This window comes from Helianthus annuus, chromosome 17 (assembly GCF_002127325.2).
Source record: "Helianthus annuus cultivar XRQ/B chromosome 17, HanXRQr2.0-SUNRISE, whole genome shotgun sequence".
In the NCBI taxonomy this organism is placed as follows: domain Eukaryota; kingdom Viridiplantae; phylum Streptophyta; class Magnoliopsida; order Asterales; family Asteraceae; genus Helianthus; species Helianthus annuus.
Genome location: NC_035449.2, coordinates 51,359,772 through 51,431,860, shown reverse-complemented (window position 1 = coordinate 51,431,860; position 72,089 = coordinate 51,359,772). Strand labels below are relative to the sequence as shown.

Genomic DNA, 72,089 nt, shown 5'->3' with positions numbered 1-72,089 from the left:
TTACCGGCCAAGCTTAATACCGGCGACACTTTTAGCGGCGACAGTTGTCGTCGCTAAAAGTGGAAGATCAATACCGGCGACAGGAGTCTTTAGCGGCGACAACTGGTCAATAGCGTCCGAGCAATACCGGCGACGCTTTACCGGCGACATGTCGCCGCTAAAAGTTAATAGCGGCGACAAAAGTGGTCAATACCGGCGACAGCTTGACGTGATGTCGTGGTCACAATCAAATTTAATCCCAATAACAACTATATAGATAGTGGCAAGTGGGTATCGAACACAGGGAGTTTGTGGAAAATGTGCTATTTGAATTTTACTATGTTAACGAAAATTAAACTAAATGCAAATAAAAGTAAATTCAAGAGTTGGTTTGATGGGATTGGTTTTTAAAACTAAGAATACTAATTAATTTGCGAAATGTAAGTTGAGTTTGTAAACAATTTGAAGACAAATGACCATCCTAAGTTTCCAGTTTGCTTCAACAATTGTGCTATCATTTACTAGAAAGAACTACATAGACATAGTTCATGTGAAATTATTTGTTGTGATAAAAGGGAACTAAGTACTCAGATTCCTAGAACGTGAGGTTGTTACCCGATGACCAATTGACCTTTACCCGACCCTAATTTTACCCATGATATCTCGATTGCCAACGGCACCAAGAACGTATGGTTTCAAAGTAGAATAATTGTAAAAATCAACAACTTACAACCAAACAAGAACACACCATGATAAACAAAACATAAGTTAATTTATCATTCTAGAAATATAAAATAAGCACAATAGTTTCACAAACCTTCCACCTAGGATGACCATAAAGTTTTTAGCCACACATGGCTTTAACAAACATCATCATGAAAAATGTAGAAACAAATATTGTTTACCAAGTTCACCAAGTTCACCAACAAAAACTAGATAGAGATTAGATGAAAAGATGACGTTTTCCAAGCTCAATACGTCTAATTATACTCTCCTAACTCGTTCCCCCTCCTTTGTAACTGAATACCCATGATAAGGGTCATAAAACTCCATCAAAATGGCAATAAATGCCATAAGTTACACATGCACTCCAGTCGGTGCCGTAAGCTACGCCATCGGGTCGTAGCTTACGACGGTCAGTTTATGTGCGCATCACCTTGAGGCGCCGTAGCCTACGGCTGGCGCCGTAGGTTACGGCACTTAATGTTCTTTACGGTGCTCACTTCCTGTCTTACGGCGGCTCCTTTTGGCATGAGATGGGGGCCGTAAGCTACGGCCTGGTGGCGTAGCTTACGACGCTGAGCTTTGCTTTCTTTTCCAATACTTCACCAACTCTTCATTCTTTCACTCTTTGACTCCAGCAACTTCTAGCATTCCTTCATACCCCCTAAAATCTACATCTTGGTAACTTTAACACCTGCATAATCAATCATAAAGTGGTTACCAAATTCAAGCAATTAACCGAATAAAGCATAGAATGTGCGTTGTATTAATCCTTTTAAGGGTTGTCCTACGGACCACCCGTCACATCCCCACACTTACTCGTTGCTTGTCCCAAGCAACCCATTCAAAACTATTTTCAACCACGAACGATCAATATGCAAACCAAACAAAAACATGTTGTCCTTTTAATAACCCGTTTTTAACACCCAAACAATAGACCCTTTCTAAATCTCTCCTCTCGGCTACAAATAAGTACTAGCATTTGTAAGCTAGACACACAAAGGCAAACGGGCGGTTGCACAACTATATGCTTGTACCTAAATCGGTCCTCCTCCTACGAGTGTCAAATATGAATGCAAATCAAAGGGGCTTTTAAGGTTGTAACGAGGCTAGGCGAATGGGTAGGAAATGGAATATATATAAAGTAGCGAAAACTTAACCCGGTCTTTTATTACCCAACGAAACAAATGAACTACTATAAAACTTAACTACTATATACAAGACAACTAACCATCATTTTTTTTTCATATTTCATTGCTTTTTTTAAAACATTCAACATAACATCGAACGTATCTACACACTACTAAAATAACTACTAACACTATAAGACCGGGTCAAGTCGGGTAAATTTTTAGGAAACTAGCTAAGGGGTAACAAATGATAGGCTTTCGGCACAAAATGGGCAACTAAATGTCCAAACCCCCACCCCTCTCGCAACCATGCTCATATATATAATTAATGAGGTCCAACCCCCCAAATCCCTCACTCGCACTCACCATGAAGAAGCTACCTAATTGCGCTTAGCCTTTTTACATTCATGTTCAACTAGGGACTCAAACCGTATCGAGGCACAAGTTCTAATGCACCCCCACCCGTTGCCACTTTCACTAAAGACAAGTCTTATTTATTTACATGTGTGGCTTCAACTCTCACCAAGAACAAAAAGGGTATCAAGGGTTGCTGGTGCATCATTTGGGGTTACTCCGAGGTGTTCAAATTCTCACAATGTTTTGCTTGATTTAAAAATATTTTTTAAAAACCTCAAAAATTTCCCCCATCCCCACACTTGGGATACATTGTCCCAATGTATGGTTTTGAGGGAAAGATCGGTTTAACCAAGAACATCCCACTTGCTTGTATTCTCAAACCCCAAATTTTTTTTTTTTTTAGATATTTATAAAAGACACCACCAACTCTCACAGCCCCACAACATATCAACTTCAAACACCACCCTACCTCCCAACCATAACATAAACAAACCACATAAACATATATACAAAAATGTACAAAGGAGCAAAATATAACCTGGCTAGTAGTACTTCGGCTGTGGAGGCCCGAAAATGGATGTCATCATATCCGTCCACTCACCAAAGCCAAATGCTCCACCACTACTACTGCTTCCTTGATCACTACTTGGGTTCGCCTGTTGGTAACTCATAGCATGCGGATCCACCCACTGAGAATGGTGCAATGGTGGGGTGGGGTATGACACACTACCATCATGTGGTGGCAATGTGGTGTAGTCCACAACGGGCGGATCTCCTACAACTGGCTGCCCCGCATGCCATTGGTCATGCATGCGTCTCTGGCGATCATCCAAATAACGGTTATTTATTTCCTCTTCATGGGCATATCTATGAGCACGGTTCCATTGCTCATTTCTATCATAACTTCTTTTGATAGCCCTTTCCACACTAGCACCCATGAACGTTTGTTGATCAAATAGCACTTGGTTCGGTTCACTCCAATCACCAAAAGTGGGTGGCCGCCTTTGTTCAATGATTTGACCCATATCCCCCGAATGGGCCCAGTATGGATCATAAGCCTGTTGTGCATAATCAAATGCACTCCGCACATAACCAGATTGTACGCCAGCTCCCTGAACTCTCGCCTGACCGGCACCCCCTATCTGAGCATCTACCATGAATGTATCTTCACGGTAATCATCATCTCCACTTACTTCATCATTCGTTGATTCAGGTTCCTCTTCCTCTCCCGGTCGTAACGGTCTCGCATCCACTTTCAATGCTCTCCACCTTCTACTGTCTGTTTTCAACTTATGAAACCTCTCCGATTCTGTGTAAGTCCAATCCGACCCAAGATTCTTAAGGTCGAATGGTCTAAACCTCTTGTAAGAACCTTTTTCATCTCCTTTAATTGCCCCATACTTTTTAAGAAATGCCGTAATCAACCGGCAATGAGGTATAATCTTTCTTTCCCCACTATTCTTGCTCAACCAAATGTTGTTTAGCACTAAAAACCGGAAAGGAACCTTGGGTGACCCATGCATCATCATATATAAGATTGGCACTTCTTGGAACCGCACCTCCATCTTGTCACCCCGCCTTGGAACAACATTATACATGCACAATGTCAATAATAACTTTGCTTCCATCCTCAAATTTCGTCTATATAGCTTTCCATGTGTTGTACCCGGAAGGAAGAGGTAATCAAGCATATTTTGCAATTGCGGATGCTTATTGGGCTCGTGATAGAGATCTTTGAGACTCGGGTAGATGTATTCACTGGCCGGCCCATCATCAAACTTTGCTATCCGGCGCAAAGAGTCGTATGACATTTCTACTTTCACCCATTACACCACCCAACTAGCCGCATCTTGCTTGGGGCCTTGAACGGGGGACATTCAAGTGATGCCACCCACTCTTGAATCTGCTTCTCATACATTTTTTTCACCTCACCATCATAACATTTTGTAGCCGCCCCCCAACCCAATGCGTTAAACTTGGCTATGACCCCGAATGGCCCGAAATCAACCTCCCGGATCTCCTTTTCACAAATAAATGCTTCACCCCTTTGTTTTAGCTTGTTCATTTGTTCATGAAATAGATCCTCTCTCCATTCCGCGGGTTGATCTAACAATGAACCGGATGTCCAATTCGGTTTCGGTCCCCTTGGAGGTGCATCCTCCTCCGAGTCCGGGTCACCAACCCGAACCAATCTTCTTTTCTTTTGTTGAGCATTATCTCCTTGAGGCGCATTTGAAGAGCTTGCAACCCCTTTTCCTTTCTTTGTCACCATGCCTACACACATTCAAAAACCACATAAACAAATCAAGTTAGTATTTCTACCCAATCTTCCCCACACTTGCTTCATGTTATGGGTATAGATGTGCAAAAACCAAAAAATTTATTCTTTCAAACAAAATTTTTGGCATGATGTCCAAAAATTTTCATTAGACATCGAACACATTTATACCCATAACACTCAATGGTTCACAAAATTCTACCGTCTATCTCATACAAGCAAGTGTGTAAGCAAAAACATAATGAAAACTTACAAACCTCAATGTACTTCAAAGAATGACAAGAAATTTCATACCTTGGTGTTGTAGAAGATGAGAATCACAAAAACTTGAAGTTCACACAAAAACCCACAAAAAGCCCCAAATTTTCGGCACCCCTAGGCTCAAATCCGACCCCAAAACGAAAGAATCTTCAAGATACAAGAGTAAATCTAGATTCCTCGTGAAATTTCACCCAAAATGGACCCAAAAATCACTAAAATCGGGTTAGATTTAAGAGAGTTATGAAGCTTTGAAGCTATGGAGTTTAGGGTTTCTTGAAAGGTAGAAGAAGAAGAAGATGATGTGTGGATGGGGGAAAAGAACAATTGTGTGGACAGGGAGGAGAGTAATGAGTTTTATTAATTGTTTTATTATTATTATTAATAAATTTTCGGGTTTTTTTTATATAAAAACTGCCGACAACTGGTATTCAAACGCCCCCACCTTTTTGCTCGGCGCCGTAAGCTACGGTCCCCAGCCGTAGCGTACGGTGGTCACTGGGGACTTTTTCTTCGCCGTAAGACAGGAGCAACATGGCGTATGGTTCAAAATTGTTTATGGCCGCCGTAAGCTACGCCTCCCCCCCCCCCACCGTAGCTTACGGCGGGTACTGGGCATAGGGGGGCCGACAGAAGCTAATTTTTTTTTTATAATAATTTTAAAAAAAAAATTTTTGATTTTTTTTATTTTTGAAAAACATGAAAATTATATTCCTACCCCCCGTTAAAAACCCGTGTTGATATTTGTAACATCCGCCAAAATCGGATATCCAAAATCCGACCCGTTTTAAATTTTGGATCCTAACCTTTGAAACAACGGACATTTTTCGTGAATTGAATAATCGTTGCAAGATTTTTATCCTAATTTATTTCGGCTATAAATATGGTTAATTATTTATTTGTTTAAATAATTAAACTAAATAATTTTACCATTAAAAAGTTATTTATTTCTTTAATTAATTTAAAGATTTATATATATACTAACCAAGTTATTTTATTTGATATTAGAAATGATTTTTTTAACAAGGTTAACCCTTCTAAGTTAAATAAATCTTTATAGTTAAGGGTGTAAATTGTAAAACCTCAAAATAAAAATAAAAAGGAACAAAAACAGGCCTTGCCCAGAATCGAACTCGGGTCCCTACACTCACAAATGCACGCTTTAACCACTCTGCTACATCTTGAAATCAAATTAATTAAGGAAAGTTTGATATATGTAAATTCGATACGTTTGAACTTCTTTTACCTTTGCCGCCACTGTTGACAGCGAAGAACCAGCTAACAAACTTTCCTTTTCTGCTTGATCGCTGATTTCACGGGATTATGATCGAAACCGCGTTTCCAAAGTTATAGCTCAATCATTCCATGTTTCCATTTTGATTAGCAATCAAGAACATGGTGGCGATTCCGACTCGATACGTTCTCACGAATACTATATAAGCGACACCCTCATAGCCATCTCGACACCTCCCTCATCTCAATCTGTTTCGACAACACCGCAACACCCTCTTAAACTCTATTATTTTTGTATCACGCACACACTCGTTGGAGGCCGGAGTCCTCGCCGGAGAAGAACCTGTAACACCAGAGGTCGCCGGAAGAACCCGAAAATCGTCGGAGTTTAAGTCATCACTGTTGAGAGACGAAGACGTGTGCCGAACTCGTACATTCGCCCGAGATCGGAGCCAACCGAAGTCACGATGAGGACCACCTCTGTCGCGACGGTATCACGTCATCCTCCGTTCGGTATAATTTCTTGTCTTTTCTTTGTTTTCGTTAACCCCGGTTGATACGTTTTCATTTCTGGCTCTATGCAATGTTCACTCAGTTAAATCTATGTGTATAGACATAAACAGTCTACTTTTCTATGAAAATGAATGAAGATGACAATGCTGTTTGTATTCTAATAAAAAAAATCAACTAAAGCTACACAAAAATCATCACAGGTTCGTAACCAACCGGACGCCACGGGTTCGTAACCCGCTCCGACAAACTCGCTGCATATTAATTTTTGGGTAACTCTTTATGTAAATTCATATTTTTTATTAAAGCCTTTAATTCACTTATTTATTAACAGTTTTAATTTTTAATTCTTTCCCTTTTATAACTTAAAACACGATGATACTATAAACAATTAATAATTTGTTATTTTTCTTTTATAACACAAATATGTAAAAGATAGGAAATTATAATAACTAAATAATTAAATTATAAACTTTAAATATTAGGTGTGTTATTTAACATGATCGTATGTGGTATTTCAATATCTAGGATAATCGCTTTGCTCGTTCTCTTGGATATTCTCCATCTTTACTCGTGCGTTTTTACAACAAATCGCAACGCAACCAATGTGAGTATACTCGATCCCATTTTCGTTTTAAACACATTTGGGTGCAACATGTATTCCATATTCAAATTACACAACACTTGAGTCTTGTTTTTAATCACACTCTATCCACATTCAAACATGAAACAATTTGATGCTTGTTAATCTCTTATGCTATGCAAGTTGAACGTGTTAATCTCAATGCCCTTGAGTCTTGGGGTATTGCGATGTTGAACGATATTTGAACGATATTTGAACGATATTTGAACGATGTTGAACGATGTTGAACGATATTTGAACGATATTTGAACGATGTTGAACGATGTTGAACGATGTTGAACGATGTTGAACGATGTTGAACGATGTTGAACGATGTTGAACGATATTGAATGGCAAAGTAGTAACATGTATCATTTTATTCATGTTGGATATGAGCACATTTAAACTTTTATTCTACTTTATGCTATGTATTAAACTTGTATACTCGCCAACTTTTTTGTTGATGTTATTTTAATACATGTTGCAGGTTGATGGATGAAGTGATCAAGAAAACAAGCTAGGATGAACCTAGAAACCCATCTAGAATAACAATGTTTCAACTATTTTTGAAACGATGTTTGAATCTTGTATGACATTTTAGCATTTATGAAATTTGATTAAATCTATATTGTCACATTTAGTGTTATGTTGTTTTGAGCAATTTATTCATCTCATCCCGATGTTTCCGCCATCGGTTGGGGTGTGACAGATTGGTATCAGAGCCATAACTATAGGGAATTAGGAATGCCTTGCCTAGTCTATAGTTTAGGAGCTTTCTCACTATGTGTTGCTTAAAACAACTTCCTTCCTACCTCACTTGCTTCTCTCTATTCTTTTGGACTTCTAATATACATGCCTTTCCTAAGGCTAACACAATACACACTTGGAGACTATGAAGACACTCTTACAACACAATCGAAATGACTTATCAAGATAGGGGTGATTCCCACACTTGGTGATGATTTTCACTCAGCTATACTTTGATTTTTGCACGAAATCTACCCTCAAGTTAGGAGTGATATCCAAACCTTGAAGGGAGTTTTCCATTTCATACTCTAGTGGACCCTTATCTTTTGATAAATACCAACCACGTTAGGGTACGATGTTATCAAGTTAGAGGTGAAACTCGCATCTTGTTTAACTAGTCCCACTCTTCGATTTTCGCTCTCGCCAAATTTCGATTTTCCCAATTGATTAAGGACGTGTAGTAACTGGAAGGACAAATATCGTTAGTCGCTTCTCGATGAGAGTATTTGTCTATTAGGCCAAAGCACGCTTCCTTAATTCGAAAAGGACTTTGATTTACTTTGGAATAGTCACATGTTACGTTCCGTGACAATCCATGTTTTACGTTAAATCTATTTTATGCTATCTCAATTTTTATGTGTTTTACATTTGTACGTTATATCATTTCAATGTAATACATGCATACTAATATGTTATACTGGATTCGTGATTACTGGGTTATTCTTATGTGATGAACTTGTCTTTTAACCCACACCTTAGCATGTATAGCACTATGCGTAGTGCTATAGGAGTAGTGCCCGCCCGTATTCTAGTGGTCATGTTAAATTAACAACATTACACCCTCTTCGTTGCGACGATGTTGGGTAGTCAACATTGCGGTACACGATGGGTTGACATGTTTGTTCACATGCCAGTGATACGTTAATCTTGTTAACTAAGTATGTCATGTAGATTGTTCTACATTTTATGCTAATACTCATATTTCCAAAAATGGAAGCTTATCATCAAGATAGGAGTGATTTCCTTACCTTGACGATTAGCTTCGCTCAATTTTCAACTTCACCAATGAGCTAGGGGTGATTTCCCTACCTCAGAGGTAGTTGCCAACTCTTTTTTGTGCAAAATGAAATTTTATATTTGAACGTTACTTTTATTTCAAGATTGGAAACACAACTCGCACTATCTTCTCAATCTAAAACAATAATAATATCTCTCATGAACGAACTAAATTTACGATGCTTTCATATTCTATGTTACGCTACGTGAAATTCATTATTATGCTACGTGAAACTAGTTGAATCTTTTATATGCTATGTGAAACTAATTGAACATTTTGTATGCTATGTGAAACGATATGCTATGTGACGCATTCATGAAAACAATTTCCATAAACTATATTTTCTCTTTTGAGTTTTTAGTCTCATAAAACCAACTTTTACTCCTCGTTCAGTCCTTTTTCTTAGATTTCGAGGACGAAATCTCCTAAAGTAGGGGAGACTGTAACATCCGCCAAAATCGGATATCCAAAATCCGACCCGTTTTAAATTTTGGATCCTAACCTTTGAACCAACGGACATTTTTCGCCTATTGAATAATCGTTGCAAGATTTTTATCCTAATTTATTTCGGCTATAAATATGGTTAATTATTTATTTGTTTAAATAATTAAACTAAATAATTTTACCATTAAAAAGTTATTTATTTCTTTAATTAATTTAAAGATTTATATATATACTAACCAAGTTATTTTATTTGATATTAGAAATGATTTTTTTAACAAGGTTAACCCTTCTAAGTTAAATAAGTCTTTATAGTTAAGGGTGTAAATTGTAAAACCTCAAAATAAAAATAAAAAGGAACAAAAACGGGCCTTGCCCAGAATCGAACTCGGGTCCCTACACTCACAAATGCACGCTTTAACCACTCTGCTACATCTTGAAATCAAATTAATTAAGGAAAGTTTGATATATGTAAATTCGATACGTTTGAACTTCTTTTACCTTTGCCGCCACTGTTGACAGCGAAGAACCAGCTAACAAACTTTCCTTTTCTGCTTGATCGCTGATTTCACGGGATTATGATCGAAACCGCGTTTCCAAAGTTATAGCTCAATCATTCCATGTTTCCATTTTGATTAGCAATCAAGAACTTGGTGGCGATTCCGACTCGATACGCTCTCACGAATACTATATAAGCGACACCCTCATAGCCATCTCGACACCTCCCTCATCTCAATCTGTTTCGACAACACCGCAACACCCTCTTAAACTCTATTATTTTTGTATCACTCACACACTCGTTGGAGGCCGGAGTCCTCGCCAGAGAAGAACCTGTAACACCAGAGGTCGCCGGAAGAACCCGAAAAACGCCGGAGTTTAAGTCATCACTGTTGAGAGACGAAGACGTGTGCCGAACTCGTACATTCGCCCGAGATCGGAGCCAACCGAAGTCACGATGAGGACCACCTCTGTCGCGACGGTATCACGTCATCCTCCGTTCGGTATAATTTCTTGTCTTTTCTTTGTTTTCGTTAACCCCGGTTGATACGTTTTCATTTCTGGCTCTATGCAATGTTCACTCAATTAAATCTATGTGTATAGACATAAACAGTCTACTTTTCTATGAAAATGAATGAAGATGACAATGCTGTTTGTATTCTAATAAAATAAAATCAACTAAAGCTACACAAAAATCATCACAGGTTCGTAACCTACCGGACGCCACGGGTTCGTAACCCGCTCCGACAAACTCGCTGCATATTAATTTTTGGGTAACTCTTTATGTAAATTCATATTTTTTATTAAAGCCTTCAATTCACTTATTTATTAACAGTTTTAATTTTTAATTCTTTCCCTTTTATAACTTAAAACTCGATGATACTATAAATAATTAATAATTTGTTATTTTTCTTTTATAACACAAATATGTAAAAGATAGGAAATTATAATAACTAAATAATTAAATTATAAACTTTAAATATTAGGTGTGTTATTTAACATGATCGTATGTGGTATTTCAATATCTAGGATAATCGCTTTGCTCGTTCTCTTGGATATTCTCCATCTTTACTCGTGCGTTTTTACAACAAATCGCAATGCAACCAATGTGAGTATACTCGATCCCATTTTCGTTTTTAAACACATTTGGGTGCAACATGTATTCCATATTCAAATTACACAACACTTGAGTCTTGTTTTTAATCACACTCTATCCACATTCAAACATGAAACAATTTGATGCTTGTTAATCTCTTATGCTATGCAAGTTGAACGTGTTAATCTCAATGCCCTTGAGTCTTGGGGTATTGCGATGTTGAACGATATTTGAACGATATTTGAACGATGTTGAACGATGTTGAACGATATTTGAACGATATTTGAACGATATTTGAACGATGTTGAACGATGTTGAACGATGTTGAACGATATTGAACGATGTTGAACGATATTGAATGGCAAAGTAGTAACATGTATCATTTTATTCATGTTGGATATGAGCACATTTAAACTTTTATTCTACTTTATGCTATGTATTAAACTTGTATACTCGCCAACTTTTTTGTTGATGTTATTTTAATACATGTTACAGGTTGATGGATGAAGTGATCAAGAAAACAAGCTAGGATGAACCTAGAAACCCATCTAGAATAACAATGTTTCAACTATTTTTGAAACGATGTTTGAATCTTGTATGACATTTTAGCATTTATGAAATTTGATTAAATCTATATTGTCACATTTAGTGTTATGTTGTTTTGAGCAATTTGTTCGTCTCATCCCGATGTTTCCGCCATCGGTTGGGGTGTGACAGATTGGTATCAGAGCCATAACTATAGGGAATTACGAATGCCTTGCCTAATCTATAGTTTAGGAGCTTTCTCACTATGTGTTGCTTAAAACAACTTCCTTCCTACCTCACTTGCTTCTCTCTATTCTTTTGGACTTCTAATATACATGCCTTTCCTAAGGCTAACACAATACACACTTGGAGACTATGAAGACACTCTTACAACACAATCGAAATGACTTATCAAGATAGGGGTGATTCCCACACTTGGTGATGATTTTCACTCAGCTATACTTTGATTTTTGCACGAAATCTACCCTCAAGTTAGGAGTGATATCCAAACCTTGAAGGGAGTTTTCCATTTCATACTCTAGTGGACCCTTATCTTTTGATAAGTACCAACCACGTTAGGGTACGATGTTATCAAGTTAGAGGTGAAACTCGCATCTTGTTTAACTAGTCCCACTCTTCGATTTTCGCTCTCGCCAAATTTCGATTTTCCCAATTGATTAAGGACGTGTAGTAACTGGAAGGACAAATATCGTTAGTCGCTTCTCGATGAGAGTATTTGTCTATTAGGCCAAAGCACGCTTCCTTAATTCGAAAAGGACTTTGATTTACTTTGGAATAGTCACATGTTACGTTCCGTGACAATCCATGTTTTACGTTAAATCTATTTTATGCTATCTCAATTTTCATGTGTTTTACATTTGTACGTTATATCATTTCAATGTAATACATGCATACTAATATGTTATACTGGATTCGTGATTACTGGGTTATTCTTATGTGATGAACTTGTCTTTTAACCCACACCTTAACATGTATAGCACTATGCGTAGTGCTATAGGAGTAGCGCCCGCCCGTATTCTAGTGGTCATGTTAAATTAACAACATTACACCCTCTTCGTTGCGACGATGTTGGGTAGTCAACATTGCGGTACACGATGGGTTGACGTGTTTATTCACATGCCAGTGATACGTTAATCTTGTTAACTAAGTATGTCATGTAGATTGGTCTACATTTTATGCTAATACTCATATTTCCAAAAATGGAAGCTTATCATCAAGATAGGAGTGATTTCCTTACCTTGACAATATTTGAACGATATTTGAACGATATTTGAACGATGTTGAACGATGTTGAACGATATTTGAACGATATTTGAACGATATTTGAACGATGTTGAACGACGTTGAACGATGTTGAACGATGTTGAACGATATTGAACGATGTTGAACGATGTTGAACGATATTGAATGGCAAAGTAGTAACATGTATCATTTTATTCATGTTGGATATGAGCACATTTAAACTTTTATTCTACTTTATGCTATGTATTAAACTTGTATACTCGCCAACTTTTTTGTTGATGTTATTTTAATACATGTTGCAGGTTGATGGATGAAGTGATCAAGAAAACAAGCTAGGATGAACCTAGAAACCCATCTAGAATAACAATGTTTCAACTATTTTTGATACGATGTTTGAATCTTGTATGACATTTTAGCATTTATGAAATTTGATTAAATCTATATTGTCACATTTAGTGTTATGTTGTTTTGAGCAATTTATTCGTCTCATCCCGATGTTTCCGCCATCGGTTGGGGTGTGACAATATTGCCTTTGGTATCCTTGGTTATTTCCACCTCGATATCCGCTTTGATTATTGTAAGGTTGGCGCGAACCATAGTTTCCTTGGCTACCTTGAAAGTTCGGGTTTGATTGATTCAAAGGGTTCTCATAACGAAAATTCGATTGGTTTCTCAACCCGGGGTGGTAAGTGTTTGAATTCATATTGAAGTTTCTACCACCCCCCCCCCCCCCTTGACCTTGAACGGCATGAACTTCTTTATATTGCCCTTCCACCATTCCTTGGCAATTTTCAGCCGCATGACCTATTTCATTACACAATGCACAAACATCATAAATTTGGTTAGAAGTTTGAACATTACCATCATCAACCGCATGCACTTGTGTTCGGGTAACGGCCGGTCGTGCTCTCCTTGATGCTTGAGCCTTTCTCTTTGAAGTGATTGCCATTTGTTCCAAAAATTCCCAATCCTCATGCTCATAATTTGTGCCAAAAGTCCCATTTGTGATGGACATCAAATCTCTTGCATCTTCGGCACACAACCCTTCATGAAAAGCGTTCATCAACTCCCAAAGCTCAATTCCATGGTGCGGAAAATTTTTAATCATCATGTTTAAGCGGTCGAAGGCTTCATGGAACATTTCGCCTTGTTGTTGTTGAAAACTTCTCAACCTTTCCTCGCATCATTGGTCTTTTGGGCGGTATAAAATTCGTCTAAGAATGTTTGTTGCATCTCCGCCCATGTATAGATAGATGCCGAAGGCAAAGTGTAAAACCACTTCTTTGCCTTATCTTCCAAGGAGAATTGAAATAAGACCAACTTCACATCATCGGCCGAAAAACCTTGACTCCCAAGAGTGTTGCAAATTGAGTCATAGGCCTCTAAATGAAAATAAGGCTCTTCTGTTGCTTGGCCTTTATATTTCGTCAAACTTTGTAAGGAGTTAGTCCTTACTTCAAAGGTTCTTCCTTGGTTATTATGAGGAATAACCACCGGTGAAGGATTGTGAGTAATCACCGGCCTAAAATGCGCTTCAATACCCCTCGCATGCTCTCTAAGATGCCTCTTTGGAACACCAAGCCTACCCCTTGGACGAACTCCCATTGGTCTTGGTACATGCCCTTGTGGTACATTTGGTTGTTGAAATTGTTGTTGTGGCATCGGTGGGTTTTGAATTGGTCTTTGGAGATGTGGTTGCATATTTTGTGGGTGAACTTGTTGTAAAGGTATAGGGCGTTGCACTTGTGGCCCTTGTGGTCTTGGCCGAATGTTTTGTGGTATGAGTTGGTGTTGTTGTTGTTGTATCCCACTAACATTTGGCATTACATGCATTTGACCTTGCATATACCCAACTTCTCCTTGATCTCCTTCACCACCATAACCGTACCCGTCTTCATCAAAACCCTCGAACTCCTCATATCCTTCATCATACCCATCTCCTTGAATCCCCGAAGATTGCCCAAATGGAAAAGTCGAGTATTGGAAACCCGACTGGTTCGATGGTCGAAATGATGAAGCATGAACAATCGTTGAATTTGGTCCTATAGTATGGCCTGAATATGATGGACCCGCACCCGGGAAGAAATGGGATAATGGTGGTATAGTAGTGGAAGGGTTAAACGTGATGGTTGGTTCTTCTTGGGTAGTAATGGGTTGTGTGGTGTTGGTTGATGTAACATGTTGGATTATAATGGGTTCGGTAGTGTTTGGTGGAAGGGTGGTATTTGGTGACGGTTGAGTAGATGATGGTGTAAAAGATTGAGCCGGTTCACCCGTAGTGGGTGGTGGTGGTGGATCTCTATCCATGTATCGAAGTGGTGTAATGGGTGTAATTGGCGTTGTTGGTGAACCACTGATGGTATTTTCTCTAAGTAAAATTCTGTTTGCTCGCAAAGTTCTCTCAATTTCTGGATCAAACACTAATGGTGACAGCTTGTGAGAGCTTCTAGTACGCATGCACCTGTAAATACCTGCACACTAAACACACCTCGCGTAAACCAGAAAAATAACAAACTTTAAAAAGATCAAAAATAACACACGTTGCGCACTACTCCCCGGCAACGGCGCCAAAATTTGACGTGATGTCGTGGTCACAATCAAATTTAATCCCAATAACAACTATATAGATAGTGGCAAGTGGGTATCGAACACAGGGAGTTTGTGGAAAATGTGCTATTTGAATTTTACTATGTTAACTAAAATTAAACTAAATGCAAATAAAAGTAAATTCAAGAGCTGGTTTGATGGGATTGGTTTTTAAAACTACGAATACTAATTAATTTGCGAAATGTAAGTTGAGTTTGTAAACAATTTGGAGACAAATGACCATCCTAAGTTTCCGGTTTGCTTCAACAATTGTGCTATCATTTACTAGAAAGAACTACATAGACATAGTTCATGTGAAATTATTTGTTGTGATAAAAGGGAACTAACTACTCAGATTCCTAGAACGTGAGGTTGTTACCCGATGACCAATTGACCCTTACCCGACCCTAATTTTACCCATGATATCTCGATTGCCAACGGCACCAAGAACGTATGGTTTCAAAGTAGAATAATTGTAAAAATCAACAACTTACAACCAAACAAGAACACACCATGATAAACAAAACACAAATTAATTTATCATTCTAGAAATATAAAATAAGCACAATAGTTTCACAAACCTTCCACCTAGGATGACCATAAAGTTTTTAGCCACACATGGCTTTAACAAACATCATCATGAAAAATGTAGAAACAAATATTGTTTACCAAGTTCACCAAGTTCACCAACAAAAACTAGATAGAGATAAGATAAAAAGATGATGTTTTCCAAGCTCAATATGTCTACGGCGGCTCCTTTTGGCATGAGATGGGGGCCGTAAGCTACGGCCTGGTGGCGTAGCTTACGGCGCTGTGCTTTGCTTTCTTTTCCAATACTTCACTAACTCTTCATTCTTTCACTCTTTGACTCCAGCAACTTCTAGCATTCCTTCATACCCGAATAATCAATCATAAAGTGGTTACCAAATTCAAGCAATTATAAAGTGGTTACCAAATTCAAGCAATTATAAAGTGGTTACCAAATCAATCTACATCTTGGTAACTTTAACACATGCATAATCAATCATAAAGTGGTTACCAAATTCAAGCAATTAACCGAATAAAGGATAGAATGTGCGTCGTATTAATCCTTTTAAGGGTTGTCCTACGGACCACCCGTCACAGCTGTCGCCGCTAAAGGCGCCCTGTTCTTGTAGTGGAGGCTTTTATTTTCCACGGATGGGATTTAATGGTTTATTTATGTTCTTTGTGTTTTGGTTTTAATAAAGATGAACTATTGTTCATCCGTAAATAAAGGTTAATTACTAGTTCAGAATATTTTTCATTTGGTTATCAATGACGATGAACTAGTGTTGTTTGTCCGAGAGACCGAGATTTATGACTCTGTATTGTGGGTTGTCGTGGCTTCTTTTTACCCCGCCAGAACCTTTGTGTACTGCTGGTTTGGATGAATGTGAAGTAAGATTTTATTGTTTCACCTGATTGATCATGTTATTGGTAGTTCGTTTTGGTTGAAGATAGATTATTTTATTTTATCATTTTTATCGTTAGCGAAAAAAGATTTCATGTTGTGTTAACAATAACTTTTGGGTCTTTCATGAGATTAGTTGTTGCTCATCCGAAAAAATGGCAATGATTACGAATCTAGAATCTATATACGAGCCTCTTTGTAACACCATTAAATTAGTTTTTGGTTGAATTTTTTTCCTAAATTATTGATAAAAGTTGTTTACATTTTCTTTCTTAACTTATTGGTTGCCAATGTCTACTTCCGACGAACTGATGGATGTTTTCGAACGGCTAAACCTTGTTTTGGATGAGGTTTTTGAGTTGGATCATAGGATCATCACCCAGACTCTTGACGAGCTTATCGAGCGTGTCTCCAAGATACGCGAGAAACAAACAGAGCTTCATACGGAAATAAACGTGTTGTATGCACGATACGTGTAAGCTAACGACGTAGTTAAAATTAATAATAGGCTATGTTAGATATTTTAGTGTAATCGGGATTGACTTGGTGATCAAAGCGAATAATACTACACATCAAGCAAGTTAGGAGGTGTGGGAGTGCACGCTTGTATGAGTTATTATTATTCGAAGTGTACGGGCGGAGCCCGTACTCTAACGGGGTTCCAAGGGGGCAGCGCCCCTGGGAGCAGGGTCCAAGGGGCGGCAGCCCCTGGCGGGGTCCAAGGGGCAGAGCCCCTGGCTGGGGTCGAGCTAAATTTTATTGCTTTATAAAAAAACCCTTAGAAAATAAAATTTGTGAAAATTTATGAGACAAAATTTCAAGGCAGTTTTAATGCAATTTACTAAAACTCGAAAATAACTGCCAGAGGCAGTTATCTGCAAGAAACCCCCAAAATTCGTTTTTTCAGTTTTTGGTCAAAATTTTTCTCTGGTTCGTGAATTCACGCAAAAACACATACTCAGGTTCAATTTCTCGAAATCAGAGTTGTATCCGATTAAATTATTCGGGTGAACCACCGAAATAATTTGATCTGAGAGTGATAACACGCCTCTCTGATCGTCCGGTTTCTGAAATTTCCCCAACAAAGATCAAATTATTTTCTGTGAAGATGGCAAGCGGATCGATGAAGGATAAGATAATCAAGGAGAACAAACTGGAGAAGTTCGAAGGGGTGGACTTCCGTAGATGGCAGAAGAAGATGCATTTTCTTCTGACTTCGTTGAAGGTTGTGTATGTGTTGACTACTCCAATCCCGGAGATACAGGAGGAGGGAAATCTGGAGCAAATCAGGAAGATGTCAAAGTGGGAGAACGACAATTATATCTGTCTTGGCCACATCCTGAACGGTATGTCTGATCCCTTATTTGATATTTATCAAAATGTTGAAACTGCAAAGTTACTGTGGGACACGTTGGAAGCCAAATACATGTCAGAAGATTCTTCTAGTAAGAAGTTTCTTGTCAGTAATTTCAATAATTACAAAATGGTTGATGAACGGCCTGTGATAGAACAATGTCATGAATTGCTACGAATTCTGGGGCAGTTTGCCTAACATGATATGAAGATGGATGAATCCATCTCTGTTTCGAGTATCATTGACAAGTTACCTACTTCCTGGAGAGATGTTAAACATAATCTGAAACATCAGAAAGGAGAGTTAACTTTGGTTGAACTTGGAAGCCACTTCAGAATTGAAGAAGGCTTGAGAGCACAGGAAAATGTGTTGGTCAATGATGATAAGAAACGGGCTGGATCAAGTTCTGTGAACATGGTTGAAACGGGTGAATCGTCCAAAGGAAACAGTAAGTTCAAAGGGAAACGCAAGATTCAAGGAAACAACAATTCGGGTTCAAACAAAAAGCCAAATTACCCTTGCTGGAAATGTGGTAAGGTTGGTCACTTTAAGAAGGACTGTAAGTTGATGAAGAAAAACAAGAAGTCTGGTTCAAAGGACAAGCAAGAGGCTGGTTCTAGCGGGTCCAAGGACCCGGGCAAGCAATGTCAGAAATTAGTACAATTTAATAATTCGGTTCAGAATTATGTGTCACTAATTTCTGAGGCATTTTATGTGCAGGGTGATGACATTGCTTGGTGGGTTGATTCGGGTGCAACAAGTCATGTATGCAAGGATCTTCGTTGGTTTAAAGACTTTCAACCTATCGAAGACGGCATAAAGATGGGGAACGTTGCAACTGAACTAGGGATGGCAATGGGTCGGGTTTGGGACGGGTTTAGGTAATCCCAAACCCAAACCCGGTTAGATGTGCTTGTCCCAAACCCGTCCCAAAACCCGTCGGGTTCTAGCGGGTAAATACCCATCGGGTATCGGGTATACCCGCGGGTTTCGGGTAAACCCGTTAATTTAAAAAGATTAATCGTTGGGTATACTCATCTCAAAACCCATTGGGTATCTATCGGATAACTATTAACCGGTTACATTTTGTATTGGTATTATAAAAATATATATCAAATAACTGCAATGTATACGGAATTGAATACCTATATGTGTAAAAAATGGATGTATCATATATATACATATTTAATAATATAAAAGAAATTATATCGGGTATACAATCGGGTAAACGGGTACACTTTATCGGGTAATTGGGTCGGGTAAACGGGTATATAACTAAATCCCAAACCCGTCCCAAACCCACGAAAAAAATCAAAGCTATTCCCAAACCCGTCCCAAACCCGATTAACCGACCCCAAACCCGTCCCAAATGTGTCGGGTTTCGGGTTTACCCAGCGGGTTCGGGTTTGATTACCATCCCTAAACTGAACCAATCAAGGGAATAGGAACTGTGAATCTTGTGTTTACTTCTGGAAAAACTTTACTTTTGAACAATGTTTTGTATGCGCCCGGGATTCGAAAGAATCTGTTAACTGGCATTGTGTTGAATAATTGTGGGTACAAACAAGTATTGGAAAGTGACAAGTATATCTTGTCAAGATATGGTACCTTTGTTGGTTTTGGTTATCTATGTAATGGTATGTTTATGTTGAATGTTGATGTCTCGTTTATGAATGAATCTGTTTGTGTTGCTTCAACTAGTAATGTCAATGATGTACCTTCAACTAGTAATGCAAACTGCATAGCTTCAACTAGTAGTAGAAACAACTTGACTGAATCGGAATTGTGGCATGCTAGACTAGGACATGTACATTATAAAAGAGTTAAAGAAATGTCTAAAATGAGCTTAATTCCGCCTATTAACATAAACAATGATAAATGCCATATTTGCAAGTTGAATAAGATAACCAAAAAGCCTTTCATGCAACATGTTCATAGGGAAACTAAAGTGTTAGATTTGATACATAGTGATCTATGTGATTTTCATGCTACACCATCTCTAGGTAATAAAAAATATGTAGTAACATTTATAGATGATGCTACTAGATTTTGTTACGTTTGTTTGTTGCATGCTAAGGATGAAGCTCTTGAAAAGTTTAAGATTTATAAACAAGAAGTGGAGCTTCATCGGAGTGGGTTGATCAAAACCCTACATACGGACAGAGGTGGTGAGTATTTTGATCCGGTGTATTTCCAATCTACTGGAATAATACACCATACCACAACTCCCTACACACCGGAACAAAATGGTGTGGCGGAAAGGGAAAATAGGACATTAAAGGAAATGGTTAATACCATGTTGTCCTATTCGGGCCTAAGTGAGGGCTTTTGGGGTGAGGCGATGTTGACAGCCTGCTATTTGCTAAATAGGGTTCCAAGTAAAAGGAACAAGAACACCCCTTTTGAGCTTTGGTATAAAAAACCACCTGAGCTGTATAAGCTGAGAGTTTGGGGTTGTAGAGCCGTGGTGAGGCTCACTGATCCTAAAATAAGGAACATAGGGGAAAGAGGTATTGACTGCATTTTCATTGGGTATGCGGAGCATTCATTTGCTCACAAGTTCTATGTTATAGAACCAAATGACTACGTGTCAGTGCATACGGTTATTGAGGCAAGAACTGCAGAGTATGATGAGAATAGATTCTCTTCAATGCCTAGGCCTAGAGACATTGTTCCAAGCTCTAGTAACTCTCACGTGGCTGATCAAGTGATTGATACTCCTCCGGAACTTAGGAGGAGTGGTAGAGCAAGAAAAGCTAAATCATTTGGTGATGATTTTTAGCTATATTTGGTTGAAGGATCTAGAGATGAAATTAAAATTCAATATCAATATTGCTTCAATATTGAGGAAGATCCTAAAACCTATAGTGAAGCCATGGCATCTCGAGATGTAGCTTTCTGGAAAGAAGCTATAAATGATGAGATGGACTCTATTATACAGAATAACACTTGGAAACTGTCTGATCTACCCCCTGGGTGTAAATCACTTGGTTGTAAATGGATCTTCAAGAAGAAGATGAAAGTAGATGGTTCAATTGAAAAGTTTAAAGCCCGATTGGTTATCCAAGGCTTTAGACAAAAGGAAGGAATTGACTACTTTGATACATATGCTCCTGTAGCAAGAATATCCACTATTAGATTGTTGGTTGCCTTGGCTGCAATACACAATCTTGTAATTCATCAAATGGATGTGAAAACTGCTTTCCTGAATGGTGATTTGGATGAGGAGATATATATGAAACAACCAGAGGGTTTTGTTATGCCTGGCAATGAGCATAAGGTGTGTAAGCTAGTTAAGTCATTATATGGCTTAAAGCAAGCACCAAAAAAGTGGCATCAAAAGTTTGATGAAGTGGTTTTGTATAATGGTTTTGTATTAAACCAAGCAGACAAGTGTGTATATAGCAAATTTGATGATTCTAGGAGAGGAGTCATAATTTGTCTATATGTAGATGACATGTTGATCTTCGGTACTGACCAGGATCAAGTTGATGAAACAAAGAAATTTTTGTCGTCTTGTTTTGATATGAAAGACTTGGGGAGGCGGAAGTGATCCTTGGTATAAGGATCAAACGGGAGAACAATGGCATATCTATCTCTCAATCTCATTATATTGAGAAGATATTGAAAAAGTTCAATTTTCATGATAGTTCTCCTGTTAGCACTCCAATGGATCCTGCTTTTAAGCTGTCACCTAATGAAGGTGTAGCTGTAAGCCAACTTGAATATTCAAGGGCCATTGGATCCCTCAGGTATGCCATGATTAGCACTAGACCGGATATAGCTTATGCTGTTGGAAAGCTTAGTAGGTATACTAGCAATCCAGGTGCAAGTCATTGGCAAGCAATGAATCGAGTATTTAGGTACTTGAAAGGAACCATAAAATATGGTTTGATGTATACCGGGTTTCCTTCGGTTTTAGAAGGTTATTCGGATGCAAGCTGGATTAAAAACAAGGAAATCATTCTTCCACGAGTGGATGGACTTTTCTGCTCGGAGGAGGTGCCATATCTTGGGCATCTAAGAAACATACTTGCATAACTGATTCGACAATGGAGTCTGAGTTTGTAGCATTAGCCGCAGCTGGCAAAGAAGCTGGGTAGCTAAGAAACTTGATTTATGAGATTCCATTGTGGCCTAAACCTATATCACCAATATCTATTAGATGTGATAGTGCTGCTACCTTGGCTAAGGCCTATAGCCAAGTGTATAATGGGAAGTCTAGACACTTAGGTGTTAGACACAGCATGATTCGTGAGCTCATTACGCAAGGGGTGATATCGTTGGAGTTTGTGAGAACTCAACAGAATTTAGCCGACCACTTAACCAAAGAGTTATGTAGAGATCTTGTGCACAAGGCGGCTGTAGGGATGGGATTAAAGTCCACCTGAGATTTCTCGTGTTAAGATACCCAATTCCCACCTAATATGACGTTAGGTGCTGAATTCAATGTGGAAAGCTTAACATCTAGAAATTGGAACACATTAGTAGCATCATCCCAAGGTATGTGTTCAGACCTGCAAGTTAAAGGAGGTTGAAGGTTTTCTTCTTAATAGTTCTTTGAAAAATTGCATATGCAGGTGCAAGAATAAAGAGCTACCTATATGAGCATGAAGTTTAGCCGCTTCAAGAAGCTAGGACTTGGCTTTGATATGTTCATTGAAGGATGGGACACAGGCTAGTAAAAATAGTGTCAAGAAAGAACATTAGGGTATGTAAACTTGTGTGTATATTATCTTCATGTATTCACTGAATAGAAAGGGTTCAATCCTTAGCGACACCCCTATATTCGAATATTTGGAATGTGTAATATACTAATGTGAAATTCAATCATCGCGATATTTCATTTATGCATAAGTTTGATTGTTGTGAACTTGTTTAAGTTAATCAAGGATTACGCTAAAATGGGGGAGGGATGTTAGATATTTTAGTGTAATCGGGATTGACTTGGTGATCAAAGCGAATAATAATACACATCAAGCAAGTTAGGAGGTGAGGGAGTGCACGCTTGTTTGAGTTATTATTATTCGAAGTGTACGAGCGGAGCCCGTACTCTACGGGGGTTCCAAGGGGGCAGCGCCCCCTTGGCGGGGGTCCGGGGGCAGCGCCCCTGGGAACAGTGTCCAAGGGGCGGCAGCCCCTAGCGGGGTCCAAGGGGCAGAGCCCCTGGCTGGGGTCGAGCTAAATTTTATTGCTTTGTAAAAAATGCCTTAGAAAATAAAATTTGTGAAAATTTATGATAAATTTTCAGACAAAATTTCAAGGCAGTTTTAATGCAATTTACTAAAATTCGAAAATAACTGCTAGAGGCAGTTATCTGCAAGAAACCCTCAAAATTCGTTTTTTCAGTTTTTGGTCACAATTTTTCTCTGGTTCGTGAATTCACGCAAAAACACATACTCAGGTTCAATTTCTCGAAATCAGAGTTGTATCCGATTAAATTATTCGGGTGAACCACCGAAATAATTTGATATGAGAGTGATTACACGCCTCTCTGATCGTCCGGTTTCTGAAATTTCCCCAACAGGCTATATGTTTAAGTATGTTTAGTCATTGATTATAAATTTTGCATCTTTAATACTAGCAATCACTATAACAAATATACATTTTGTTGTCTTTAACTCAATCGAAACTAACCGCATTACAGCTAGGCTAAATTCTATTATTATCTAAATTCTAATAAAGGATTCCATTAAATGTCTCATGACATTTTCTCCTTCAATTTATTAATAATATTATTATCAATATCTAATTGTTACTATAATATAAATATATTAATCTGATATCGAATATATTTATTAATATATAGTAACACTAGGTTATAACCCCGTGTATTACACGGGGTTGAATAAATCAATTTTATATACTAAATAATAAAACAATATATCTTTAAAACCTCATTTATTGTACGGGTTGAATAAATATAATCTTATATATTAAATAATAAAAAGTTATGTCTAATATCTATAAGAACAATATTGTACGGTTGAATAAATGTAATTTTATATACCAAATAAAAAAGTTATATCTTTAAAACCACGTGTATTACACGGGTTGAATAAATGTAATACTGTTTACCAAATAATAAAATAATACTTCTTTAAAAAACCTTATTTATTACACGGGTTGAATAAATGTAATTTTATATACCAAACAATAAAAAAAATTACATCTTTAAAGATATACGCATTACACGGTATGAATAAATGTAATTTTCTGTACTAAATAATAAAAAATATATATCCTTAAAAAACCTCTTGTATTGTACGAATTGAATAAATCTAATTTTATATATCAAATAATAAAAAGTTATATTTTAAAAAACCTCATGTGTTACATGGGTCGAGTAAATTTAATTTTGTATAGTGAAAATAAAAATATTTAATATATTAATACAAAGTTTGGTTTTCCTGATAAAAATAGATTGTTCTGTTGTTGTAAAATTTGTTAACGAAGTCTCAATAAATTTAACCCTTTATTTAAAACTCCGTAAATGTATAAATGATAAATAATATTAGTTAATTTTATTTTAAGTTCCGTAAAATTTACTTGATACCAAACTAAACAAAGCATTCAAATATAATTAATTCAAATAAATAATATTATGAATGAGAAGGACATTAAACTAAATAATAATTATCCATAACATATTAAACTAATAATATTTAGTATGAGGGTTATCTATAATATAAGATATTAAATTAAATAATATTTAGTAGGAGGGTTATCTATAATTAATTAGAATAGATTAAATTAAAATAATAATTATCTATAAGAAATGGCCTAATATGATGACAAGTGTCTCTAAAGTGGTTTCTTTTATTATATAGAATAGATATATCATATTAATTTTGTAAAATATCAAGCGATATAATATTATCAATGTCTAAGTTATTATTGATATAATCTATATCTATCTACTTATATTCAATGTTTACGATGTACCCGCGTCCATCGGATGGGTGTCCACCTAGTACTATATAATAAAGTAAATCAATATGTGACACGTGTCATTTATTGTAGGCATCAACTTTTAGGTTTTCCCGTCTCTCTTTCCTAAATATCATTCTCAAATTTAAATTGTTAACTTAACAATTAAAAAGATAAAAGGATATCACATACCTTTATTTTATTTAAAATGTAGAGTTTTATGTTTATAAATTAGATACAGTATTTTATAGTAAAGATAAGTTTATAATTTCAAATTAGGAAAATCACTTTAAAGACGTAACCAAGTTTCACTACTAGAAAACAGCCACTTTTGTGACAACTAAATTTATAGTAAATCTGTAGAAAACTGGCGTTACCCACAATTTCCGAGAAAAAAGTTGGTGTGAAATAAACTTGTCAAAAAGTGAGCTAGCAACAAAAATATGACAAAATTTGCTACAAAATTCCAACAAAAATATTTTGACGCAAAATTTGCTACAAAATTCCGACAAACCCTTTTTAAACTTTTACGCACAACGTTTTGACAACTTTGTGACAAAATCTAACATTTTAATTTATTATTTATTTTTATAATTTTATGTTTTATCTATTTTTAACAACAATAAAAATAAAAGCACTAATACTTCGACAAATTTGCCACAATTGGTTTCGGCAAATTTGCTACAACTTGTTCTGACGAATTTGCCACGGCTCGTTTTTACGAATTTGCTACAAAATGTTTTGACAAATTTGCTACAAATGTTTTCGAAAATTTTGCCACAACTCATTTCGACGAATTTGCTACAAATTGTTTCGACAAATTTGCTACAAATTGTTTCGACAAATTTGCTACAAATTGTTTCGACAAAATTTGCTACAATTTGGTTCGACAAATTTGCAACATTTTAAGAAATATAAGTGATTTTAATATTGCTACAAAATTACAAAAATTTATAAAAAATGATAAAATAGCAAAATAATTAGAATAACCAAAACTTTTCTACATAAAAATTTGAGTTAAATGCCATTTCAGTCTCTGTGGTGTGGGTCATTTTGCCAGTTTAGTCCAAAGGTTTCATTTTTCGTCTATGGGTCCAAAAATGTTTCATTGTTGCCATTTAATCCACTTGGTTAACTTCATCCATTTTTCTGTTAACGAGAAGGGAAATACGGTCATTTTATATGGCCGAATTTCCCTTCTAGTAAACATAATTACAAATAAAATGACCGTATTGCCCTTCTCGTTAATAATAAAAAATGGATGAAATTAACCCAGTGGTCTAAAATGGCAATGGTGAAACTTTTTTGGATCCATAGGCGAAAAATGAAACATTTGGACTAAACTGGCAAAATGGCCCAAATCACAGGGACTAAAGTGGCATTTAACTCTAAAAATTTCCATATGATTCATAAAAAGCTGTTTAAATCATAAAATATAAATACCAAGAAATCCTAATCATAATTAAAAACTAATACGATCGTTAACATTTCAATGTATACAAAACAATAGCTTTTTACTCTTATCCTAATGTTTTCATCATTTTTCCACCTTCGATTTCCATGTTGCATCTCATTCACGTTCTTTTTCAAACCCCACTTGAAATTTTTGGAGCTAGAAAAGAATAAATTGTACATATTAACATAAAAACTGTAACCTATTAATGGACACATGTTAACTTAATGGGTCGATCTAAAAAATCTTAGCGATATCTAAATAGCGACCCATATCTTTATTCCATTAGTTGGGTTTGGGTTATTCAGGATTCGGTTAAAAAAACCCACCACAAATAAAAGGACGAAACAAAAAATGTAATGATACTCGATCTAACTCAACCCATTCGATCTAGCACTAAATATTTCAGGTTCAACCCAAACCTATAACCCATTGTGTCCTACAAGATGTTGACAGATTTCTATCCCACCGGAAACACTTCTTCAACAACAAGCTTTATTCCTTTAGGTGTATGGTGAAAGCGTAATTGTAAATAAAAGAACATATTTAAACCCACCTACACAATGATCCTAGCACTGTAACACCAAATTAAAGCACCATACCAACAAATGTCTTGGTTAATTGCAGGGAAGTCAAATAAAGGCTAACAAGGTGACCCAAAAAAATGTTTGCGAGAAAAAAATCCTAAAAACATTTACAAATACAAACACACATAGATATACATACACACACGTATATATACACATATACATACACATACATAAAGAATCCTATATAAATCCTAAAGCGTCAATCTTAAAGATATCTAAAATAACAATTATAAAACGATACCTCATGCGACTGTCGGGTATAACCCATAGTTGTGGAAGATGGTGTTCGAGTAACCTCTGTTTATCTTGTGGCAATGCTACTATTTAGATTCACGCCTCTCTTTGTTCAAAAAATGACTGTACAGTGACTTGTTTACCTACATAGGTGGTGACAAAAACAATAACTAAAGGTCATTACTTTTATTTAGTTAAAACTACTTAAGTTTTAGTTAACTAATGATATAATCGAAAAAAAATCAACTATGCGCACCGAGTTGAAAAATTAAGGGAAAACTTACCATAAGCAAAGTTTCACTACCATCTTCTATGATATCTCCTCTCTTATCTCTATAATACAATCATAATCCATAAAAATAAGTGGCACGTTCAGTTATCATACCTTGCAAAAGAAAGACGCGTTAGGGTCATAGAAGTGTAGGGTCCATGCTTTTGAAAGCTTCCTCTTTTACTTCCTTTCACACCCGTTGTATGTCATTACCCAAAAATGAAGGATTTTTTAAAGTAAAACCCACATCTTCATGCATGTCGAAACAACTATAAAAAAACTGATACGGGTCACAACATATATATTTCAAGATAAGAAACAGTTCGCACTGGCCACAAATACCTGAAACTGAAACAACGAAAGTTTAGTGTTTTTTTCAATAATGATTAAAATTGTAGGATCCAAAATAACTGAAATTTCTAACTGGGTTTGGCTTAAAGGACAAAACGTGTAAGATTTTGAAACATTAAGTACAAAACCAGTCAATTTTGAAGACAAAGGACATTGTCTGCAATTTGCTACAAACATAAAGGACAAAACTTGTAATTTACTCTTATTTTTATGTGTTTCAATATGCACATACACATAGGGGCATATGCATATATATATATGGTGTAAACGACCTCAGCTTACTCCTGAATGGCTTGAAAAAGACATCTAAGAAGTTGAGCTTGAATGAGCTTGAGCACGAGTATAAACGTGTTTAATAAATGAGCCTAAGCTTCACTATTGAGTTCGAGCTAGCTCATGAGCCTAAACAAGCCAATTATTTATATAGTTATTTAATATATTAACTATATATTTATATGGTAATAATTATCTATATATAAATTAACTAAAGTATATATAGATATATTATGTTATAAACAGATTATAAAAAAATACACTTATAGTTAAGTTCATGTAAATTATAAAAAATAATAGATGAGCCAAGCCCAATTCGAGATTGAGCTTGAAAAACAAATAATTATGTTACTACGCGTATATCAAAACACACACACGTACATACATACATATACACATCCGCACACACATACATACGTGTACATAAAAACACACCAACCTACAAAACAGAAAACGCCATTAGCCTTGTATTATTATTGTTACCATATCGTATCGAATCGCATAGAATCGTGTTGTATAAATAGTCTAAATATAATATAGTCTAATATGGTATAACGTAGGGATGAGCATTAGTAGTATGAACCGGTACCCAATTTCCCATATTGAATTATTGGCAGTACTAGTACTTTCGGTTCGATCCGCTACCGGTAGTTTGCCGAATTTTACATTCAAATACTAGTATAGTTCCGGATCCGGTATCGTACTATACTCTACTGAGCAATTTCGGTACCGATACCCATATTTGGCGATTTTCGGTACCGGTATCGGGCTCATCCCTAATATAATGTGGTGTGTCATCTTTAATCATCAGGTGCATTTGACAAGATGTTAGTGGGGCCTCATGTAGAAACGGGTTGCAAGGAGTTAAGGTCAGGTTCGGGTGGGGTAGGTATAGAGCTAGGCTCGGGATTGGTTTGGGTAGAAGGCCCATCAGTAGGCCAGGGGAATGCCCTGGGTGGACGACCCAGTAGAAAGCTCAGGGTGTTGTTGTGTTGAAGGCCCATTAGTAGGCTCGGGGTTGGTTTGAGTCGCGTGATACATATCATCGAGGTATCGGTAGCACAAGCCCATATATTATGGCATGGTATGGTATGGATGGGTAGTATGGTATGGTGTGGTATAGATGGGTAATATGTTATGATATGGATGGGTAGTGTGGTATGATATGGTATAGGCATGGCATCGCATGGCATGGTATAGTATATTGTATCGTATCGTTTCATATCGTAAAAGATATGTACTATAGTGTAGTATTGTATCGTATCATATAGAATATGTAGTATAGGATCGTATCGTAAAGTGTAGTATAGGATCGTATTGTACTAGTATAGTCTAGTGTAGTATACTATATCATATGGTATGGTATGGATGTGTAGAATGGTATGGTATATTATAAGATAGTAAACAAACAAACACACATCTACAACTTTAACATTTAAGTTATTTGATATATTTGTTAAACTAAACTAACAAATAACAAAAAGATAATGAAACAATAATTTTATTTTGTGGGAAATTTGTAGCAACTTGCTACAAATTTGCTACAAATTAAGTTTTATTTTTTTGTAAATTATTTACTTTACTAAAATTAAGAAATGACAAATAAAGCAACCTTTTTTTTAGAAATTTCTAGCAAACATTTTTTAAATTATTTACTTTACTAAAATTAAGACACAACAAATAAAACAACTTTTTTTGCCGGAAAATTGTAGCAAACAGGGTGAATTTGCTACATATTTTCGACAAACGAAACATTTTACTTTTTTGAAATTATTTACTTTACTAAAATTAAGACACAACAAATAAAATAATTTTTTTGTCGGAAAATTGTAGCAAAAAGGTCAATTTGCTACAAATTTTCGACAAGAAAACATTTTACTTTTTTTAAGTTATTTACTTTACGAAAATTAAGACACAACAAATAAAATTACTTTTTCTGTGGGAAACTATAGCAAAAAGGTCAATTAGCTGCAAATTTTCTACAAATGAAATATTTTACTTTTTTTAAACTATTTACTTTACTAAACTTAAGACACAACAAATAAAGTAACTTTTTTTTTTCAGAAAGCAAACAAGGTCAATTTGCTATAAATTTTCAACAAATGAAACATTTTGTTTTTTTTTTTTAATTATTTACTTTACTAAAGTTAAGAAATAAGAAATAAAATAACTTTTTTTTTTGTAGGAAATGTGTAGCAAACGGGTCAATTTGCTACAAGTTTCTGGTAAAATTAACATTTTATATTTTAAATTGTTTATTTTATTAAGATTCATTAATTAAAAATAAAATATCTAATAATTGTCGTAAGTTTGTAGCTAGTTGCTTTCCTGGCAAATTTAGAAGTTTTAATTTTTAAATTATTTATTTTGTTGTATTAACAAATAATATGAAAATTTAATTTATTTTGTAGGAATTTTGTCGCAAAGGTAATAAATTTTTTGACGAAATTACTACAAATACTTATTGTGTGGCAATTTTGTTAGAAATTTATGGAAGAGTTTTGGGGTTTTTTTTGTTTTTCTTTTTTTGTCGGAAAACTATAGGAAAGTTGTAGCAAAAAATGAGTTGTGGGAAATTTGTAGGAAAAAATGTAGTTTTCTAGTAGTGATCAATATAAACCAGAAATGTCATCAGTCAGGGCCAGCACGAAGGGTGTGCGGGATGGGCGACGGCCCAGGGCCCAAACCCACCGGGGGCCCAAATTTTTTTATTTTTTTATTAGTTTTACACTATAAAGTTAGAATATATACATAATGAATCGAAAAATACCATCCTGAAGCACTTGGTTTAGTGGTTTGAAAGTCTCTTTAATAACATGGAGACACAGGTTCTAGTTCCGGCGTCCTCAGTTTTGTTTTTCTTTTTCTTTCTTATCTATTTATTAAATGAAAATGACCTTAATTGCCTATTTTTTTCAAGTTACATTAAATGATTAAATGATGATTGATGTTGGTTCAAATGACATTAATTCATATTTCTATATATATATATATTGTATATGTTCTTTTTAAAAATTTATATTTAAGGGGCCCGTATTTTCTGTTCGCATAGGGCCTAAAGATTTTCGAACGTTTTCGAAGACGGCCCTGTCATCAATTCCAAGAAGTTTTTCGTGACAAATACAGACTTTAGATTCTATGTTTTTTTTTCTTGCTTTTTCGTTTTTTTTTTATTTTTATTTTTAGCTATGTAATTTTTTTATTTAATAAAATATTATTAGTTTTAATTTGAAAAAAAATAATAATAATTGGATAATCATTGGTTGGGGGCATTGTGGGCATTATACCACTACGCCGGTTTTAAGATAATGCCCCATAACGCCCACATGCTGACTGTACTGCCAAATGGCGCAAAACGTCCAAGGGTGGGGGCATTATCTTCCCCTCCCACTCCACATGTTATCCCAAATTGTTTGTAGCCAATAGGACAGAAAAACCAACCCTAATCCCTACACCGCGTACCGAACCACGCGTGTACGCGCGTTTGTTATATCATTGGTTCTGGTTTTTAATGTAACATGTTCTGTCTCGGTCATACACCATCATGGACCGATAGAAACTAATAAAAAAATGAAGTACGTACTATTTTTTAACGGCGACTTTACATAAGAAGTAAAGATGATTTTGCAAACTGACTCTGAAGTACATATAAGATGCATGTATAATGCATGCACATGGTGAAACAGAAAAGGATGTTGCTCATTTACACTTGAAAGGTACATGAATTTGGATTTCCACCTAGTACTGAGGCTCAAATCATTTTCCTACTGGACCAATTGAAGGAGACTGAAACTTCAACGTTGATTTTGATCTCTTTTATGTAAAAGTCTACACTAAAAGTAATCGACAACCGAATGCAGTCCTTGGTTTGGTCCCTAGTTCCCCTTTGGTACCTAAATTTGGTTTGGGGTTGGGTAGCTCTAGTCTGGCTCGGTCTGGTTATTTCTATATGCTCACCCTTATTAAAAAAAAATAACTGTAGCAAAAAAGGTCAATTTGCTACAAATTTTCGACAAGAAAACTTTTACATTTTTTTTAATTATTTACTTTACGAAAATTAAGACACAACAAATAAAATTATTTTTTTTTTTTTTTGAGAAAACTGTAGCAAAAAGGTCAATTAGGTGCAAATGTTCTACAAATGAAACATATTACTTTTTTTTAATTATTTACTTTACTAAAATTAAAACACAACAAATAAAATAACTTTTTCTTGGCAGAAAGCAAACAAGGTCAATTTGCTATAAATTTTCGACCAATGAAACATTTTAATTTTTTTAAATTATTTACTTTACTAAAATTAAGAAATAACAAATAAATAACTTTTTTGTTGGAACTTTGTAGCAAACGGATCAATTTGCTACAAATTTCTGGCAAATTTAGCATTTTATATTTTAAATTGTTTATTTTATTAAAATTCATTAGTTAAAAATAAAATAACTAATAATGGCCCAAATATGTAGCTAGTTGCTACAAATTTCTGGCAAATTTAGAAGTTTTATTTTTTAAGTTACTTATTTTGTTGTCTTAACAAATAATATGCAATTTTAATTTATTTTGTAGGAATCTTGTCGCAAAGGTAATAAAATTTTCGACGAAATTACTATAAATACTTATTGTTTGGCAATTTTATCAGAAATTTGTGGAAGAGTTTTGGGTTTTTTTTTTTTTTTTTTGTTTTCTTTTTTGTCGGAAAACTGTAAGAAAGTTGTAGCAAAAAATAAGTTGTGGAAAATTTGTAGGAAATTTTTGTAGGAAAAATGTAGTTTTCTAGTAGTTCGAACGATTAATACATATGTTGTTTTACAATCTTATAATAATCATAATAAATAAATAGATAATCTACTATTAATATAGTTAGATTATTATAAGAAAAATATTAAAAATTTCTATTAGATGATATATGAATAATAGCAATCTTTTTACTTTTATGATTAAAAAAATATTATATCAATTTTATTACATAATTTATAAATCAAATTGTATATAACTTTCAATATAATTTGATGTATAAAATTAGACTCATTCAACTCATGTAATACACGTGTTCTTTTAAAGATATAACTTAATTTTTATCACTCAAATGACTGTTGATTTACTTCTTGAATAACGTGTTTAACCATTGTATCTTTTTTTGAAGAACCATGTCCGCAATCACTCTTATCCATCGTGTGTATCGAGTACATTCGTTAGTTTTTCTAAATATAATTTGTTTTTATTATTTGCTATATTAAATTAGATATATTCAATCATGTAATATACGGGGTTTTTTTAAATATATAACCTTTTTATTATTTAATATATAAAATTACAGTTATTCAACCCGTGTAATAATATTGTTTTATTATTTAGTATATAAAATTATATTAGTCAACCTGTGTAATACACGGGGTTCTAACCTAGTAATATAAATATGTAAATCTAATATCAATTAGAAATATCTAAGTTCTTATTAATAGAATATAAATATATTAATCCAATATGTAATATACATACATGTATATAATCAAAAAGATTTATTAATATCAAATTTAATCTAATCTAACTTTTAATAAAAGTTTCATGAAATGCCCATATTTTATTCGGTCAAATACTAAGACTTAAACAATAAAAATTTACGACCAATATTAAACTTTGTGCATTACTTGAAAATTTAAACAAAAGTTACAAGACATTCATTTAACCACTTGTTACAAACCTTCCATCACTTTATAAAATTATAAAACACCAAGTCTTGATATAGTTTAGTAACTAAACTTTAATTACATAATAACCAAATTGTTTTGACCCGTTTGCGTAAGCTAACTTCGGAAGCGCGTTGAGGGCAAAGTGGAATGTGTGTTCGTACGAGCTAACAATCCTACCTAAAGCAAAGATTTACTTATAACAACAATTCGTCACTAAACTGATATAAAACATCTATCATAGAATTCAAACTTCCATCAAATATGATTCCACAACTTTTCTTGTTCTCATATTATCTACATTTTCATATCCCCTTCAATTACATTAGCTTAACTTGCTCGTTCACTTTGTTTCAACCTTATAATCATTCATATAATAGTCAATCTGTAAACGTTTAACCATTTGCAACGGATAAAATACTTAACCATTCTTTACATGTTTTATTCTAGTCTGTTGACCCGTTCATACTGGATCAACTATATGACCACTATAACCATTTCATTCTAATTCGTTGACCTGTTCGAACCGGATCAACTGTATGACCATATTAAACATTTCATTCTAGTTCGTTGACCCATCCGTACAAGATCAACTTATGACCATATTAAACATTTCATTCTAGTTCGTTGACCCGTTCGTACCGGATCAACTTTATGACCATATTAAACATTTCATTCTAGTTTGTTGACTCATTCGTACCGGATCAACTACTTGACCATATTAAACATTTCAATCTAGTTCGTTGACCCGTTCGTACCGGATCAACTTTATGACCATATTAAACATTTCATTCTAGTTCGTTGACTCATTCGTACCAGATCAACTACTTGACCATATTAAACATTTCATTCTAATTCGTTGACCCATTCGTACTAGATCAACTGTGTGACCATATTAAACATTTCATTCTAATTCATTGACCCGTTCGTACCAGATCAACTCCTTGACCATATTAAATATTTCATTCTAGTTCGTTGACCCGTTCGTACCGGATCAACTGTATGACCATATTAAACATTTCATTCTAGTTCGTTGACCCGCTCATACTAGATCAACTAGTTGACCATATTAAATATTTCATTCTAGTTTGTTGACCCGTTTGTATCGGATCAACTACTTGACAAAAACTAGTACCCACATTTCTATTTCCTCGTGTTATAACTATAGATGTTATTACGAATGAAAAACTCTAACCGTAACGAGTACGTACCTCAATCTTGCAAACCTTAAGGCTTCTTGTTGCTTGAACCTTCTTTCTTCACACCTACATTTACACTTCATTTTTCTTTAAGTTCTCATGAATCCGTCTCACCATATACAGCGCATACTTGCATTCTATCATGAATTTCACTAGTAGATATCACCTATTCACACAATTATCATCTAATGCATTTCGTCGAACACTTGGTGTGCGACAATCATTGTTGTTTAAAAATTGTTGTTTTTCATGTTCTTACATACCAACATTATTTCCTATTCTTGCATAAATTCCCAATTAATCAATTAATCACAACGAATAATCATTAACACAACATTCATCTAATTGACAAGTTAACATCATAGTCCTAACTAAAATCATCTATTTTATTATCCATTCTTAAAACTCACTTCATGATTTATGAAGGTTTCCTATCAAAACATATAAGTATATCTTTTCACTCAAATTGGCACTCACAATGGTTTCTAATCATGTATTCTCCAACAATTAACAATATGTTACTAACATACTTAAGAAATTTTTCAATTTCATACATACTCATCATCTCAAGATCAACCAAATTGAAAATTGTAACTTACCACTTGTTAGGCTAGCTTAGATAATTGGTATTATGTGTTCATGCATTGAGTTTGACCAAGATTTCCTTTCCAATTTCTTAATTTCATGAAAGAAGGGGTTTTCCTTTCTCCTTCTCTTGCTCCAGGTGAAAGGAAATTATCTTTTATGTGTGTGTGTTGTGTTTTAATTGCTTTTATGAAATTATCTTTCCATCCTATCAAATTTGGCCCCTCAAGTATGATCACTTATTTAAAAATGACTGAAACCAATTCTTAAGTTAAAGTTTTAGCTTGCAATCTAACTAGGTTCATCCTCCTAGTTACCATTTGTAGTATTTTATCAAAAATTCATACTCTAATTTTACATAACATAAACACACATTTAAAAATGTACATAAATAAATTTTGGGGTGTTACATTTCAATTAATGACACGTATCAGATTCTCCTTCAGTCTCTCAATTTTTACATGTATTTTACTTAATATTCTAATATAATCTTCTAGCATTTAATAATATATAATATTAACTTTATTTATATTATCAGATATAAATTGTAGTAAGATTAATTATTATGTATATCTTTTTTCTTCTCCACCTCCTGTTCCATACAAATCATAAACATACTTGAGATTTTTATATATATTTTTTTGATGTTAAACACTTTTCTGTTTTATCTTATGTTACCTATAGTATATATCATGATGCAATAAAAAAGATTATACATGTAAAAAAATCTTTATTTATTCCATCCCAAAAGAGATGTCCTATTAAAAAATGGAAATTATTTTACTATGATTAACTATATTGCAATTAAAAAATTTTGATTAAAAAAAGAATCAAAGGCATGTTGGTGTATTTTTATTGTTGCTAAGGCATATGAATCTATCTAATCTAATCTAATTTATAATAATGATTCAAATTAATCTTATATGGGAAACTCTCCTTTAATCTCACAATTTTTACTTATATTTTATTTTAATAATGAATATCACTTATTATAAATTTAGAAATAATTCTTTCATGATTAATAATGAGTACCATTTTTTTTTTTATAAGTCAAATATTCAATACCTATGGTAATTGATATAATTTCAAGTTTAAATTCATGCTTAAATTATCTCCAAACTAATTTCATTATTATCCATAACTTTAGTTTTATGATTTAAAATCTTTTTATGTACCTCCTTTAAGAACAAGTTTACTATTGAATTTAATAATATGTTTAGATTATATAAAAAACATATAGATTTAAAAAAAATTCAATTTCAAAAATAACAATCTAAAAAATTCGATAAATATGTATATATTTTCATTTAACATTTTATCATTTATTCCGTCTCATTGTTATACACTAGATACAAAAAAGACAATTTTCTCTTGCTACATGTTTCGCGAGGAAAATAAATAAAATTCATGGACAATTGTTATCTAAAGTTGGTTTGTTTTTAAAATAACCAGTGTTTTCACATGGTTTGTACATGACTTTTTTGAAAGTCAAAAGTAGATATAAATAACTGTTAATTATTGATAGAAACGACAATCTTTCAAGTTGGACATCTTATAAAGAAGTTTTTAGATATATATAAGTTGTATCTGTGTTAATAAATTTGTAAGTTGTAAATTTAACATTATGTAATTTTTAATTTTTACATGTAATTGTAATTATTTATTATAAATTTTTTCTATTGTATCATTTTTTTATCTGACCCGGTGTAGTATACGAGTCTATAACCTAGTAATATTATATAAAAAACCTCTCCATCGACATGAGTTTTACTATGTTTATCAATATATATTTTAAAATACATATTGTAGGAATATAACATTTATTAAATAATGAAATATAACAAAACTAGGTTAGAACCCCGTGTATTACACGGGTTGAATAAATGTAATTTTATATATTAAATAATAAAAAAATTATATCTTAAAAAACCATGTGTATTACACATATTAAACAAATATAATTTTGTATACTAAATACTAAAAACGTAGTATCTTTAAAAAACCCGTGTATAATCGGGTTGAATAAATCTACCAAATGATAAAAAAAAATTACACCCTTAAAAACTCTGTATATTACACGTGTTGAATAGATCTAAAAAAGAGTTATATCTTTAAAAACCATGTGTATTACACAGATTAAATAAATGTAATTTTGTAAATTAAATACTAAAAATGTCGTATCTTTAAAAAACCCATGTATAGTCGGGTTGAAAAATCTACCAAATAATAAAAAATATATATCCTAAAAAACTCCGTGTATTACACGTGTGTTGAATAAATCTAATTTTACATAGCAGATGATAAAAAGTTATATCTTTAAAAACTTTGTGTATTACACGGGTTATATAAATGTAACTTTGTATAGTAAATAATAAAAAAAGTTAAGTTTTTAAAAACCCCGTGTTTTACACGAGTTGAATAAATAAATTTTGTATACCAAATAATAAAAAAGTTATATTTTTAATAAATTAAGATAACATTTAATATTAATTTATTACTTATATATTTAATACAAGATAAGTAGGAAAGAGAGGTATTTGTTTTAAAAATATATTAAATTAACAATTTAGATTTCAGGATAATATTTTATTAAAGTATGATAAGATTTAATATTAATTTATTATTTATTTAGTTAATATAAGATAAGCATAGATTTGAGAATACCTTCAATGAATGACAAATGTCCAAAAGTTGGTTTCTTTTATTATAGTAGATAGATAACATTTATTAAATAATAAAACAATAAGTTAATTAAGTATAATTATTTTATAATATAATTTGACATCAATAAAAAATAAAGTAAAATAAGTGTTTGAAAATCTATCTATACTTTCTATAAAAGAAGAAATCCAAGTGACATAAGAAAAGCTGCTGATGTGTCAGCTTGAGAGCATGTCCAACAAGGCTTTTCTTATGTCATTAATATATCATAAAGCCTAATATTTAAAGACTTTAAAATTCAAAGTTGGCCCACATTCATATTTTAAAGGCCTGCCATCAAACCACTGCCTCAAATCCAATTCAAAATTCTGTTCCCAATTCAAATATCTGTTCCCAGTTCAAAATTATGGCTCCACGCTTTCATCTCTCCCTCAAATCCAGTTCCCAATTAAAAATTCTGGCTCCACATTTAAAATTCAAAATTCAAATCATATATTCTAATCCTATAAATAAGACATAATTATCTGGCTCCACATTCAAATCTCTCTCGCCGATATCTGTGAGCGTGTCTCTCTCTCTCTCTCAAATGCATCTTTCTCATGATTCAGCCGCTATTCTCCGATTACACTTCTTTGTTTGAATGTTTGATGATTCTCTTTACATGTTATCGTTCCAGTATCATTGTTCCAACATCGTCGTTTCAATGAAGTTTCCCATCACACATCAAGCTTTCAATATCGAACTTGCAGTATAATTGTTGCAACATCGTGAAAGGTTGCATGTGTTACCTTCTTTGATGGGAGAGTTGCAACTTGAACGGACGATATCTATCTTCTATCGTGAAAAGAAGCATAAAGTTATTAATAATGTACATTTAAATGATGATTATATATATGATTTTGGGCAGATGATGATGATGTAGAACCCGCATTAGTTCCTACAAAACGCAAGAAAGGATCTACTACTGCTGTAAGATAAGATTTTATCTTACTAGAGTAATGGTCTTTCCTGCCTTTTTTATATTAAAAAAAGCATAAAGTTTGGTTTAAAGCAGCTCTTTATGAACAAAGTTAAGGATTACGTATATGAGGACAGGGCTACTCTTCAACAGCTGAAGAAGTGTTTTCATGTACTGCATCTTGATCTGTTCACGAGAGATCAGGTTTCTAGAAACCTAATGTTGATGCACTGAGTACTTCCGTGGAGTTCATGGCGATTGTCTAAGATATACTTTGATGGAGTTTAAAGCTAAAAGCACTAAATTTTAAGCTAAAAGCACTAAATTTTTGCTGTTAGGTTCGTAAATTTCTTGGTGGTGTTGTTAGATTTTAAAGTTTTGTTGTAATTTTAAGCTGAATAAGTATTATTATGTAATTTTTAATATCATCTGATTATTGCAGATTGGTACTTTTGATGTAGAAGTGAAGTTGTTTCTAAGTTTAATTAGATTATGTTGATATTGTATCAATTTCTGTTAGTGTATAGAGAACATCTGCTCTAAAATAAATCATCATCTGCTGATCTAACGGCTGTTTGACTTGCTACTGTTGTCAATTGCTAACATCTGTTGTTGTCAACATCTGTTTGACTTGCTACTGTTGGAAACAGGAGAGGCTTTAACAGATGTTCGCAATATCTTTGTATTCCAAATGAATAGATTTTTTATCTGAGTTATGACTAAATGATGATTGCTGGTGTGTCAATTTTTTATCTGAGATTTTTTATCTGAGTTAAAATACATTTAATTTCAAACTACTACTCTATATTTAAATGTCAAAGGTCTGTCCCACATTCAAGAGTGTAAACTACTGCCCATAGCCAAGAAAGTATAACTTAGGAGATGTTTCCTTTAGCAAACATATACCATAGCAGTGGTTTTGAAATTGCCGGTAATTTCAAATTCAAAATGCCTCGGGATATGTACTTTGCAATTAATGCACGTCACTCTATCACTCCTGTCTTATGGTAAAGGCGTCTTATAGGTAAATGAATAGGTTAATTGTAATTATAATAACGTGTTTAGTTTTATATTTTTCTCATGTAAATTCATTAAAAGCCTAACGAGTGTCGCATCATATTCTTTAGTCATAACCGCCTTCATTGGGTATATAAAATACATTGGGCATCGGTTTTGATCATTACCGTTTTCATCCATCTACTCAATCATCTTCAAAAGTTTGTTGATGAGATTTTCACAAGGCTCTATGCAGAATGGAAAAATTTGGGTTTCAAGTGATTGTTGACGAGATTTTCACAAGGCTCTCTGCAGAAGATATTGGCCGTTTCAAATATCTTTCCAAGAATTTTTATAGCGAATTGTCAAGTCATGCATTTCAAATGATGCATGCTCTCTAAAGTGGAGATTCAGTACAAAAGAAACTACTATCCTTTAAAGATACGTCAATTGTCATTGACGACGTAGTTGCTGGTACTTTGGATGTTGTTAGAAGCAAAACCTTAAGTTTTCCTAACAATGTCCACCCTAGCAACTTACGTATTCTATCGTCATTTAATGGTTTGTTGTTAGTTTGCAATGAAGGGATTTGCTGTCAGTTGATTCTTTGGAATCCAACTCCCAGACGCTATAAGGTTTTGTGTGATGACTACTTCAATTACAATCATCATCGAAACTCTGATACTGGTGGAATTTATTTTGATCAGTTCAATGATCTGAAAGTGCTGAACATCAGATGTTACCGTAATGTAACTGCTGCTCGTGTTTACTCACGACATCGTGAGTCATGGAGAACAATAAATTTCGGTAGCGTAAACAATTATGGTTCAAGTGGTTATTCATGGTCTACAGGAGTTTATGGTGATAAAACCATATATTTTATGGTTTTAAATTATTGGTATCCACTAGGTGAGAAGAACATTGTTGCTTTTGATGTTCTGAGTGAGACTTTCAGAATGCTTCATTTTCCCGAGAGTATTGTAGTCAATCCTTGCCAAGGGCATTTTTTGACCATCGCAAAGAGGCTGCATTTGGTTGTTATTGGAAAGTCTACTAAGCTAACTGCTGATTTGCTCAGATATGAAGAAGAAGGCTGGATGAAGGTGTTTGTTTTCAATAATACTCGTGTAGTTGATTACGTAGATAGGCGCCGAAGGACTAATATAATTGAAGACAACAAGTGGCTGATAACAAGCATCTGGAGGGATATGATTGAAGTTGATCTGAGCAACGAACTTCTGAAATACCTCCAACATGTTGACAACTACAATGGTCCGAAAGGAGCTTTGCTTATCGAGACTACTGTTTCACCAATTAATTAGGAATTAGGATCCTGTATTTTATTGAATGCTATTTGCTGTTTTGACAATTGTATTTTTTATATAATTAGTTGTGTTAAAATTATTAATCATGTTTGTTATTTAAATTAATAAATGAATATTGATGTTTGAGAGTGTAAAAGCTTGTAATATTGGCAAAGGTCTGTTTAAATGATCAAAGCTCTGTTATTGCAAACAGATGTTTCAAAATAAAATAGTGGTTGATACATCTGTTGACTTGGGTCAACAAATGGATGAACTTTGTATGCTGTTTGACACTTGTAGTTTCTGTATAATTAGTTGTGTTAAAATTATTAACCATGTTTGTTATTTAAATTAAGTAAATAAATATTAGGTTTGAGAGTGTAAAAGCTTGTAATATTGGCAAAGGTATGTTTAAATGATCAAAGCTCTGTTATTGGGAACAAATGTTTGAAAATAAAACAGTGGTTGATACATCTGTTGACTTTGGTCAACAGATGGATGAAAACAGATGTTTGGAACTACTGTTGAGAAAACTGTGGTTGAAACCGTTGTTTGGTTAAAATGGTGGTTTAAAACCACTGTTGGGTTAAAATAGTGTTTTGTGGAGGTTGAAGGGGATTGAAATGACTGATGGGTTAAAATATTGTTTTTTAGAAGGAAGATTCTTGAATCAGTGTTTATATAATGATTGTTGTTAAAGCTCAGTGTTTTAATCCACTGATAGGCTATCCAATGATAGTTATAGTCAGCTATTGTTTTCATTTTCAGCACTGTAATATTCGCAAAGGTATGTTTAAATGATCAAAGCTCTGTTATTGGGAACAGATGTTTGAAAATAAAACAGTGGTTGGTACATTTGTTGACTTTGGTCAACAGATGGATGAAAATTGTAACGCCCCAAAAATGTTAGTAAGATAATAAATATACAAAATAAATAAAGAATGAAACATGACTAAAGGGTAGCTAATTAAGTGGTAAAGCCTAACTTAAAACACTTTATCAAAGTAGGAGGGACTAAAGTGCAATTTATAAACAAAAAGGGGATTTAATTAGTAAATGAAAAAGAAAACACCCATGTCTGGTGTTGGGGTCGATCGAACAAGGGCAGGGAAGAGGGTGAATAACCCTAAACTCAAGAAATCAAGAAATTGAAGCTTGAATCTCAAGAAAATTCGATGCATGAGCCCCTTTTTGCGAAAATCTAACCCTAATTAGTGAAGTGGTAAGTTTAATTTTCTGAAATTGTGAATTGTTGAATGAGGGGTAAAACCCAAACTCGATTCCTTGTGTCAATTGTAATAAATCTGAGTTAAGATTGCTTTTTAGAACAAGAATCATGCTTGAAATTATGTTGTATGAAAAGTGTAGTGAAAACCCACTTTGTAAAGATTATGTTACTAATAGGAAATTCATAAGGATTATGATCATGTGTTAGTTGATATGTGAAATTGTTGTGATGCTCGAATGCTAGATAAACTGATTTTAGGATGGAAATTATACGAATTTAGAGGAAGGTGATTCTTGTGTTGTGATGAGCTAGTAGGAACACGCTTAATAAACTTGTACCTTATATATGACGCTTACCAAGTGTTCGATGAAATGCCTAAAAGAAGAATGTATGTGGAAATAGTATAACGAAACCACAAACTAAATGAAGTCAATGAATGTTCTAATGTAGGCATAAAGGAAGAAGGTACAAGCACCAAGAAAACGGAAGGAGCGCAAGATCGAGGTATGTTTCGTTGCATACGAGTCCTTGTTATATTTTCTATTTATATAAAATTTGATGTAAAACTATCCTTGTATAACAAATGCGACAAGTAGTAAGTAAGCGACAAATCCCTTGTGGATTTGGGTATGTTAACGAAAGTGGTGTTAAGCTATGCATTTTGATCGATTGAAATTCAATCGTGTCAAGTAAAAGGTGAACGCCATCCGTTCTAACGGATAGCTTGAATGCTATAATAAAGATGAAAGTTATAATCCGTTTTACGGATAGAAGAAAGAGTAATGTTGAAAGCCAATAAACCCAATTAAACGGGTCGAATGTGTATGCTTAACTCTCCACGAGAGTGTTTATGCTAAACCCAATTAAACGGGTCGAATGTGTATGCTTAACTCTCCACGAGAGTGTTTATGCTAAACCCAATTAAACGGGTCGAATGAGTATGCTTAACTCTCTACGAGAGTGTTTATGCCTAACCCAACTATTGGGTTGTTGAATGCGTAAAAGTAAGAATGTTTTGTATGGATAAAGCTAAAACGAAAGGTTATGACTTACTATGGTGATAACTAACCTTTTTAAATTTTGAATGTTAATGTAGGTAAAGCACCTCTATAGGCGATTTGGAGATATGGAGCGAGCACATGTTCGCAAATTTATATGCATGCTTTTGGGTCCATGTTTTGTTACTTGTTAAACCTTGTTAGAAGTTCTAGATTGAAAACTTGTTGTTTTTGTTTGGGTTGGTTTAATGTAAAAAGGGTCGTATGTAAATGTCGTCTATTATGTCAAAACAGGGGGTATGTCCGTTTTACAAACGGGTCATGCCCAAATTTTGTAAAAATTTCTATTATGTGTCAAAATTAGTATTTCGATGTCCGAAAAATCTTGCTTTTGTAAGTAATCTAACATTATTGAAAAGCGGACGTTACAAGTTGGTATCAGAGCCAAGGTTTGAGGGATTCGAGCGTTAAACGCGATGCTTGAACTCAAACCGATGGCTCGTTCGAAGAAGTGCTCGCTCCAAGGTCGCCCATGAGGTAACATTTAAATTATAAATAAATTTGCAAATGTTTATTATGAGTTTAGTGAAAATAATTAAAAAGACGTGTGGGAAAGTTAAATGAGAAGTTTCGGAGCTGTAGATCCCAAACGGAATGGAAATAATCGAAATAGAATGCTTTAAGAGATCTGCAACGTTTCTGCTAAACGAAGGCCCGTCGCCGACGGGTTAGCCCCCGTCGCCGACGGCCTGCCCTGGTCCGATGCCCAAATTAACTGCCGATGGGGAAACTTGTCTGACGGCCATCACACGAGCCCGTCGCCGACGGGCAACATAGCCGTCGCCGACGGCTTACATAATGCAAATACGCTGAATTGTTTTGTTTTTCATGTTTTGTGTTACCGGTTTGTCCGAAAGTTTATTTCATGGCTACGTTGTGTCCTTATAAGGTTCAACAAGTGTATGTAATCACAATTAGTAAATACAACAAGAATAGATTCATAAGAATCAAAGGAAATGAAGCAAATGACATGAAATGGATGAAGTGAATGATGATTAATGGGTAATGATATGCGGAAGGTCTGTGATTTGTATTAAACGAAATATTAACATTGTGTAGATGGCTGATGCAAGAAATATTAACGATGATAATGATGATAACAATGATGCGGCTATACAAGAAGCATTCGAGAATAAAGTTACGGAAGTAGCGGAAGGGGTTATACAAGCCAATCTCCCACGATTAGCTCAAGAAGTAGAAAGCCGAGTTCTGGGGGTGGTGGATGCTATGATGACCAGTAGGTTTGAAGAATTGAAAGAATTAATCGAAGGATCCAAGGGTAGAGGTAAGGAACGAAGGTGCACTTATAAGGATTTTATGGCATGCCATCCGACGACGTATGACGGTAAAATAGATCCCGTTGAATGTCAAAGATGGGTCTCGAACATAGAGGCGGTGTTTATACGAAGTCGGTGCGATAAGGAGGATCAAGTGATGTTCGCTACCGGTTTACTAACCCATCAGGCGAAAGATTGGTGGGATGCTCACAGCAAGGAAGTAGGCGAAGATAGACTGCAAGTTATGACTTGGCAAGAGTTTAAGGGGCCCTTCATGAAATATCATTGCCCTCAGTTGGCTATCGACAAGATTCAGGAGGATTTCTTACGCCTCCGACAGAAAAACGAATCAGTAAATGAAATAGCAAACACTTTTATGGAAAAGATGAAATTCTGTGGGGATTTGGTAACAACCGAAAGAATGAAGATAAATCGTTTCTATGGCGTGCTAAAGGCAGAAATTAGAGAGTTCATCACCCCCTCGAAATGTGAAACCCTCGAGGAGCTCATTAACTTAGCGCGGGATAGAGAGATCGAGATTAAAAGGCAAGAGGAGCGAGGTGAAAAGAGACCGAGTGAAAAAGGCGTAAGTTTTAGTCCATCTAAAAAGGGGAAGTTTCAGGATCAAGGAAGAAAGGGTAAGTCGAAAGGTGGGATTACACCATGCAAGACGTGTGGAAAGCTCCATACCGGAGAGTGTTTGTTAGGCAAAAAGGGGTGCTTTAAATGTGGCAAGGAAGGGCATTCGTCTTATCAGTGCCCGAACAACCCGAAGACTTGTTTCAACTGTTTCGAAAAGGGGCATATCAAGTCGGAATGCCCAAAGCTTTCACAAGAGTCAAAGAAAGAAGATAAGAAGCAAGAGGGTTCTAGGGCGAAAGGGAGAATGTTTCAGATTACATCTGAAGAAGCCAAGTCCCAGCCAAATGTGGTCTCAGGTATTTTTCTAATAAATTCTATACCGGTTTATGTTCTGTTTGACACCGGAGCCACTATGTCATTTATCTCTAGTGAAATCGTTCAACATCCTTCCTTTAAGATTGAACGAATGTCGATGCCCTTAGAAGTAGAAATAGCAGATAGTAAAAATTATTTGCTGCACGAAATATGTAAGAATTGTAAATTAACCATCGACGAGGAAGAATTTGCCATTGATCTCATACCTATGATCTTGGGGGAATTTAAAGTAATAGTGGGTATGGATTGGATGTCTCAAAACCACGCGGAGATAAATTGTGAAACCAAAACTATACTTCTCCAAACTCCAAGTGGAAGACGGTTAAATGTACAAGGCGAAAGAAAGATGGAAGCGAAGTTATGTACCCTCGTCCAAGCTACCAAGTATATGCTTAATGGGAGTAGAGCGTATTTAGCTTACGTGATAAATACTCAACAAGGTTCCCTGAAGCTCGAAGATGTCGAAATTGTGAACGAATTTCCGGATGTATTCCCGGAGGAATTGCCGCGACTCCCTCCCGAGCGAGAAGTACAATTTAATATCAAATTGAATCCGGGTGCGAAACCGGTTGCGAAGGCTCCCTATAGACTAGCTCCCACGGAAATGCGAGAGTTAATGACACAATTGCAAGACCTCCTAGACAAGGGCTTTATACGCCCAAGTGTGTCGCCTTGGGGAGCACCTGTCTTATTTGTTAAGAAGAAAGATGGGTCGATGCGCATGTGCATCGACTATAGGGAGCTAAATAAGCTGACCATAAAGAACCGCTACCCTTTACCCAGAATCGACGACCTTTTTGATCAGTTACAAGGGGCGAGTTGGTTCTCCAAGATAGATTTGCGATCGGGGTACCATCAAGTTAGGGTACGAGAAGAAGACATTCCAAAGACCGCATTTAGAACCCGTTATGGACATTATGAGTTTTTAGTTATGTCCTTCGGGTTAACAAATGCGCTGGCGGCATTTATGGACCTTATGAACCGTGTATGCCGACCCATGTTGGATAGGTCTGTGATCGTATTCATAGATGATATTCTGGTTTATTCACGAAGCAAAGACGAACATGCAGTACACTTGCGTGAAGTACTTGAAGTTCTCCGTAAGGAGAAGCTCTACGCAAAATTTTCCAAATGCGCCTTTTGGCTCAGGGAAGTGCAGTTTTTGGGGCACGTGATAAATTCGGAGGGTGTTTTAGTTGATCCTTCCAAGATCGATGCTGTAGTGAAGTGGGTTTCTCCGAAAAACCCAACAGAGATAAGAAGTTTTCTGGGTCTTGCTAGATACTACAGAAGGTTCATACAAGATTTTTCCAAGATAGCCTTACCCTTAACAAAATCGACAAGAAAGAAAGAGAAGTTTGTATGGGGAAAAGAACAGGAGGAGGCTTTTCAAATGTTAAAAGAGAAACTATCAAGTCCCCCGATCTTAACATTACCAGACGGAACCGAAGACCTGGTGGTCTATTCAGACGCTTCACACCAGGGATTGGGTTGCGTTCTAATGCAAAGAGGGAGAGTTATCGCTTATGCTTCACGACAATTGAAGCCACATGAGGTGAACTACCCCACCCACGACTTAGAATTAGCGGCGGTAGTGTTCGCATTAAAGATTTGGAGGCATTATCTATATGGGGCAAAATGCACCATTTACTCGGACCACAAAAGCCTTAAGTACTTCTTCGAACAAAAAGACCTAAATATGAGGCAGCGGAGGTGGTTGGAACTTATCAAAGATTATGATTGTGATATCCTTTATCACCCGGGAAAGGCAAATGTGGTAGCCGATGCGTTAAGCCGTAAAGAGTATCCACCTCCCCTTCGAGTGAAATCCATGAAGGTGACAGTTACGTCACGATTACTCGAGACGATACGCGAATCCCAAATGAAGTCGCTCGGAGCAGAAGACCCGAAGAGAGAACGATTAAAAGGTGTGGTCGATAATCTGGAAGAGAATTCGACCGGACTTAAGACGCGGTTCGGCCGAATTTGGATCCCACGATTCTGTGAAGTCAAGGCCGCTTTGCTCGACGAGGCACATAAGTCTCGATATTCGGTCCATCCCGGGGCTACAAAGATGTATCGGGACTTGAAAGCCAATTATTGGTGGCCGGGCATGAAGCGTGACATAGTTAAATACGTCGCGAAATGCTTAACATGCTCCCAAGTGAAAGCAGAACATCAAAAGCCGTACAGGAAATTACAACCCTTGGAGATACCGGTATGGAAGTGGGAGGAACTAACGATGGATCTGATAACCAAACTACCTAAAACAAAGAAAGGGCACGATACAATTTGGGTAATCGTAGACCGACTTACAAAAAGCGCTCACTTTCTACCCATCAAAGAAGCTTACTCTTCCGAGAAAATGGCAGAAGTTTATATGAACGAGATCATATCCCGTCACGGAGTGCCTGTGTCGATTGTCTCGGATCGGGACACTAGATTTACTTCTCGTTACTGGCGAAAGTTTCACGAGAGTGTGGGTACGAAATTGCACATAAGTACCGCCTACCACCCTCAAACTGACGGCCAGTCAGAAAGAACCATTCAAACACTTGTTGATATGCTGAGGGCGTGTGTCTTAGATTTTGGGGGAAATTGGGACGATCAATTGCCACTTGTCGAATTTTCTTATAATAACCCACAGTGGCATTCAAATGGCACCTTACGAGCTACTATACGGGAGAAAATGTAGGACTCCCGTATGTTGGGGTGAAGTAGGACAAAGGGAGCTTGCACCAAGTGATTTAATAGCGGTAACGAATGAAAAGATTGAAATGGTTAGAACAAAGTTGAAAGCAGCTCAAGATCGGCAAAAAGCTTATGCAAACAAGAGAAGGCGTCCTATTGAATTCCAAGTCGGAGATTTTGTATTGCTAAAAGTGTCCCCATGGAAGGGTATAATCCGTTTTCGCAAACGGGGAAAGTTAGGTCCTCGTTACATCGGGCCGTTTAAAATCGTAGCTCGGGTTGGAAGGGTTGCATATCGATTGGAATTACCGCCTGCCCTAGACGGAATCCACAATACCTTCCACGTGTCGCAATTGAGAAAGTGCCTTGCGGATGAGACAGCACTAGTACCTCTTGATGATATCGAGTTGGACGAAGGGTTAAATTATGTCGAAAGACCCATAGCCGTTAAGGACTTCAAGGTGAAGAATCTCCGCAACAAAGCTGTTAGACAAGTGTTGGTACAATGGCAGCACCGAAAGGGTTCAGATCTCACGTGGGAAGCAGAAGATGAAATGAGGAAACACTATCCTTTTCTTTTCGGTATGTTAAATTTTAACTAGTTATGTGCTCAGGTTTCGAGGACGAAACCTCCTTTAAGGGGGGTAGACTTGTAACGCCCCAAAAATGTTAGTAAGATAATAAATATACAAAATAAATAAAGAATGAAACATGACTAAAGGGTAGCTAATTAAGTGGTAAAGCCTAACTTAAAACACTTTATCAAAGTAGGAGGGACTAAAGTGCAATTTATAAACAAAAAGGGGATTTAATTAGTAAATGAAAAAGAAAACACCCATGTCTGGTGTTGGGGTCGACCGAACAAGGGCAGGGAAGAGGGTGAATAACCCTAAACTCAAGAAATCAAGAAATTGAAGCTTGAATCTCAAGAAAATTCGATGCATGAGCCCCTTTTTGCGAAAATCTAACCCTAATTAGTGAAGTGGTAAGTTTAATTTTCTGAAATTGTGAATTGTTGAATGAGGGGTAAAACCCAAACTCGATTCCTTGTGTCAATTGTAATAAATCTGAGTTAAGATTGCTTTTTAGAACAAGAATCATGCTTGAAATTATGTTGTATGAAAAGTGTAGTGAAAACCCACTTTGTAAAGATTATGTTACTAATAGGAAATTCATAAGGATTATGATCTTGTGTTAGTTGATATGTGAAATTGTTGTGATGCTCGAATGCTAGATAAACTGATTTTAGGATGGAAATTATACGAATTTAGAGGAAGGTGATTCTTGTGTTGTGATGAGCTAGTAGGAACACGCTTAATAAACTTGTACCTTGTACCTTATATATGACGCTTACCAAGTGTTCGATGAAATGCCTAAAAGAAGAATGTATGTGGAAATAGTATAACGAAACCACAAACTAAATGAAGTCAATGAATGTTCTAATGTAGGCATAAAGGAAGAAGGTACAAGCACCAAGAAAACGGAAGGAGCGCAAGATCGAGGTATGTTTCGTTGCATACGAGTCCTTGTTATATTTTCTATTTATATAAAATTTGATGTAAAACTATCCTTGTATAATGAATACGACAAGTAGTAAGTAAGCGACAAATCCCTTGTGGATTTGGGTATGTTAACGAAAGTGGTGTTAAGCTATGCATTTTGATCGATTGAAATTCAATCGTGTCAAGTAAAAGGTGAACGCCATCCGTTCTAACGGATAGCTTGAATGCTATAATAAAGATGAAAGTTATAATCCGTTTTACGGATAGAAGAAAGAGTAATGTTGAAAGCCAATAAACCCAATTAAACGGGTCGAATGTGTATGCTTAACTCTCCACGAGAGTGTTTATGCTAAACCCAATTAAACGGGTCGAATGTGTATGCTTAACTCTCCACGAGAGTGTTTATGCTAAACCCAATTAAACGGGTCGAATGAGTATGCTTAACTCTCTACGAGAGTGTTTATGCCTAACCCAACTATTGGGTTGTTGAATGCGTAAAAGTAAGAATGTTTTGTAGGGATAAAGCTAAAACGAAAGGTTATGACTTACTATGGTGATAACTAACCTTTTTAAATTTTGAATGTTAATGTAGGTAAAGCACCTCTATAGGCGATTTGGAGATATGGAGCGAGCACATGTTCAAGCCTTAATATACCAAGCGCTTCCGCAAATTTATATGCATGCTTTTGGGTCCATGTTTTGTTACTTGTTAAACCTTGTTAGAAGTTCTAGATTGAAAACTTGTTGTTTTTGTTTGGGTTGGTTTAATGTAAAAAGGGTCGTATGTAAATGTCGTCTATTATGTCAAAACAGGGGGTATGTCCGTTTTACAAACGGGTCATGCCCAAATTTTGTAAAAATTTCTATTATGTGTCAAAATTAGTATTTCGATGTCCGAAAAATCTTGCTTTTGTAAGTAATCTAACATTATTGAAAAGCGGACGTTACAAAAATAGATGTTTGGAACTACTATTGAGAAAACTGTGGTTGAAACCGTTGTTTGGTTAAAATGGTGGTTTAAAACCAGTGTAGGGTTAAAATAGTGTTTTGTGGAGGTTGAAGGGGATTGAAACGACTGATAGGTTAAAATATTGTTCTTTTGGACAAGGAACATGCTTGAACCACTGTTTATATAATGACTGTTATTAAAGGTCAGTATTTTAATTCACTGATAGTCTATCTACTGATAGTTATAGTCATTTACTGTTTTCATTTTCAGCACTGTAAACTACTGATATTGATTCATCAGTGGTTTTCATACAACTGTCATCCATTATTCATCAGAGGTTCTTACGTGGACAATACTTAGCCGTCAGATCTTTTGTAACCGCTGCCACGTCAGCATTCACTTTTTCCACCTATAAAACCCTTATCAAAACCCCAAACAGGGTTTTGACTCAAACAGGGTTTTGACTGTCGAGTCGAATTCAAAATTACTTTCAAAAGCAGTTTTCATCAAATTCTCTCAAATCACTCATCTTCTTTCTTCGTTCTTAACTACCTTTGATTTATCATGGATCTGCCATTCAAAATCCGTCATAACTATGTGTGTACACTTGCAAAAACAAGTAAAAACACAAGTTTTCATTACGTGATTGATGCACTTTCATCTTCAAAGTACAAAACTTTGTTGACCTGCAATGAAACCATCTACGTGGATACCCAACGAGAGTTCTTAAAAAATGCAAAGCTTGAAACTAAGGACAAAAAGACCTTAGCTATTACTTCATCAATAAGGGGAATTCCAGTGGTCATCACACCTCAAACCATTTCAGAGGTTTTTGAAATCAATGATCTTACAGGTAAAATCTCTTTCCCAAAAACAGAGTACCAAACTGATTTCACTGAGAGAGGGTATGAAGAAGAAACGAAAAAGGATACTTTAGAAAAGGGCAGTTTTCCTACTGCTCCGAGGTTTTTATTTCATACCCTCCTGATGTGTGTGTCAAATAAAACAACAGCTTTTAATGAAATACCATTGAAAATTCAATACCTGGGCTATGCTATCATGGCTGAATAAAATTTTAACTACTCTCAGGAAAATTTTCAATGATATGGTTAAGAATGTTAATAAAAAATCATTTTTATTGTTTCCAAGGTTTTTAAGTTTTTATCCTCAAAAGAAATTTTCAAAGGATAATGCACATGTGCTTATCCAAAGAAATTCTATTCAAATAAACAGTCTAACTTCTGAAACATTCACAATGCTGTCAAAACCTTCAAAAACCCAAACAGAGGTACCTGAGCAGAATTTAGCAGCAACAACTGTTCCTCAGGCCCCTGTTGTTGAGCCCACTGCTCCTGGTGTTCACAGAAGCACAACCCCATCTGTGAAACCCACACCAAAAATCACCAAAAAGCAAACTATCTAAAAGCCCCCCAAACCCACCAAAAAGGTGACTCTGGAAGACGAGATCCCAGAGGTAACACCTGTGACAACATAAAAGTCACCTGAAACCACTGCTGCTACTTCCTCACAGCAGATGGAAGAAAGATCTCAACCTGAGCCTAAAACTCCTCCTACATCCTCTCAAAAGGATCAGGTTGTATCAACAGGGACACCACAATCAATGATACCTTTGTTGGATGCACTTGATATAGCTAAGATAAAAATCAGTTCTTCTCAATCACCTGTTAATGAGAATATACCACAACAAGTGACTGAGTCTGGTGTCTCTATCTCTGTTAACCCACCAACAGTTGAGGAGGCTACACTATAGGAATTACAAGTAATTCCTGTCAGTAGTTCAAGTGGAGCAGCTACTACTGGTGTTGAACCTACTGGTTTACACCTAGACAGTAGTTTCATTAGTGAGACTCCCTTGAAGGCAATTTCTTCTTTGGGAACCATAGTGTCCACTGGTGTGTTTCCATTATACGCTGGTGACCTTAAAATGGTAAGATCTGCTGAAGAAAGAAGTCCCCAGTACCGAGAACAAGGGGCATCAGTAGATGATTTTTGGGAAACTTTTCCTAAGTCAACCATTAATACAACCACCTCCGGTGGGAAATCAGATGATCCCATTAAATTGGGTGATGGTTTAAAGTACAAAGAATTGACGGAGAGGGTTGATAAACTTGACACATCTGTTGCAGAAATCAAAACTATGCTGCAACAGTTGTTACAAGCTCAAAAGGCTACACCCACTGCTGCACCATCTGCAACATCTGATCCATCCGCTGCTGAGCTATGGCATCTGTTTCAACCTCTGTTTCACAAACAAAGACAATATGCAGATCAAGAGCATGAAGTTCAACTTCAAATGGTCAGAAATGTCATGGAAGCTAGGTACAAAGATACTCAAGCAGATATCAAAGCCATTAAAGCTCATCTGCTTCAAACTACTGGCACTGCTCCTCCTTGAATCATCTATGTTGAAAATCCTGATGATGTCAAAAAGTGGGAGAAAACTAAAGGGAAGAAGGGAAAAGAAGATGGTTTATACATGCCACCAGATCGAATGTCCAAACTTGTGGTAGAAATCCCAAGGCCAGATGGTTCCAAAAAGGTTGATGAGACTCAAAATGCATTTGCTGCATTAAAGGCAAACATGAAAGGGTCTAAAAGGTTTGAGGAGGAGAAGAAACTTATGATGGAAAAAGAAGAGCAGGGTACTTCTAAACCTAAAAGAAGACAGCCTACCAGAAAAGTAAGTCAACGCAAAACCACACCTTCCAAAACCACCAAACAAACTCCTCAAATTCCCAAAAGTTCCTCTCATCAAACCTCCAAACCAACATATGTTAAAACTCATGTTGTATCAACAGTTGTTGGTACTTCAGTGGTTTCAACAGATGTTATCTTAACAACTGCCATCACTACTACATCAACCCACACTCAATCCACTGCCACACCAAAAACAATATCACCACCACAAAAACCAGCTGCCAAAAAGCAGAAAACAACAGTTGACACATCAACTGTTGTAGTGACCACAGTGGTTGAAAAACCAGTTGTTTCAACAGCTGTTAATCAGATACCAACTACTTCAATCACTGCCACTGAACCCACAAATACACCACCAACTTCTCCAAAGCACAAAAGGAGAAAGATAACAAACATTGTACTAGAAGATGACACTTCCCCAACTCTAACATCTACACAACCACTGTCCATTGTCACCATTCCAAATCATGTTCCATTATCTTCAGTTCAACTCTTCAATCAAAACACTGCCATTGACCCTGCCAGGAGTACAATATCCTCTAGATCTTCCAGCAGTCAGGGAGGAAATCAAATCCTTCTACTCTGAAGATGATCCTGAAAAGAGGAAACTCCCATCTGTTCTAGGTTATCCTTTGCCAAGAAATATAGAAGAATATCTCAAAATAAAGGCCCAACAAGCAGAGGATATATCTGAAAGAGATACAGAGGGAAAGTCTGACAAAGAGATTCAAAGAAATTATCAATACCTGCTCACCAAAGTTAGAACTTTAGAGCAGTTCTCAAAAGTCTTTTGTCAGAAATTATTAGAAAAAGATGACGAAAGCATGAGAAATGACTATCTTGAATACATAATAGCATACAAGAAGTACATGGCAGAAAAGTATCAATACAAAGAATGGACCATCAGTGAATGCAGGAGGAGACAGCCAGAATTCAAAAGATGATTCAAGACAAGGTAAAGCAAACTCCTCCGGTTTGGGCCAATTACAAGAAAAATGTACCAGAAAGGACCTTGAAACTGAAAAGAATGAAAGAAGAGCTGATAACTGCTGATTATGGGTCAAGTAACCAGGTTACATGGTGGAGAGAAGAAAAGGTGTTTGCTACCTACAAAAAGTTGGAAGAGTTAAGGAAGAGAGATCCTACTGCTCCTAAAAAGCCTGATTATCCGGAAGTAGTGGTTTCAGTCGAACAACAAAAATTGCCAATCAGGAGACCCATTGCTCCACATGCTAGCATCCTTTATCAAAGAAGGAAAGAAAAGTAGATGGATGAATTAACAAAAGAAGATAAGGCTCAAGAATATTACATCATCAAAATGGGTTTTCAGACATTTACGGAAGAAAAACAAGACTCAGCACAATCTAAACTTTAAGTTTTTATACTCTAAACTTTAAGTATTTACTGACTGACTTATTTATTTATTTTATTTATAAGTCTATATAAATATAACTATAATCATCGTTTATATTTGTTATGCATGGTTTTCTAAGAAATGACCTGTGTTTGCATAATCTAAACTTTAAGTTTGTTAGACATCTTTTATTAACTTTGTTAAATATCTTTTATATTTACTTATAGTTGTCTTTTAGCTATAATAAATAACACGTTTTGGTACAATATCTATACACATATCTATATGTTCTGTCAATATGTGTTATGCATGGTTTTCTAAGAAACGACCCGTGTTTGCACACAGGTCTTACCACTAGTACTATATAATAAAAGAAACCAACTTTAGGACACATGTCATTCATTAGAGCAATCTATTTTTTAGTTTTATCATCTTTATCTCCTACTTAATTATAGATAATTAATATTAATTAAAAGATAATTATACAATTAAATTTAAACAATTCGTATAAGAGATAATATAATCTTTTGAAATATTTATTAGATTTCAAAATTATTTATCTTGACAATAACAAAAGACGTGCACTAAATATAAATTAATATAATGTAAAGAGTTAAATGTCATTTTAGTCCCTGTGTTTTAGGTCATTTTGTCAGTTTAGTCCAAAAGTTTTATAATACACATGGTTTATAAAGATATAATAAGATATAACTTTCTATTAATTGGTATATAAAATTATATGTGCTCAACTCAAACAATACACGAGATTCTTAAAAATGTAACTTTTTTCATTATTAATATATAAAATAAAATTTACTCAACACGTACAATACACAGAGTTCTTAAAGATATAACTTTTTATTATTTAATATATAAAATTACATTTATTCAAACCCATGTAATAAATGAGATTTTTAAAGATATATTTTTTTATTATTTGGTATATAAAATTACATTTATTCAACCCGTGTAATAAATAAGGTTTCAAAAATATATATTTTTTTATTATTTAATATATAAAATTACATTTATTCAACCCGTGTATTACACGAGGTTCTAATCTAGTAAATATATAAAGAGTTTAATTTTTTATAAACAATCTAAAGAAAAAAAACATTTAAATCATCAATAAATAATTATACATATGAATTATAATTATAAGTGGTGATGAACAGAGATATTGATGACCTTACTTTGAAAATGTGGGCTTTGATTTGGATAAACATCAAAATTCATTTAGTTGTATTTAATTGGCCACAGTTAATTATTTTTGGAAATTATGAGCATCTCATTTTAATATTTTAATTTGGGTGATGAACATCGATTTAACATGGATTGTTAGGCCATTGGGTGTACCTTACATCTAGAGTGTTAATGATGACATGGCATGCAGTGGCGAAGCTTGAGATTTCCGACCGAGGGGTCGAAAACATATATTCCCAAAAATTTCTATAAAACGGGGGTCGAAACGTATATACCCAAAAAAATTTATACGAAAACTACATACTCTCCACTATTGAGCGAAAAGTTCGGGGGGTCGGCCGCCCCCTCTCGCCCTCACTATCCTTCGCCCATGATGGCATGTTAAATGGCATTGCAAACCACTCTCTTCTTGTGTTAAGGGGTGTTAAAAGGATTATATGTTAACATAATGTTAAGAGATTGTCTTAATTTGTTTTCCTTTTTTACACACAAATCATTAAAAGTTTTTACACTCAAACCATTAAAAGAATAAAGTTAAGGGGATTAAACCATTTCCTTGATGTGAGGTAAAATGAAATGGGGAAAAGTAAGTGATGTGCCACCTAGGTGGTGTTAAAAAAACAGTTAAAGTATACACCAAGGCCTTAGAAACAAACTTAATAATTAATTATTGTATCATATTTAGATATTGATGTTGAAAAAAGAATGACTAAATCAAGTTGAAAAAAACAAATATTAATTTTTCAATTCATATATAAACCACATATATTAATTTTAAAAGTGAAACAGCTTTTAATTTTGAAATTCAAAATGTTTTTTTTCTTACTAAATATGCTACAATATATTGTTTAAAAACAACGTTGACTTACGATTTGATAAATGTCTATGCGTGAAATATAGTTGGTCTTTTTTATCGTCACAAACCAAACATATACAGACCGAACAACACCGATATCGATATTCGTTTTTATGGTTTTCAACCGATGCAAAACACGTGTCGATTGCTTTGTCGAGTGCAGGTTTCATACTGATACTGTAATGAACCTATCATACTGATACTGTAATGAACCAAACCGATGATGAACGAAAGCCCGCTGCGAAGCGCGGGGTTCATCCCACTAATTATTATTATATATATTAATAGAAACTTCTCATGAATAGTGATTTTGATTAATTTAATAATTTTTTCAATGTTTTATTAATTTTTTATTTATCATATATTTTGATTAATTTAATAATTGTTTCAATTTTTTATACTTTTTTTATTTATCATATATTTTGATTATTTTTCTAATAACTTGCGTTCTATGTTTATTTTTTTGCAACATTGCGATATAAATTTGTTGAAAATGGATATTGTGCCATTATCGTACTAAACCGAACAGAAACCGATTGTTTTTTTCAACATTACATTATAAATTTTATTGGTAATTTTCATTTATATAACTTTGTCTGTCTGTGATGATTAACGAATATCATTACCAATACAATACTGTGACGATTTGAATGGATCGATACCGTCCGGACAAAATCGTTGTCGGTACTGGTGTTCATTTTTTTCGTTTTTATTCGATGTAAAACATGTCTTGATTTCTATACCGAATTCATGTATCATACCAGTCGTATAACGGACCTAAGCGATATCAATCGAATGTCCGTGATAACGTATCACCGCAACAACAACCTAGTACATATGATTTTGAACTTAGCATGAACAGTAACTTAATTTTTCATAATAAATTAATAATTGATTGTTAACTTCTTTTTTCATAATAAATAATAACTGGTTGTTTAAATAATATATAATTCTTTTTCTTTTTAATAATATTTGAAATGTTATATCATTGTTTTTTTCTTTCTGTTTACTATGTATGAAATACGTTTTCAACCCATTTTTTTACCAATTTGTATTTATTCGATTACTTGCCTTCGTTAGTTAAAAAAAACTAAATATATATGTAGTTGTGTTTGTTTTTATAACTTTTATTGAAAACGAGTTGTGTTCGAAATCAAGTATTTTTTCGGTATCAAAGGCTTGATCAAGTGTCGGTGTCATAAACTCATAATGGCACCATGATGAATAAAACAAATACTAACAAGGTCGATACCGATATCGGTATTATAGGAACCAGTGTATCGGTATATACTTTAAAACTACACCTTTAACCCAATTAGTTTTTATTTAATTTGATTTTCCTTCAATAACTCGCGTCATTGTCTTTTTTGTAAAGTTGAATAAATGACTAAGTTTAATATATTTTTTTCACCGTTGTTGCATAAACTTTCTTAAAAAAAAAAAGTTTTATTCAAAATAGCATTGTGGTGAACTACCGGTATTCGTTCTTAATCTAAAAGGCGTACATACATATCTTGACTTTAAATCGAGTGCAAGTTATATACCGATACGAATCATTACCACTCCGAATCCCCTGCGTAACAAATCGAACCAATACGGATGACTTCCCGCCGCATAGCGCGGGTAAATCTCGCTAGTACAGTATTAAATTAAAAGAACAACCCTATTTTTGGAGTTTTCTGGTATATATTATATAGATTATTAATAATATTACATAGATTATTATCCATTCAGTTCACGTTTTAGTAGAGAACTTACAAACACATTACATTAATTAAAGACATAATAAAAAAAAAAAAAAAACATTGAGTTCGCTTTCATCGGCCATTTTTGTTTATTCAGTTATTTACTCCAAGCACATACAACTAATTTTAAATAAAAAAAAGTAGTTAACTAGAACCATTATCATATATTTTTTTCTTTTCATTTAATCATTTATAATCTTTTATAAGCACACTTGTGAAGACCATTGATGGACTCTGTTTAAAAATACAATTTTAAAATAAACCTGCTTCTAATGTCACTATGGCCTTAACTTTGAGATACTAGCATATTACTATATTATTAATAATCTATGTAGTATAAAAAGAAAACTCCAAATCTAATGTCACTATGGCCTTAACTTTGAGATACTAGCATATTACTATATTATTAATAATCTATGTAGTATAAAAAGAAAATTCCAAAAATAGGGTTGTTCTTTTAATGATCATCAATCATTTTGGGAAAAGGTTAAACCAAAAATACCTGCGATCGATGTCTCTATAGCTTTAACTTTGAAATATTATCAATCTAGGTAAAACTATGAATAAAGACACATCTTTTTTCTTAGATGAATGAATATATAAATAACTATAAAAGTAAATGGTTTTTCTTTTAATTTCATCCCTTAATCTCTTTTATAAGCACACACGTGATGATCATCTTGTCCAATCATGCTGACATGGGCGGCCTATATGGTGTGTGGGGAAGACCATCGCACACCCGTAATTTCGAGAGGCACATGTTTTTTTTTTTAAATAATCCAGTATATATATATATATATATATATATATATATATATATATATATATATATATATATATATATATATATATATATATGTTAATTTTTTTAAATAATAGACCCGTACCAATTCCAATATAGGCTCATTTACAAATCAATTTTTATGGTTTAGAAGTGGTGTTGAAATAAGAGATACGATCTAAATATAGACTCATTTACAAATCAATTTTTGTGTTTATCATTAAGGCATAAGGGCAAATTTTTTCGAGTTCGAACAGAGTACATGAACCAAGTTCGGGCTCAAATCAGCTTGTTTAAGCTCCTGCTAAATATTAAATAAATATTAGTGGCATGTATATTTGATTTTTTTTTTTCTGTTTGCATGCACACCAACAACTTGCATTGCCTATATTCCTTTTGGAATGTATACAAACAACTTGCATTGCCTATATATGTGCTTCACTTGATTTCAAAACTTCAAAGCCTAATAGCCCATCACCCTTAGAAGATTCTAAGATGTCGACCTTTCCAGCTTCTAGTGCTTCCCTTTCTTTATCTCTCTTACCACCGGTTGTTGATGATATTAGTAGCACGAAGCAGGATGCTATTCGCAACACTGTGAATGCCAATCCTAGCATATGGGGTGATCAATTTCTTACACATGATGAGGTTTTCTAATCACTACTTGATTGCTTAATTGTCCATTTATAATGAGAAAATCATCTTCATAATTAGTTTTTTTTGTACATGTAGCCAGAAGATCTAGTTATGGAGAAACAAGTAGTTGAAGAGCTCAAAGAAGAAGTAAGAAAAAAGCTAATGATAAAAGCTTCTTCTAATGAATCAATGCAACATAGGAAGTTGATACAACTTATTGACGTACTCCAACGTCTTGGAATAGCTTATCATTTCGAAGAGGAGATCGAGGAAGCCTTGCAACATATCTATGTTACATACAGTGAAAAATGGAGTGATGATAACAACCTGCAAAATATTTCTCTTTGGTTTCGACTCCTTCGACAACAAGGCTTCAACATTTCATCAGGTAGTTCATTACACCTTTAGAACATATAAGTCCTTCACAGCCATACTTGGACATGATATCTCATGCACTCTTTAATATAGCTATTAGAATATAATGATCAAACCGATAATATTACTATCTAGCGCTAAGATGAGGGCTGAATTACATGTTACAGGAATATTCAAAAACCACATGGATAATAAAGGACATTTTAGTGAATCCTTATGTGATGATGCTGAAGGGATGCTTGCTTTGTATGAAGCATCATATATGAGGGTGGAAGGTGAAGAACTTTTAGATGATGCCCTCGAGTTCACGAAAACTCACCTTGCTATCATAGCAATGGATCCTTCTTGTGAACCTTTATTAAGAATCAAAATACAACAAGCACTAAAGCAGCCACTCAGAAAAAGGTTGCCACGGCTAGAAGCCGTGCGTTACATATCTATTTACCGACAAGAAGCTTCCCACAATGAGGTCTTACTGAAGTTTGCAAAGTCCGATTTTAATGTGGTTCAATCAATGCACAAGAAGGAACTTAGCCAAATTTGCAAGTACGTAACATTCAAACATAGGATTACTCTATATCTGTTTTAATGTTTTATTGATTTCTCATTGATCATATGTGTCAGATGGTGGAAGGACTTGGACCTAAAAAACAAGCTACCTCATGTTCGAGACAGATTGGTAGAAGTCTACTTTTGGATACTAGGAATCTATTTTGAGCCTCGACATTCTCGTACTCGAATGTTCCTGCTCAAAACTTGCATCTGGTTGGTTGTATTAGATGACACATTTGATAATTATGGTACTCACGAAGAACTCAAGATATTTACTAACGCTGTTCAAAGGTACCCAATTGTACATAATCCTACCTTCTTTTAGACTAAGGCATATTTTGTTTGCCATGTAATTTTAATTAATTAATTAATTAATTAATTAGTGTATATAATCACTTATTGTTAATTGTATATTGCCTAGATGGTCAATAAGTTGCTTGGATATGCTTCCGGAATATATGAAACAAATATATCAACAACTTTTGAATCTTCACCAAGAAATGGAGGAATCACTTGAAAAGGAAGGAAAAGCATACCAGATCAACTATGTGAAGGAGATGGTATGTTACAACTAATTTATAAATGTTTCGGATATATATAATTAACAGATAATATATACTATGGATGGAAAACAGGCAAAAGAGTTAACACGAAACTTCTTAGTGGAAGCCAAATGGTTAAAAGAGGAGTATATGCCAACTCTTGAAGAGTACATGTCTGTTTCAGTGGTGACTAGTACCTACGGCTTCGTAATTGCGAGATCTTATGTTGGTATGAATGATATGATCACTGAGGATACCTTTAAATGGGTAGCCACATATCCACCTATTGTTAAGGCCTCAGCTTTGATTTGTAGATTTATGAATGATATTGTCACCCACAAGGTACTACATACATGATTAATCAACTAAGTGATACTATATACTAATTAGTAATAATATTTTGAGAGATATATTGCTTTCAGGCGGAACAAGAAAGAGGTCATTGTGCTTCAAGCATAGAATGCTACCAAATGGAAACTGGTGCAACTGAGAAGGAAGCATATGAATTTATCTTGAAAAAGGTTGAAGATAAATGGAAAGTTATAAACCGAGAGTCACTCAGGCCTACACAAATCCCATTTCCACTACTTATGCCTGTAATCAACCTTGCGCGTGTGTGTGATGTCCTTTATAAAAACAACGATGGCTTCACTCATAGTGGGAAAGAAATGATAAGTCACATTGAATCGCTCTTGGTTCAGCCTGCAGTTATTTAAGATTCAAGATTAACTGCTTGGTAATTGTTTGTGTTTTTAAATTATAATCTATGTTTCATGCATTTTTAATTTTAAAAATAATATACACAAATTTTTGTATTTAATTTTATTCGTTATTGTTTTAAGCCTAAGTTTTATCAATTTTTAAACTAACATTCCAAGAAATATAATAATAATAATAATAATAATAATAATAATAATAATAATAATAATAATAATAATAATAATAATAATAATAATAATAGAAAATAGAAAGATGACAAAAATAATAACAATAATACAATTACAAAGATAATCAATAAAAAATAACCATAAAAATTTATGATTTGAGGGAATAATAAAAAAGGGTTGAAGGGAAGCATGTCAAGTAGAAAAATGTTAAAAAATAATACTTCCATTTTGAAAAGGTTAAGGATGAGTCAACACCTAATAGTGGGTCGAAAGAGATATGATACGTCTAGCATCATGTAAAAGTATATAAACAACTTTGAGTGAATTTCAAGTTTTGTACTTTATCTTTAGGCCACTTTGTAAGTTTTGTCCTTTATGTTTAAATTTGACGAGTTTTGTCCTTTATGTTTAAAAATCAAACACGTTTTACCCTTTATGTTTAAAAATCAAACACGTTTTGTCCTTTATGTTTAAAAAATAAAGCACGTTTTGTCCTTAAAAATCAAGCATAAAGGACAAAACGTGCTTGATTTTTAAACATAAAGGATAAAACTCGTCAAATTTAAACATAAAGGACAAAACTTGCAAATTGGCCTAAGATAAAGGACAAAACCTGAAATTCACTCAAACAACTTTTAAAAATGTGCTCGAGCAAACCCATCAATCATTTAATTAGTGTTTTCAAAAACTTTGTTAAAGTATTTATTCCATCAATTTTTAAAAATTTAAAAAAGAAGTAATGGCAATAAATCACACTCTTATGATTAGGGTTGTAAAGTTCAAGTGTAATTGCTAACATTGTCCAGGTAGACTTTGGCGGGCGTGGTGGAGAGGCAAGCAGCGAAGAGGCTAGGGAAAGAAGCGTTAGAGGGGGAGGCGGGGTTGGGATCACGACATGAAGATGATTCTTTTTTGTGGGGTCCATGGGTCCAACACTCATCAAACCGTTCAAACATAAAAAAAAATTAAATAAATTTTCAGTTCAAATATATATATATATATATATATATAGGATGAATTATGAGAAAACTAGTTTAAATGAGAAAACCAAAAAACTAACTAAAAAGGCCTAAAAAACATACCAATTTTTTTTTTTTGAGTAAATTACAACCGGTGTCCTTTACGTTTGTATCATATTACAACCGGTGTCCTTTAACTAAAGATATTACAGGCGCCGTCCTTTATGTTATAAGTTTTTAACACCCTATGTCCTTTAGTGCTAACCTAGTTTAATTTTTTGGTTAAGTCTTACCATGTGCCTCCCACATGAGGGCAATATGATCTTTTCATCTAAATTATACATTGAAAAACTAAATAAATAAACTATTTCATATAAAGTTTATGTTAAACAGCGATTTAATTTCCTTCAAACCATGTGCCTCTCAATTTAATTTAATTTAAAGATGTATATTAATTCTAAACTAGTATTAAGTACCCCCGCGTTGCGGCGGGGGCGAGCACTAATGCCACACTACTGTCAGCGACCACCGACACTGAAGTTGCGATATTAATGCGAAGAAATTAAACTGAAACGTAAAATATGGAATAAAATAACTAAGTTGATCTAGGACTTGCGCGTTACGATGAGGCCGCGTCTATTTTTCTCGTTTGACAGGTTCATCGTAATCTATATCTATATATAATATATATCATTACCACTATACAAACCATAATGCATACATTACAACAACCATTGCATCAATATGTTGCAAATTATATTTATACAAGATTTTGGCTAAATTAGTTAGATTATTATAAATAATAATAATTTACAAATAAAACAACACAATTTTGAATGGATCAAACCGATTGAATATGGTAAGATAATCAAACTATTATTTGATTAGGGTACAACCACTTAAGCATAATTTACAACCATACATGCATACAAAACAGATTGGATTTGGTAATGTAATGAAACTATTATTATTTGATTAAGGTACAACCACTTAAGCACAGTTTACAACCCATATTTGATTAAGGTACAACCATTTAAGCACAAGTTACAACCAAAGATGCACACTAACGTTTCAAATTAATAGTATATAAATTAATAGTATATAAATGGCATAAGACTTAGAACCCATTGCATATATCATCCCATACTATGCTAAATACCATTTTACAACTTTCAAAGCAAACATTACAACAACTAATGCCCAAGATTGTTAAAAATTGATAGTATATAAATAGTTGGCTGTATATTAAACATCGATTTAACTTCCTTCTTAACAACACCACATTTTGAATAGTTGGCTGTAAGCATTTTTAACGCATACTGGCCCGTTTTTAGTCACATTTAAACAGTGACAGCAAATAAACCTCATTTTTAACATCTTTTTGACAGCAATTAAACCTATTTTTAACAGCCTATATAACAGCACTTTGACTCTGTTTTTTACTTAATTTTGACAGCAAATTAACCCATTTTTAACTGCATTTAACAGCAATTCAACCCCCTTTTTTACGGCACTTTGACATCAAATAAACCATGTTTTTTAACATCTTTTAGGCAGCATGTGCAACCTGTCGCTAACACCTTTTTTACTCCAATTTTGGCTGCACAAGCATACCAATCCCAAATACACAAAATGACCTGCATAATTATATGACAATGACAAACCAAGGTTCAAAATCATACTAAACCATACCAACCCAAGATTACAAAAGAAAGTACTTGAAATGCATACTGCCAAGGTTCCAAAAAGACAAAAAAAAAACTTAAACCTAAAAGTTCCAAAAACTGTGACCACCCTTTGACTTTGAAAGTCAACACCCACTAAACTTGTGATCTGGCTTTCTTGCAACTCCTGATATTATGGCCTTTTTCTTTACAGTTGCGACAAGTCTGAATTGTATTCTTCTTTGACAACCTTCCACCTTTTGTGATATCTTCCAATTCAACTGCAGATTTCTTCCTTGCTTTTCTTGGTCTTCCCACTTGCTTGTGATAATGTGGTGGTTTTAAAGTAGTAGGAACTTGTGATTTCGGCCACATAGACATGCCATTAATTGGGTTGACCTTGAAACTATAAACATGTCTCCATGTATCCATCCTGTACACCGGATGTACCCAACTTTCTAGTATTCCAACTTGTTGTCTGTTGCTAGCCTTGTACCAAATTGCTGCCACACCATGTTTGCATGGTATCCCGGTTATCTCCCATGCCTTACAAGTACAAGTACAAGACCTTAAGAGCATATAACAAACCAATTAAACAACACAAATCAAAACACTTTAACAATACAAATAATACCTTCTGTCTATCACTGATAAATGTAAAGTTGGAGTTTCTAGCCAACTCCAAATCGTCTCCTACGCATTCAAGAAACCAAGTCCAAGAGCTAAGAGTCTCTGCCTATACAACTGCATAAGCAAGTGGGTAGATTCCATTTTTCGGGTCAATACCCACTGCTGTTAACACCTGACCCGGGAAGGGACCTTTCATGAAAGCTCCATCTAGACCCAACAAGTCCCTACCTATTGCTTTAAACCCCTCTTTCAAAGCCCCCAAGCATACATAGATCCGCTTGAATATTCTCTTTCTAGATTTTGGGTTCCTTACTGGTTCAACCTCTATCTTGACAGTTGAACCTGGGTTTCTATTAAGAAGTTCATTGGCATAATCTCTAAGCCGAGCATATTGTGTAACGTAATCTCTTTGTACTTGTTTCTTAGCTTTGATCTTGGCCCTGTATGCTTTCATCTTGGAAACCGCTAATTCATATCTCCTTTGAAATTGTTCTTGAACTGCTTTCACAGGTATTTCCGGATTTTCATCAATTTGTTCTAACATTTGTTGAGATAAGAAAGTGGATGTGCAAGCATAAATGTTTCTAGTTTGAAGGCATTTATGTTCTGTAATCAAAGTCTTCACCATCCAAGATTCACTTTGACCGTCTTTTGAAATTAAAACCACCCAAGGGCATTGATATTGATGAGGATTAGTCTTTTTTCCCCTCCCACCAACATTTATGCCAGGTCCTTTTCCTTCTAACACATTGGATCCATCTACGTTAGTTTCAAAACTTGGTAAAGCCCCTTGACAAACTGCCCTAACCCTTATGTTATCATCCTTTATAATTTTAATAATCCTTCTAGTTTCAACAGCATGTGCCTTGATCAGTTGCTTCCCTTCTTCCTTACTTCCAAAAATCTGGCCTAGATAGAAATTGACAGTGGTTTCATTTGACTTTCTAAGATAATTTAATTGGCGTCTCCTAATACTTGTTGCATTCTCATCGGATTCTGAGCCACTGTCAAAAGCCTCATTGTCCAAACCCTCATCCTCTTCTTCAATATCTCTTAGAACACCTATGTTAATGTCCTCTACATCCAAGTCAACATGTAACCTAAAATCCCTCATGTCTACTTCAGGATCATCATGCCTATTAGCGTTATCAACTATATAGTCACTATCATCCTCATCAAGCACACTATCATAAACATTGGTTTCACTCTCAACATGAATAAAGCTTCCCTCCTTAACAGGATAATGATCATCAGTTTCTGAATTGACACAATCATACATAAATACATAAAGTTAATACATAAAGTTAGATTCAGAATACATAAAGATAAAACTACGATGGAATCAGTTTCTGAATTGCACACAAGATATTATGAAAACTACGATGGAATCAATAGATAAAACTACGATGATGTTGGAAGCTTACCATAAATTTCATCCATGTCGTTTTGTTCTAGGGCTTGTCGCATGTAGAAGACACCACTGAAAGGTTTCGTTTTTTTGTATTTAGAGGAATAGGAACAATCAGATGATGTTATGAGAGGGTTTTTTTGAGAGGAATACGAACAATCAACTGCTATTATGAGATGGGTTTTTAGAGATTATTTATTTAGTTTTTAAATGTATAATTTAGATGAAAAGACTATATTGCCCTCATGTGAGAGGCACATGGTAAGACTTAACCAAAAAATTAAACTAGGTTAGCACTAAAGGACATAGGGTGTTAAAAACTTATAACATAAAAGACGGCGCCTGTAATATCTTTAGTTAAAGGACACCGGTTGTAATATGGTACAAACGTAAAGGACGCCGGTTGTAATTTACTCTTTTTTTTTACATTTTTGTTAAAAAAATCGCTAGTTTTTATAAATGGAAAAAAATTTTCAAAAATTTTTTTTTTGTTGTATTACACATGTGCACTATTACGGATATAGTGCACATGTGTAGTACACATATAATCACATATAATGCACATGTGCAGTACAACAATTTTTTTTTTTTGAATTTTTTTTATATATAAAAAGTAGCGATTTTTTTTATAAAAATTGTAAAAAAAAAAAATTGGTATGTTTTTTTGGCTTTTTTTTAGGTTTTTTTAGTTAGTTTTCTAGTTTTCTCATTTAGATGTAGTTTTCTCACGATCCTCTCCCTATATATATATATATATATATATATATATATATATATATATATGAACACGACTAATTAAAATGGTTTAACCCATATAAAAAAGTCGTAACGGGTCAAAATCTTTTCAAATCCGAATGCAAGGTTAACAAACCATAATGTACGAAACTCCTCACTCATACGGCCATAACCAACATTCTATCCGATCAACATTTAATCTAGCGAAACCGTTTTTAAATCCACGTTAACCGATTAAGTCTCAGTAACTTATAATGATCAATAAACAATTCTCATTGATATTATTTCCATTCACTCTGGAGTATATAGCCCTCCAGTAATTGCATCGTAAGCCAGTAAACTTTGAATTTGGCTGTACTACAAACCCAGTACGACGTGTTCAACAGTTAGTACAGTTAAATACTTTTAACTTGTTTTTATTAAAACTTGAGATATAGTATAAAACTCCTTGGTTCTTGTATCACATAATGAGCTAAATGCTTACTAAGTGATGATTTGAATTAATATATATTTCTTGATTAACATAAAACATTTGGGGGTTGATAATACCGTATCCAGGTTCTCCCAATTCATTTATTGCAGTGACCATAAGTGTGGGGTGTAGGTATACACCTGATAGTCACAAAAATGGTGTGTGTATTGATTAAAGACTAGCTTTGTACTAGTTCTCAAATGTGACAAGCATGTAAAACTAGTAAATCAAGATACTTGTACCATGATTATTAAATGTTTTATAAATGTGTCTGTTAACTGTACTTACGACCAAAAGCTGGCGTATTTTTAAAAGATTGACTTAAAGGTGAAGAACCTAAGTAGTAGGTTGGAGAAGGTTCGGTCTATAGCTTTGGAAGTTGTGACTCCATTGTCAAAGACCCATGATGTCTCCAAGTCCATTTAAAATTTTATTCGATCCACCTTTGGGATACATTGTATCCGATATTGATACTTTAAGTTTTTAATATATAATTTGGGAGTTTTTAATACTCATACTTTGTTTATTACGTAACTCCCTATTTTTGTTGCGCTGTGAAATTGATATACAATCGTCACGCTAATACCCCACGCTCGGGCCCACCGGGAAAGCGAGGTGTGACACTAACCCAAGGATTGTGAGATGAAACAATGAATGACTCTAGTGATGTGGGGATCTTTAGAGAAGATGGCTCTAGAATGCAGGTGGATGGGTATGAAGTCCAAAGTCTTAGCCTTGATGAGATTAAAGTCATTGTTGACTTTGAAACGGAAAAGGTTGAAAATGATGATCAATCCCTAAATCTGGAGCGCGACATCAATAGAATGATCAAGGAAAGACTGTTGGGCATCATCAAATAAGAGAATAAAAGACAGACCTAAATAAGAGAGATTTTGGCATCAGCAGAGGGGAGATTTGTTGGGTTATGTAAGGTCTACTGATGATGAAAGCCAAAACCCAAGAGAACCATCTTCCCTGCTTGATGTGATAAGTTGAAATTCAAACAAGAGTCCAGAAGCCCCCCCCCGGAAGGCTTCCCAAACAACCACCCAATTTACTGTAACCTAACTGCTGCATCAAACAAACACGAAGGCAAGTACAAAATGCGTTAATGTAAAAGTGTTGGGTCAACAAGTCAATAGTCAAGTCAAAAAAGTCAAGATTGAAGACCAAAAGACCAAGTCAACACAAGATAAGATGTACTGGATTCCAAAACAGCTGGAAGCTGGAATCCTTCCAGCTGTTTTGGAATCCCAGTTGTTTTCTTTGTTTAGGCAGTAGTTTGATGTAACAGTGTTTTCACTCATCTCCAGCAGTTCTGTTAACTGCTGGCAGTTACACCATTTAATAACTTGTTTAGGGTCGCTTTCATGGTGATGTCACTAGTAGTTATCTCCTTTATATATAGTTTAGTCTGTCGTTGTAATTACGTAACTGTAAGAGCTGAAAAGCATAAGAACTTAGATAGAGAGAGAGAGCACCTTCTTTGGGGGAGATGTTGTACTTATTGTTTGTACTGAAACAGATGAATAATATATGATATTATTCTGCAATCATTTCCAAATCCAGTTGTGTTTATGATGATGTGTTTATTATCACTGTTTGATTCATTATCTGAATTGATTAAAATTGTTTTATCAAAATCACCCACTATCACACACCAACAATTTACCTCTCCAATTAAACTATTCATCTTTTCCCTCTCATCTCTAAATTAATTTTAATAAGTTTTGTACAGACATGTAAAGTGTACAAAATGTACACATGTGTAAAATTTTATAATATACGAATACATATAAACTTACACGTATAAATTCATATAACAATGTTGTATTATAATAACGCTTGTAGTTAGATATAATAATGATACTTATTGTTTTTTCACGAGTTCTCGTAATACATATGTGTGTGCGTGTGCACACCTGCGCTTGTGTGATTATAAATGGTCAATGTAAAAATGGTGATGTGAAAAGATAACTGGTGGTAAGAATGTGTATAGTGTTGTAGATAAATTGAGTGATTTTAAGGAATTTATGAAAATCTGATAAGACAACTAGCAAGAGGCGTTTGTAAATACATATAGTTGGTTGCACTAGTGATGGTCTAAGTATTTAGTATTATTATTTTTCACGTTATTTGCATTTTTTATATTCCTAAGTAAAATGCATCATCCTATGATCCACAAACATTTCCTGTTGAACATTGAGAATTCCATATAGGTTCTCTTGCATGTATATATGATGTATAACCGTTGATACCTAAAGCTGTACAAGTTAATCGAAATTGGCTTTGGAGTTGATATGTATAGATGCATGCCGCTAAGTACACACATTTTTGAAGAAGGGTGAACAGGTTAGAGGGGTGGCAGTTTACACATGATTAGAAACCATGTAGACGATTATATTATTAATTTCCTTTTATATTAGATTTCTCTATCATTTTTTTGAGTGAATTGCAAGGATTGTCCTTTATCTTTATATCCATTTGCAGACGATGTCCTTTATGTTTAAAATTGACGAGTTTTATCCTTTTTGTTTTCAAATCATACATGTTTTGTTCTTTAACCCTAACCCAGTTAATTTTTTCTGTTAAATATGGTCATATGCCTTACATGTGAGGGCATTTTTGTCATTTCACCTTTAAAAGGACTAATTATGTAAGTAACTTTTTAAAAAAAAGATTAATTAAATAAAAAATTATATTAAGATACTTTCTCATTCCCTCTCTGTAATCTGTATAATTACTTAACCATCACCATAAACCATCTACCACCACCATCCACCTTACCGCCAACACTTACCACCACCTACTGCTATCACCTACAACCCAACCCACTCAAAGTCTCTCTCTCTCTCCCAACAGTAACCCAATAACAACAATTAACAATGAAACCCACCCATCTCCCCTTCTCTATCCTAAACCCCCAAACAATGAACAATCAAATCCCACATCTTAAATTTAAATCAATACACAAATTCATCAGTCCTCGTAGCTTCTCTTAAATCCGACCAAAGTCAAATCAAGACACAAATTCATGAGATACCAATTCGCAGTTAACCACATCCGAACCACCATATCTATCTCATATCTAGGGGAACGAACTGAATTGTAAGGCCTCCGATCCAAGATCTCACTCAGCTAATGCAATCAACAGGTGTGCGGAATCCACCTGATGATCAACCACTGTAGATGAAATACTAGAATGCAAAGATTTGTGAGAGAAATCAAGAATACACAGAGTATTCTTGATGAGGAAGATGAATGACGTCACACACAGTAGCCGCCAGACAAAACACACACAATAATTAGGGTTAGAAAGGTGCACAAAATTT

At 34.6% G+C, this 72,089-nt stretch overlaps 2 protein-coding genes and 1 long non-coding RNA gene across 4 annotated transcripts; 1 reads left to right on the top strand and 2 right to left on the bottom strand.

The window, feature by feature from the left end:
• Window positions 1-15,878: 15,878 nt before the first annotated feature.
• On the bottom strand, window positions 15,879-28,125 carry LOC110925816. 2 transcript variants are annotated; one of them, XR_002584752.2, is made up of 3 exons: window positions 27,581-28,125; window positions 27,304-27,439; window positions 15,879-16,192 (listed from the first exon to the last, which is right to left on the bottom strand). It is a non-coding gene; the product is annotated as an uncharacterized LOC110925816 (long non-coding RNA). The 2 variants fall into 2 exon arrangements; XR_002584753.2 differs by having other exon boundaries at window positions 27,682-28,125.
• A 32,250-nt stretch (window positions 28,126-60,375) lies between these two features.
• LOC110922989 ((E)-beta-farnesene synthase) lies at window positions 60,376-62,822 on the top strand. The gene is made up of 7 exons (XM_022167185.2): window positions 60,376-60,545; window positions 60,630-60,921; window positions 61,076-61,454; window positions 61,533-61,751; window positions 61,882-62,020; window positions 62,096-62,344; window positions 62,425-62,822. Exons 1-7 carry the CDS (start codon window positions 60,393-60,395, stop codon window positions 62,716-62,718), a joined length of 1,725 nt encoding a protein of 574 aa, XP_022022877.1. The 5' UTR covers window positions 60,376-60,392; the 3' UTR covers window positions 62,719-62,822.
• A 2,697-nt stretch (window positions 62,823-65,519) lies between these two features.
• Window positions 65,520-67,922, bottom strand: LOC110925997. Its single transcript, XM_022169779.2, has 2 exons — window positions 67,567-67,922; window positions 65,520-67,399 (listed from the first exon to the last, which is right to left on the bottom strand). Exons 1-2 carry the CDS (start codon window positions 67,607-67,609, stop codon window positions 66,249-66,251), a joined length of 1,194 nt encoding a protein of 397 aa, XP_022025471.1. The 5' UTR covers window positions 67,610-67,922; the 3' UTR covers window positions 65,520-66,248.
• Between the last annotated feature and the right edge of the window lie 4,167 nt (window positions 67,923-72,089).

Bases quoted from the DNA above. Each gene is read 5' to 3' on its own strand.
- LOC110922989 (XM_022167185.2), top strand. From the start codon at position 60,393: ATGTCGACCTTTCCAGCTTCTAGTGCTTCCCTTTCTTTATCTCTCTTA. The intron at 60,546-60,629 runs GTTTTCTAATCA...TTGTACATGTAG, and splicing joins AATTTCTTACACATGATGAG to CCAGAAGATCTAGTTATGGA. The intron at 62,021-62,095 runs GTATGTTACAAC...GATGGAAAACAG, and splicing joins TCAACTATGTGAAGGAGATG to GCAAAAGAGTTAACACGAAA.
- LOC110925997 (XM_022169779.2), bottom strand. From the start codon at position 67,609: ATGCGACAAGCCCTAGAACAAAACGACATGGATGAAATTTATG. The intron at 67,400-67,566 runs GTAAGCTTCCAA...GTGTCAATTCAG, and splicing joins CGACATGGATGAAATTTATG to AAACTGATGATCATTATCCT.